Source organism: Sceloporus occidentalis, unplaced genomic scaffold (assembly GCF_023333645.1).
Source record: "Sceloporus occidentalis isolate IW3139 unplaced genomic scaffold, rSceOcc1.0.p SCAF_33, whole genome shotgun sequence".
In the NCBI taxonomy this organism is placed as follows: domain Eukaryota; kingdom Metazoa; phylum Chordata; class Lepidosauria; order Squamata; family Phrynosomatidae; genus Sceloporus; species Sceloporus occidentalis.
The window spans coordinates 9,260,024-9,332,112 of NW_028317013.1; the positions used below are offsets into that span (position 1 = coordinate 9,260,024).

At 42.2% G+C, this 72,089-nt stretch overlaps 2 protein-coding genes across 2 annotated transcripts; both read left to right on the top strand.

Annotated features, from left to right (window-relative positions):
• The first annotated feature begins 678 nt into the window (after window positions 1-678).
• LOC149298412 (solute carrier family 45 member 3-like) lies at window positions 679-3,573 on the top strand. The gene is made up of 4 exons (XM_089487575.1): window positions 679-856; window positions 1,320-2,129; window positions 2,365-2,630; window positions 3,181-3,573. The coding sequence occupies exons 1-4, from the start codon at window positions 679-681 to the stop codon at window positions 3,571-3,573; spliced, it is 1,647 nt and encodes a 548-aa protein (XP_089343701.1).
• Window positions 3,574-31,542: 27,969 nt separating this feature from the next.
• Window positions 31,543-36,166, top strand: LOC149298413 (Krueppel-like factor 15). The gene is made up of 2 exons (XM_089487576.1): window positions 31,543-32,369; window positions 35,992-36,166. The coding sequence occupies exons 1-2, from the start codon at window positions 31,543-31,545 to the stop codon at window positions 36,164-36,166; spliced, it is 1,002 nt and encodes a 333-aa protein (XP_089343702.1).
• The last annotated feature ends 35,923 nt before the right edge of the window (window positions 36,167-72,089 follow it).

The window sequence follows — 72,089 nt, forward strand, 5'->3', positions numbered from 1 at the left end:
GTTGTAGTGCAGTGACATTTGGAAAAAAGTACAAAGTTATAAAAGAAAAAAAAAACCGATATATATATATATATATATATATATATATATATATATTATTATTATTATTATTATTTATTTTTTTTTTAATAGTTCCTCATCGACTAGTACTCCTCCCAGCAGAAGTGTGAGGTAAAACCTTTGTTGCCACTCCAAAATATTTTGAAAAATAAAAAATGTTAAATACCCCTTTTAGTGTCTTTAGGACCTCAAAACTTGATAAAACCCCCAATGCTTATGGGATAATGCTGTGTTTATGTTTGATTATATATCTTGCAGAATGTATTTTGTTTTCATTTTTCATCACTGTTTTTATATAATAGTGTTATGGAATGGTTTCATATGTAAAAATATGATTTCAAATAAAAGCTCTAATTTATCAAACTTATATTTTACAGGTTACCATGTTGATGTCTGAATGTAGCTTTACAGCATAAGGGTATCTCTGACTAGTGACTACTGTCCCACAAACTGGGACTACTGTCCCACATGATCTGAAGAATATTTAGTGCCTTCTACAGTTAAATACGTGAACTTCTTAATTAGATATGGACTTTTATTATTGGAACCCAAGCTGCAGAAGCCCAGCATGGGGGCAAAGGTTTTACTGTGGAACATAGGTGGATAACAGCTGTAGCAATGATCCAGATAAAGAAAACGGAGATCAGGACCTACCTCTACAGTCCCAAAGTACAGCTATTGCTAGTAAACTTTCTAACATGTGGGCTAGAGGTGTGTTTGGCTGCAGGGGTAACTTTTGTACCCCCTTTGCTGCTCGAAGCTGGAGTAGAAGAGAAGTTCATGACAATGGTATTAGGTATGTAATAATACAGATCCATATACAGCAGTGCTGGCTGAGCATTATACACGGCTTAAATTTGCAAGATAAAATATCCTCATGTAGCTATTCATTATGTTGGCCAAACTTAATATTATATTAAATGTCTCTTGTCATTAAAATTGCTAAAAATGGCAAAAAATATTAAAATTGCTCCAGCCTCCCACAGGAAAATGTGTCCTGACCCCGGCACTCAAGGGGTTAATTGTGTATTATGTGCTCTTGCAATTACCACTTGCACAACATACACAGGTAATCACCAGCTATATCAATTTGTTCAGTAGTTGGAATGTTTCTCGACCTTTTATCTAACCCAATAAGTGCCCCAATATTACATTTTTAGTTATTAAAAAAGTACCACAGTTTGACAAACACTGCTTTATTACACAATTACACATGTCCTCTATAATTTTCCCACAGTTTTGTTTTTTTTTGTCTGCAGCTATTGGACCCATTCTTGGCCTCTTGGTTGTGCACTTCATAGGCTCTGCCAGTGACCGTTTAAGCAGCAGATATGGCCGGCGGCGGCCTTTCATTTGGCTTTTGTGCTTCGGAGTGATGTTGAGCCTGGTTATTATCCCTTATGCTAGCCATCTAGCCACGCTGACAGGTAACCATCACGCTGGAGCTGAGGTAGCTTTCCTAGTGCTGGGTATAGGACTACTGGATTCCTGTGGACAGGTGTGCTTCACTCCGCTGGAAGCTTTGCTTTCTGACCTATTCCCAGAAGAAGAAGCATGTAGCAAGGCATTTTCTGTTTATGCCCTGACAGTTGGACTAGGAGCCTGCATCGGATACTTGTTGCCATCTGTGGACTGGAGTGGAAGCTGGCTGGCACAACACTTTGGAGGGCAACAGCAGTGCCTCTTTATTCTTCTTCTTTTCATCTTTGCTGGTTGTGTCTTTTCCACATTTTTTGTCTCTGAAGAGGTAATGACAAGCGTTGGGCAGGCAGATATCAAGGGTGATATTCCTGCCAGGAGAGGACATTGCTCACAGTTCTGGACTTTGCCACTCAGAGCATGGCGTTTGGCTCTGGCACTAAGAGGTGTGTGTGCCTTGTTGCCTCGACTCAGAATGTTTTGTTACAGGGTGCCAGTTGCCCTTTGGCGCCTGTTTGTGGCTCAGCTTTGCTCCTGGATGGGTCTAATGACCTTTATACTCTTTTATACTGATTTTGTGGGCGAGGGAATTTATAACGGAGTACCCTTTGCAGCACCAGGCACAGAAGCCAGAGCTCGCTACGATGAAGGTGGGTAATGTTAAAGAAGGTAAATTAAAAAATCTAGTGAATATTTATTGTACTTTTCTGATTACTTTATGTACTTTGTACATTCTGATTACTGATTCCGATCCCATATGCCCCTTTATCAATGTAACTTGTACTTACAACTCACCCCTTGTAACATCTACACAATGCCTTGTACTTCTTTAAGAGATATCAATTTTATTTCTCTTGTGCTGACTCTATGTATCTCCCAATTTAGGAGTCAGAATGGGGAGTCTCGGTCTCTTTCTTCAGTCTGTGACATCTGTGATATTCTCTTCTTCCATGGACCACCTAGTAAAGACCTTTGGAACCCGATATGTGTATATTACAGCTGTTGCCTGCCTCCCACTGGCTACGATAATTATGTGCTTCTCTCACAGTGTTATCGTTGTAACAGCATCAGCCGCCATTACAGGCTTCCTCTTCTCTGTTCTTCAGATTTTGCCATATACTCTGATCTCACTTTATCATCATAACCGGCAGGTAAGTGTATACTGATGTTGAGTGGTCACCTGTAACAATTAATATTTGTACAGATGGGATAACCAAATCTATAGGTGCTTTGCATCTCAGTCACATTTCATCCAAGAAAATCTGACTTTTTCCTGTGAGTTTTATTACTGAATTTGACCCATCGTTTAGTATAAAAAATATAATTAAATAGAGATAACCACTAACATAGTATTACAAATTTGCAAATAAGTGCAGTCAGAGCAGACCTTATGCCAAAGTTACAGATGATATAAATGTTTTCTATGAACTGAGTTTTCTCTGTCTCTCTCTTTAATTCTACTGACTGCTATATCCTCCATTTTTACTTCTTGATTTCTCTTTTTTTTCATGCTGTCTTTGGATGTGCTGTTCTTCTGTGGATACAGAAAGCTATCCTTCTGTTGTGTAAGTTTCTTTTTCAAATTCCAGTGTGTTTCTTATTTCCCAAGCTCGGCGAAATCAGTGTTTGCTAAATTTTAAAGAGACAGACCAGTGATCAAATTGAGTTCATCCAAGCATTGAAATGTTATTTGTTTAACAGGTATTTCTTCCCAAATATAAAGATGTGGCTGAAGATGTAATGGAGAAGGAGAGGATATCTGGATTTACAAAAGAAACCCCAAATGGCACTTCCGTTGCTATGTTCGCTTCCCAGAACATTTCACTGTCCATTGGTCCCTCCTGTGAGGGTGCAGTTTTGGCAGCGGAGCCTGTTGTCTCGAACCATGGGGTCTGTCTCGATATGGCGATTCTAGATAGTGCTTGTCTAATCTCACAGATTGTCCCTGCTCTTTTTGTGGGTTTAATTGTACAAATGACTCAGACTGTCACAGCCTACGTTGCATCGGCTGCAGCCTTTGGACTGATTGCAATATACTTCTCCAGCAAGGTGGTGTTCGAAAAAAGCGATATGGCAAAAGTGACTGCGTTATAGGTGGTGCCAGAAACCACTGGGTGTTCCAAAAAAAGTTAAAGCACTTTTATTTGGCAAAGTGCGTTCCTAAAAGTTTATTCAATATGTTTACTGTGCATAGAGACATTTAAATTAAAATTAATGTCCATTATATTTTAAGGGAAATAGTGAAAGTGGAATAAATCGGGTATTCCATGGGGCTTTTTCTAAAGGATTTAAATATATACTTTTTATTTATTATCTATTCTTCAAGGACAATCATAGTAATCCATTTTTTTTAACATATCCACCTTGGAATACAATTGTGTAATACCAGAACTCAAGGTTCACAAGCCAGTCAGAGGACTACATTCGTATAGAGCGTACATGTGCTGCATTGTGGTCTGTATTGTACGGTCTATAGTACAATAGTTTCCTTGGTTTTACCAAGTAAGTTCTCTAGAATCTTCTGACACTGAAAGCAAATATTCCTTAGTGGTGTTTAAAATGTCTCTGCAAATCAAGCTGGTTCAACAGGTAGGTGTAGGGTTGCTGTACTTATAAAAATCACTTAATCTCGACGTACTCCATGAATTTATCTCAATAAGCCTGATTTGTTGAGATAAACCATCGTAAAGACTTTGGGTTCATATTCAGCTAGGTAACAGAGACCTGTCATTTGTTCATAAGCGCTCCTCCTGAAAACAATTGTAAATATATAGAAGCAATTGGCCTATTCGCTATACCATAATTTATCAACATTGGTTCACATTTACCCTATAACAATGGGGTATTTTGTGTGCTAAACGAGCACACCCTTACAAAAAATTACTGCAGTTTTTCTGAAGTAATACTGCAGTTTTTTGGACATGAAAAAAATGCAATACTGCACTTTTACTGCAGTTGTACTTCACTGTACTGCAGTTTTACTGCACTTTTTTTTTTTTTTATATTGCAAACCTACGGTTGTACTTCAATGTACTGCAGCTTTATTGCATTTGTACTTCCTTACAAAAATAACTGCAGTACAGTGAAGTACAAATGCAGTAAAGGTGCAGTATTGCAGTTTTTTCATGTCCAAAAAATGGCAGTATTACTTCAGAAAAACTGCAGTAATTTTTTTCGTAAGGGCAGGTTTAGTTGGCGTTAACTGAAAGGTGGACATGCTCCCCTGAATACAAGATGAAGGCCTGCATTTTCCCCAGAGACTTCATAGTGATGCAGTAGAAGGATCCCATGCCCTACTAAAGTTTGGGCTGCCAATCTGTTGCACTCTTTATTTGCTCAAAGGGTTGAAGGTGTCCAGGTGTTGTCTGCTGGTCTGGTGTGGGATAGAGGTCTATGCCACCATCGCAAATATCTTTCTCAACTCCTGCTTTCTGTTGGTCAGCAGACCAAGTTGAAACACATTTATAATGTTGTAAACCAGTGCCTCCAAAAGGGCCAGTGGCCTTTAGAAAATTGTTTCCCTCATCAGCCAGACCAGAATGTCTGTGCCCCCTGAAAATGTAAGCGTGTTTTCAGTTGCAACCCTAAACTCTTTAGGCTTTGGAGTGAATATATATATTTGCTAAAGAACCAATGACACAACTGTTTCTTTTAGCCTTACAACCTCTCATACAACATTTTATAAGCAATCTTATAACGTTTGTAATCCAGATGCTTGCTTTGAATCTACCTCATTTGTGTGCTTTGATAGAAAAATGTAATGCTTTCTTCAGCAGTCTTACTCATACACTTAAGAATACTGAAAATACACCCACTCTAAAAGCTAGTAGCAGAAAGCATTGCACACGTTTTAAAAAAAAAAACCTTCCTGAGAAAATGGAAAAAGATTGCTCAAACAGGTTTGACCTGCTTCTACAACTGTGTAACTGTACAGGTCAAGTCAAATTACAGATGCTATTCAATTCTAACAATGTAATGTGTATTTGCTAATAAAAGCAGGCATTGTGTTCTTACTGCATATAATTAACCATATTGTACACTTGCTGCTAGGTGAGACAAACATCATTTAGGTATCTATAAACTATTTATTTAGCTGTAATTTTATTTTTAATGCATTTATGGTACAAATGAATCACAGATCCTGGTTTCTTAAAAAAAAATAAAAAAAAATTATAAGAAAATCTCTTTTGGCCAATGTGCATTTACCTTCTTGAGGTAGTTTACACTAACCAAATGTTTTTTGTTTTTTTTTTGGTCCTGGTAAATATAATATGAAGGATATCCTAGTGTTTACCTCTACAGGGTGCCTGTGTTTTATGTGTGAAAAGTGAAGGGTATTTTATTTTTAAAGTATTTAAAATTTTTATTTGCAGACCTGCTATTTAAAGCAAATTTCATGGTATTAGGACACTCAACTGTCTTTCCTAATACTACAATTGGAACTGGATTACTGAGATACATCTATCTCAAAACAGTATGAGAACATTTGGAAAGATAATGGATCATCCTAATGCCCTAAACGTTTCATGTCTGTCTGTGTAGTGATGAATTGGTACAAGCAGACACTTTTCTTTTTTCTTTTTTTACAATGGGTTTATAATTTGAAGGTTTCTTGTTAAGTGGGTTTGCTTTTCCAAAGATTTACATCTTTTTGTTTGCATCTGCAGTTACAATTTATTGTCTACTAGGGCTTTGTTAAATGTCTCTTCTTGTCTATTGGATGAGAAAGACATAGGTGGTCATAGGCATTAGTCTGGCTAATGCAACTGGATTTTCTGCAACCAACCACTTAGAACTCCACCAACGGTCGAGCAGAGATGTACTTAAAACCAGTGGGGCTTTTATTAGTACGTGAGATAAATACAACTGGAAAAATGAAGGGTGCATTGTGGAAATGATGAGGATTACTTTTGCACTTTGCCCTTCTGTGCAGGAATACAATGTTAACAGTTTATTGAATATAAATATAGGCATTATTTTTCACAATCAGAATGTTCATTGAAGTAATGATTTCTGTAAATGCTGATATTTCTTGAAGTATCCTGTATTTATTTTGTGGGAATTAATAATATATTTGTGGATAAATAAAGATTTGTTAAAAAACAAATTGAGATTCTGATTATCTTTAGTTTTAGTGTGGAGACACCAGGGTCCTTGTCTGGTGAAGATTTGTTTTAATCTATGTATTCAACTGGCAAAAATACATGGGTAATTGCATACTTCACACAACTTAAATAACCGGCTGGTTATAAAATTCTAGTTATAACAACCAGAAAAACCTGTAACTGTTAGTGACACTACACTTGCAAGGTTTATTGATCATTTACTTTAACCCCTTCGTGACAAAGGCTGATTTTACTTTTTGTACCCTTCGTGACAATGGCCGTTTTAACATTTCTGCGCTGCTCGTGTTTAGCTGTAATTTTCTTCTTTCCCGTTTTACTGAACCCGCACACATTAGATATTGGTTTTTTTTTTCAGGACAAGAAGGGCTTTCTTTAGATGACATTGTTTTGATTGTATCATATTATTTACTATTAAAAAAAGTATAAAATATGGTGAAACGTTTTGAAAAAAATGACTTTCTAACTTTTAGTTGAAAAATCTTTTACGCATCTATAAAAGGTAATGAAAAAACCTGCTAAATAGATTCTACTATTTGTCCTGAGTTTAGAAATACCCAATGTTTTTTTACTTTTTTCTACAGATTATGGGGCAATAAATACAGGTAGCGTTTTGCTATTTCAAAGCCATTTTTTCCAAATCTGGTAATTCTCCCCCCCATGTGCCATTTCTGGTATCTTCGAAGCCGGCCAATGCAATTTACCCCATCAAGTCATATATTTTTGAAAACTAGACAGCCCAGGGTATTCCAAATGCTAGTATCTTAACCCTTTTCAAGCACCAATTCTACCATCAGCCTTTGTCAAACTTTATGGTAGTAATTTTTTTTTGCATTTGTTTTTTCACACACATTTTATTTCAGCTATTAATAAACAGGTTCTGGTATATGTCACAATCATAAAACACCTCAATATGTTTTTAGCACCATCTCCTGAGTACAGCGATACCTCACATGAATGATTTTGCCTGGCTGTTTGGGGGCAAAAGGGCCACATTTGGGACATGCGCATTTTTCAATGTTGAACTTTGGCATTTGGGGATCCACTGCCCATGCCCTATTTGGTACATCTTTGAGCCGGGCCATTTCAGTGTGCCCAACGAAACCATATATTTTTGAAAACTAGACACCCCAGGGTATTTTAAATGCTGGTATTTTAACTCTTTGCATGCACACATTTTACCACCAGAAATTTTTCAAAGTTTGCAGTAGTATTCTTTTGTGTGTATTTTCCCCCCACACACCTGCTTTATGTATGAATTTACAGCTCCTGGTATATGCAGCTGTCACACGACACCCCAATATGTGTTCAGCAACATCTCCTGAGTACAGTGATACCCCACATGCATGGGTTTGTCATTTTTGGGGGGAACTAAAAGGCCACATTTGGTACGTGTGCATTTTTCTACTTGGAAATTAGATGTGTGGCCATCCTTCCCCCCCCGTGTTAATTGGGACATTGTTGAACCCGGCCAATTCAATTTACCCCATCAAATCATAAATTTTTTCAAAGTAGACACCCCATGGACATTTAATATGCCAGTATTTTAACTCTTTCCATGCGAGAATTGTTTTAAGCTAATGTGCTAATTTTAGGACTTGCTCACAAAAATATATTTTTTATATATATATATTTTCTTTTTTTGCCTTTTTTTTTTTTTAAAAAAAAATTTTCAACTTGAAGGTTCCCCTGATAGTGACATCAGTGGGAAATTATTTTTACATTTTACTTTTTTTTTTACTATTTCTTTCTAATTATTATTAATTTTATTTTTTTATTTATTTTTACTAATCACACTGTGATTAGAAAGCTGGGCTCCATTGACTTGCATGGTTGAATGCAGTACCTGTATTCAACCTGCAAGTGGAGCCAGAGTTCTCTAGAGGGTCTGGAGACCGTCTAGCGAACTTTTTCATCTTTATTTTTTTTTTTTTTCCGGAGCGGTCACAGTCCATCCAGAGTGTGTGTAAGTGTTTGGTGTCGCTGGATGCCTCCTGATCGAGGCATTCCAGCGACACCATTTAAGTTTAGGAGGTGATCGTTGATCGCCTCCTAAACGCTTTTAAAACGGGCGTCCGCCGCCATACAATGTATGGCGGATGTTGACGCCCCGGGGAGGGGCCAGATATGGCCCCTGGTGCTGATCGTGGTGTTGCTGAATGCCTCGATGTCGAGGCATTACAGCAACGCCGTTTGGGTGAAAAAATCGTTCACGGATCGCTTTTTTTTTTTTTTTTTTTTCTCACCCGTTTTAACAAATGACGGCCCTGGCACGTCATTTGTCGTAAACGACTTGTTTTTCCGTGACGTGACCTGTAAGCTGTAAGTGCAGACCCCATACTGCTGGCAGCATCACTACACAAGGGGGGCAGCTGGCCAGGTTTCATCATGTACTGGCTGACTTGGCATGATAGGAGTGTGATTGCTAACAGCAATCACAGTCCCATCATGCCTAGGTTCCAGCACTTACACATCCATGCTATCTCACACACACACACACAGTCATTTATTCATCTAATCATTCATTCATAGATTCATTCCCTCAATCACACACACTCATTCAAACACCCTCCCCACCCCCTTACCTGCACTGCAGCTCCTCGATGCCGCTCACAGACTTCAGCAGGGGGCGCGGCCTCCCTCTGCCTTCTCTGCTAAAGCACAGAGGAAGTAGGATGTCACGTGAACTCCGCTTCCTCTGTGCAGTCCAGAAGACCCTCCCACAAGTAAGTAGCAGGGCTTGAGGTGCGGCTCGCGTAAGATCGGTTGCCCTGGCTGCCGATCTTACGCAGGCCGCACCTCGAGGTCCGCATGTTGGACGCCCCTGCTCTATGGGCTTCCCAACAGAGGAACCTATTGGATAATCCACTTAAATGAATATAAGTATTATTTAATTTCCGCACATATTGTGGTGTCGTTTGTAAATCTTGTGCAGGACTTTATTTCTTTGTTTTATCAATTTCTTTTTTTTAGTTTATTTCAAAAGACACCATATTGTGATCGCTGTTACCCAAGTGCTCCCCTACTTACACTAAGGGAAGACATATTGGGAGCTTACAGAGGTTCCAAACCCATAGAGGACAAAAGGGGCCCAAATTACTTCAAGACCTGTTCCTTTACCCTGCAGCAGAGGAAAGCAATGATGAATTCTCCCTGCCTGCCATTCTAGACAAACTAGGCTTACCAGCAGTGGAGATCCAGGACTGGGGCCAGCAACCCATAAAGGGTGTAATGTCGGAAGGAATTTGATCACATAGGGTGGAGCGGACCAGGAAACCCAGGAATGGAAAATAGGAGCAGTAGCATAGTCATCAAGCTGGCTCGTATCAGGAGAGCAATTTGAAGCCAAAATTGGAACCAGGAGTGCAGTCAGCAAGCAGAGTCAAAGCCAGAAGTCCAAACCAAGAGCCAAATCATCAACCAAAAAGCAGGGTCAGCAAGCTAGGTCAAAAATGGAAATTCACCACAAAACAGAACAGTGTCACTGTTACGCTGGACTATTAAGGAAGGTCGTCCCCGCAGAAGTTCTTCTGCCCAAACTACTGCTACTGAGAGTGGAGTTCCCGGCAGCAGCAGTCCAGGACTTAGATGATCCCAACAGTGGACAACCTCCCACCAGCTGGAGATAGGTACTGAGCGGCAGCAGCAGCGGCAAGGCGCAGCACGAGACAGGAGCACAATGCGGGTAGACAGCCGAGCCAGGGGTCAGATTCACGGAGCGGATATTCAGACGAGCCAGGAGTCAAAACCAGAAGTCACAGGCGAATGTACAAAATCGTAGCGCAAAAGGGGTATCAGGCAAGCCAAAGGTCAAAACACGAAACTGGTAACACGAGCAGAAATCACTTTAAACTTGAAAGACCACAACAGGGTGTCTGTGAAAGGCACAGCCGGCTATTTAAAACTGGCGCCAATTCACAAGCCCCTCCCGGACCAGAACAAAGACCACGCCCCCCAGCCGTCAATCAATCCCCAGACGAGCCGCGAGCCCGGGAGGCGGACCGACGACCGGAGGACGGGTAAGTACTCAGGCTCCGGGAACTGTTGTTCCCGGAGCTGAATCTCCCCCGACGCGTACCTCGGGCGGAGGTTTGTCCGCTGCCCGGGGAGATGTTCTCCCGGGAACCGCGGCCAACCCTCCGCCCGCTACTAGCCCTTGTGCGGCGAGCGGAGGACCGCCCGCCTTCCCGAACGGCCGGCGTTCGAGAACCGCGGCCGGTTCTCCTCCCGGCGGTGTCTTGAGGGCCGGCCAAAGGCCGACCCCTACCAGGTTTATGTGGGAATTTCCTATGAAAAGCCCGGAGCAAAGTAGGAGCATGTAGATCCCGAGCACGAACCCAAGACCTCTCTTCTGGACCATACCCCTTCCAGTGAACCAGGTAAGAGATAGAGTTCCTAACTTTCTTGGCATCTAAAATAGACTGCACCTCATATTCAACCTGGGAGTCAATGACAACAGGACGAGGATGGTGAGCCAACCGGGTAAAGCGGTTACAGGTGAGAGGTTTGAGCAGAGAAACGTGAAAAACCCTGGGTATCCTAAGGGAGGAGGGGAGAATTAATTCATAAGCGACTGGATTGATCTTGCGCCGCACACGAAAAGGGCCAATATAACGAGGGGCAAGTTTCATAGAAGGAACTTTAAACTTAAGGTTCTTAGTGGAAAGCCATACCCTATCACCATTCGTAAAGGAGGGACCCAGTCGGCGACGCCGATCTGCATAACGCCGATCTGCATAACGCTTATACTTACGGGCAGCAACAACCAGCGAACGGCGCACCCCGTCCCAAACTAACGGTAATTGTTTTAAGTACAGGTCTACGGCTGGAACTTGAGAAGCAGCAAAAGAAGAAGGCAAGGAAGAAGGGTGAAAACCATAGTTACAGAAAAAAAGGACTAATCTTGGAGGATTCATGAACAGTATTATTCCTAGCAAACTCAGCCCAAGGTAGAAGTAAAGCCCAATTGTCCTGGTGATCATTAATAAAAAGACGTAAAAATTGCTCAAGAGTCTGGTTTGTTCTTTCCGAGATACCGTTAGTTTGGGGGTGGTAGGCAGAGGAAAAGGCCAGGGAAATACCCAGAGAGGCACAGAAGGTCCTCCAAAACAGAGCTGTAAATTGCACCCCCCGATCGGACACAACCTGGAATGGGAGACCATGCAGACGAACGACATGATTAATAAACACAGGGACTAACTCCGGGGCCGAGGGCAACTTGGGGAGGGGAACAAAATGAGCCATCTTAGAAAATCGGTCGACTACCACCCAAATAACGGTGAAGCCCTGGGAAGGGGGAAGATCAACAATAAAATCCATAGCTAAATGTGACCACGGGCGGGAGGGCACGGGTAAGGGTAGAAGTAACCCTGAGGGTTTGGCATGAGAGGTTTTAGCAGTAGCACACACAGTACACTGTACACAGTACAGTCGATTTGCATGTTAGGCCACCAGAACTGTCTACGAAGGAACCGAAGGGTCCGCTGAACATTAGGATGACCCGTGGTTAAGGACGCATTGGCCCAGGACATAACGTGTTCCCTGTCCCGCTCCGGCACAAACAGGGTGTCCATGGGCCATTTACTGTGGACAGGAGCTTTAGACTGGGCCGAGAGAATACGGGAGACCAAAGGAGAAGATAGGTGAGTGGTGACTGAGGCAATAATCTGAGAAGGAGGAATAATAGGCTCAGGTTCAGACTTGGAGTCCCGGTCGGAAACAAACTGCCTGGATAACGCATCTGCTTTGACATTTCTTGATCCAGGCCGGTATGAAATGACAAACAGAAATCTGGGGAGGAATAACGACCACCTGGCCTGCCTAGGGTTCAATCTTTTAGCGTGACTAAGATATTCCAGGTTCTTGTGGTCGGTCAAAATTGTGATAGGATTTCTCGCCCCTTCCAGAAGGTGTCTCCACTCCTGAAGAGCCATAACAATACCCAAAAGTTTGCGGTTACCCACATCATAATTCATCTCAGCAGGAGAAAATTTCTTCGAGAAAAAGGCGCACGGATGAAGCCTATCATTGAAGTCCTTCCTCTGAGAGAGGACTGCACCAACTTCGGAGGCATCAACCTCCACAATAAAAGGCTTAGAGGCATCTGGATGACGCAATATCGGGGCAGAAGCAAAGGCCTTCTTAAGGTGGGCAAAGGCCTGGATAGCCTCCCTAGACCAATTCTTGCAGTCAGCACCCTTCTTGGTCATGTTGGTGAGAGGAACTACAATCTTAGAAAAGTTCTGGATGAATTTCCTGTAATAGTTCGCAAAACCTAAAAACCGTTGAAGGGGACGTAAAGCCAGAGGTTGAGGCCAATCCGAAATCGCCGCAATCTTGGTAGGATCCATTTCAAAGCCGGATGCAGAAATGATGAAACCCAGGAAGGTGACTCGGGGAACCTCGAACTGGCACTTCTCAAGTTTGGCGTAGAGACGATGCTGGCACAGGCGCTGCAGGACGATACGAACGTGAAGGCGATGAGACTGTATATCAGAGGAATGAATAAGGATATCATCTAAATAGATGATAACAAACTGAAGGGAGATATCACGGGAGATGTCATTAACAAACTCCTGGAACACAGCGGGAGCATTGCATAGCCCAAAGGGCATGACCGTATATTCATAGTGGCCCATACGAGTGTTAAAGGCCGTCTTCCATTCATTGCCTTTACGTATCCGAACCAAATTGTACGCACCCCTGAGATCCAGTTTCGTGAAAACAGTGGAACCCCGCAACCGGTCAAACAATTCCGGAATAAGGGGCAACGGGTATTTGTTTTTGACTGTGATACGATTCAAGCCCCGGTAGTCGATACAAGGTCTTAAGCCCCCATCCTTCTTTTCCACAAAAAAAAATCCGGCACCGGCTGGAGAGGTAGATTTTCGGATGAATCCTCTTTCTAAATTATCTTTAATGTACTCTTCCAGTGCTTGAGACTCGGGCAACGATAATGGATAAATACGACCTCGAGCTGGAAGTGTCCCGGGCAAAAGTTCGATAGGACAGTCGTAAGGTCTGTGGGGAGGTAAAACCTTCGCTTGTTTTTTGTCGAACAAGTCCTTAAATTCGGAATATGCCAAGGGTATCGGCAAGGTGGAAACGGAACGAATGGGGGTGGTGGTAGAAAAACATTGTTGAGAACAGTCTGGACCCCAACCTAGGATGTCTCCAGTGGACCACTTAATGGCAGGGTTATGGATACGGAGCCAAGGAAGTCCTAGAACCATGGGGCAGGAGGGGGATGAAATGATATGGAAGGAAATAGTTTCACGATGGAACAGGCCCACAGACAGAAGCAATGGAGACGTCTGGTGCGTGATGAAGGAGGATTGTAAGGGTCGGCTGTCTACGGCCGAGACGGCAATAGGAGGGTGTACTTGGACGAGAGGTATCTTCTGGAGGAGGGCAAAGGATTTATCAATAAATGAACCAGCGGCCCCAGAGTCAATCATAGCAGAGGCTGAATTTTTTCTTCCATCCCATTCCAGCGAAGCAGGAACAAGCAAATTGTTGCAAAATGTAGGAGCCGTACAAAGCTCACCCGGACAAGGCTCCTTTACTTGGTCCGGGTGCGAGCGTTTCCTGGTTTACTGGGACAAGTGCGAACAAAATGGCCCTTAAGGCCATAGTAAAAACAAAGTCCCTCTGATCTACGGCGAGATCTTTCCACGGTGGATAGTCTGGTGGCTCCCAACTGCATAGGTTCTTCAGGGGACTCTGAGGACGTAGAGGGATTCGAAGGTGAGAAGGAGCGTACTTGATGAGTAAAACTGTGTTCACGTTTCATAGCCTTTTGCGACAAACGTTCTCGGATCCGATTATCCAGCTTGAGTGTCAAGGAGACAAATTCATCCAACTCAGCAGGATGATCCCGGGTAGAGAGTTCATCTTTAAGCCGTACCGATAAGCCATCATAGAAGGCCGCGATAAGAGCTTCGTCGGACCAATTAACCTCAGCTGCAAGGGTCTTAAACTCAATAGCATATTCGGCGACCGAACGGGAGCCCTGGATGGTATGAAGCAGAGACAAGGACGCCGAAGCAGCTTTACCCGGGGTGTCGAAGGTTTTCCGGAAGGCCGAAATGAAGGCAGAGCAGTTATACACGAGAGGAGAGTCCCTCTCCCACAAGGGAGAAGCCCAGGCTAGGGCCTTGCCATATAACAAGGAAATCAGTTATCCCACTTTGGCTCTTTCCGAAGGAAACAAGTGAGGAGTAAGTTCGAATTGAATGGAGCACTGGTTAAGAAAGCCGCGGCAGGAATCTGGTTCTCCATGGTAGCGAGTGGGAGCTGGGAGTTTCACAGATGAGGAACCGGAGGAAGTCCCAGTGACCGCAGCAGGAGGAGAAGTCACAACTGGAGAGGAAGAGGTGGAAGCTGATCTAGAACTCCCGGAGCCAGGATCAGATCTGGCCACCAAAACTTGAATAGCCCGGGCCATTTGGTCTAAGGTGTCCTGAATACTGGAGAAACAGACTTCATGGGAATCCAGCCGTTGTCCGTGGGTGGATAGCACCTTGCCAAGCTCAGATGGATCCATGACCCTGTTATAATGTCACTGTTACGCTGGACTATTAAGGAAGGTCGTCCCCGCAGAAGTTCTTCTGCCCAAACTACTGCTACTGAGAGTGGAGTTCCCGGCAGCAGCAGTCCAGGACTTAGATGATCCCAACAGTGGACAACCTCCCACCAGCTGGAGATAGGTACTGAGCGGCAGCAGCAGCGGCGGCAAGGCGCAGCACGAGACAGGAGCACAATGCGGGTAGACAGCCGAGCCAGGGGTCTGATACACAGAGCGGATAGTCAGCCGAGCCAGGGGTCAGATACACAGAGCGGATAGTCAGCCGAGCCAGGGGTCAGATACACAGAGCGGGTAGTCAGCCGAGCCAGGGGTCAGATTCACGGAGCGGATATTCAGACGAGCCAGGAGTCAAAACCAGAAGTCACAGGCGAAGGTACAAAATCGTAGCGCAAAAGGGGTATCAGGCAAGCCAAAGGTCAAAACACGAAACTGGTAACACGAGCAGAAATCACTTTAAACTTGAAAGACCACAACAGGGTGTCTGTGAAAGGCACAGCCGGCTATTTAAAACTGGCGCCAATTCACAAGCCCCTCCCGGACCAGAACAAAGACCACGCCCCCAGCCGTCAATCAATCCCCAGACGAGCCGCGAGCCCTGGAGGCGGACCGACGACCGGAGGACGGGTAAGTACTCAGGCTCCCGGGAACTGTTGTTCCCGGAGCTGAATCTCCCCCGACGCATACCTCGGGCGGAGGTTTGTCCGCTTCCCGGGGAGATGTTCTCCCTGGAACCGCGGCCAACCCTCCGCCCGCTACTAGCCCTTGTGCGGCAAGCGGAGGACCGCCCGCCTTCCTGAACGGCCGGCGTTCGAGAACCGCGGCCAGTTCTCCTCCCGGCGGCGTCCGGAGCCGCCGGGACGGAGACACTCCCGGTGGCGTCCGGAGCCGCCAGGACGGTGACAAACAGGAGCAAATGCAATAAGTTACACCAACCAAGGGTATCCCAGTAGTGAAAGTCCCAGACTTAAATAGTCAGTAGAAACTGAGAATGAGGCATCTCCTGTAGGCTGGGGTCACCCAAGGTCATAAATGTTTGTCACTGCTGAGATAGGTGTACAGGAGACCGCGGGGTGGCGTTGTTCTTTGGTTCAGTCTGCAGAAGGGTAGCGGATTCAGGCTCTGATCCACGTCTCCATAGAATTACTACCATGGTCATGGAGACTAAATTCATAAGCAGGAGATGGCTGGCCACCTATAAAACTAACTATTTCAGCGAACACTATACAGATGAGGTCCCAAACTAACCCTTTTGGTAAGCTTCCCGCCGATGCCACAAGGTCCATCCTTCTGGCCCGCCGGCGAGGGAGGTCTTCCGCTAGTGCTTCCAGTTCCATCCTCCCTATCTGATTTCTGGCTTCCTGACCTTGGCTTGATTTATCATCTATCCTGATCTCTGGCTCCCTGACCACGGCTTGTTCGCTTATCTTCAATGTGTCCCTGGTCTCGAAGGATTATCTGAAAGTCCTGAGGCTGCTAGAACCCAAATGCACCGATTGGAGTGTGAAGAACTCTTCTGGGACCAATAGAATTCTCTTATGGATACACATTGTCCCATCCTGCATTGGTGTCTCCTGCAGAATGTTGAGCATGACAGATTCATGGCCATTTCATCCAGCTGGGCTCTATGATCAAGCAACAGACTAGGGAGGAAATGCATATGCTGGTAGGGCTAACTCTGTACTTAAACGCAAATGTGTCAGGGTTCAAAACGCCTTCTACAAATTTAATTTGTAATAAGGGGGAAAGCTGTTGGCGAGGGTCTTGAGAGAGGAGGGTATTAAATGGCCTCCCAATCTCTGATCTTTTAGGATGCCACTTGGTAGCTATGCTAAACTTTCTGAATGCCCAGGTTGGCCTTGGCCCAAAATCAAACACAGCACACTTTTCAATTATGCATTAGAAAGGGTAAGGATGCTGAGCTACATGGTTGGTATCACCCTATCTCCGCTGACATAAATCTTTGCAAAAATTATGGTTTAGTGTCTTAGACAGTTCATCCCGCAGCTCATAAATGCAGACCAAGTAGGCTTTGACTCAGGAAGGGTGGTGAGGGACAACACCAAAGCCATAAACCTAATTCACCACTCCATTCGGGCAGGCATCCCCAACTTCCTGGTCTCTACTGACAGCGAGAAGGCGTTTAATAGGGTAGCATGGCCTTACTTATATAAAGTGTTGGAGAGATTGGGGGTTTTCCCGCAGCTTATGAGCTGGTATAAGAGTCAATGGGCAACTCTCGGCATGGGTTATCCTGTGAAATGGTACAGCACAGGGTTATACCTCGTCAACCCTCCTGAGGGAGGGCCCATGGACAAGAATTAAAATGGTATCACTGGTTGAATTTTCTCTCATCTCAATTATGTTGCTTTCATAAGGGTTATTGTTAAATCATTCTATGTTTTCAGGAGTTGCATCTCTGGCTAATTGCACAGGATGCCATCTTTACCACAAGTCACTTTCTGTAAGTGCTTTTAAGTGAAAGACCACTTACAGAGCAGGGCCACTGATTACTGTAGCGCGTTAAAATTGCCTGTCCTCTACAGCATGAATCGCTACAGAGTTCCAAACTACGTCTGGAAGCAACATCAGAACAAGCAGTGTGCGTCGGGGGCATCATGAAATGGGTTTCCATGGCTGAGCAGCTGCTAATAATCTAAAAAATATCTACTGGTAATACCAAGACCAATCAGCTAGATTGCTCTAAAGCCACTGGAAATATGTTCTCTGGGGTGATGAATCAGGCTTTACTATCTGGAATTCTGATGAATGATTCTGGGTTTAGGGGATACCAGGAGAACACTGGAACTGTGGAAGCCAGGTGGGAGGTGGGCTGGGTTTTGGCTCATTCTTTACTTCAGTCACTTTGTAAAGCAGTAAAGAATGAAGGTGCTGAATGACATAGTAAGATATTATTATGGAAAATTCTTGTTGCAATAGGCAATACAATGGTCTATGAAAATGTTTAATGCTTCTTCGACGGAATTTCTGTATAAAAGAGCACCAGGTCTCCTCGGTCATCTGGATCATTGCTGGTCATTTTATACAAAATATGTGTAAGTCAGAATTATACATGGAAAGACATTTTACAAATATGAATCTAAAAGCAACCAAGTCAACCTGGTGTGACTTAGCTTAACATCTCAACTCTGTCCTCACCTTTTAAATTGCATGTATACCACAACAAATAGTTTATTGTGTAGATTTCCTATCTTTCTTTTTTGCTCCTTCTCCTTATATTTGCTCTTTTGCCCTTGTTCTCTTTTCAAATATCTCTATATCTGTTTTTTTCTTTCTTTTCTCACTTCTCTTTTTTATTCTATTGTCCCTCACCCCCACATAAACAACACTCCAAGTACACCCGATTCAGTAGCCCCTCTCCTCCCCGCACACTCTATCCGACAGCCATCTTTCCTTCCTGCATACAAGATAATCCAGCAATTCATTCTGCACCCAACACCATCTGGCATCTCCTCTCCCCACCTGCACAAAACATGATCCAGCAGCCCCTCTCTCTTCTGTACACTGTAATACAGACAGGGATTTGGTTTAAAATTTCTGTTACACTGTTCTACACAGAAAAGCTCTTAGAAAAATTTGTATACACTACATTTGAACCCATGCTTATTCTTTCCACATTTCACACAAATAGGTGCCTGACAGTAAGCTAGCAATCATATACCAATCAAGAGCACTCTAAAGTGGGGTAATGGACTCACAGTGCCTTAAGGCTTCCAATTCGGTATAACAGGTTAGCAGAGGAATACCTCTGCTTTTAACCTTTGTAAATCCAGATTATCTCGTCAGGTCAGTTCATTTTGATCAGTCCCTGGGCAAATATCTGTGTTCTGGATGTTGTAGGCTATTCTGTTTAAAGTTAAAGTGCAGATTTTGGATCTCCTAAAAAAAGAGAATATAAGACATATATTCTATATATTCTGAAGTTCTGCCATAAAAAATATATCTCCTCACATGTCAACATTATTCCCTGTGGTCACTGAAGGTTACCAAAATAGCATTTCTAAACATAAAACTAATATTGGATCTTGTAATTTGTATTTGTTGACAACAGGATACATTTGTTAAGGATGTCAAAGTAATGTGGGGTCTGTCAGTATAAAAAAAATAATAAACACTGTTAGAAACGACAAGAATTTTTTTTTAAAAAAACAACGCAATACTCACATGGGTGAAGAAAAGTGTTAATGGTATAGACATTTTGCCTAGATTGTTGGTGAACACGTAAATTAGTATAATTTACTTTTATTTGAATATATGAATTTGTCTTTGCAGGTGACCCTTCCCTCTTCCATGGTTCACAACAATACTCAGAATTAATTCTGCTGTAATGTCTGTTTTTCATATTGCAGGGTCAAATTCCAGTTTTGTCTCAGTATCTTCCATTTTTTTAACATTAACACACATAATTTGTGAGTGCAAGGTCACTAATTGTAGACAAGAAGCTGGTTGCATGAAATATGACAGGGGGATGGGTTTCAAAACTAATCAAACTAGAATGAAAGTATCAGAGAACATTAGAATGAGGAATCACCGGAAGACGGCATCAGTTATATTAACCCAGTAGACAAACCCTACCCAATATTTCTGCATGAACACAGCCAAGCGCCCTCCCCCCATAGTTTGCAACTACTTTTGCTGAGCTGTTTCTTGGACACTATTTGAGTGGTTGTTTCTGGTGGTATGGCTGGGGTGTAATCAAGGATGTAGCCTTGAGTGTGGTTTTACCGATGGTGGCTGATGACATTTGGACTCCCAAGCAATATCTATTATTTAAAAAAAAAAAACCCTCATTGTTTTAGTGCTCCAAAAAGTGTTAGTCGCTCTCTTCTTTCTACAGAATCTGCAAATACATTTGTCTCCACACGCTACAAACAGCTAGCACATGCACACATCGATAGTGCTCTCCACACCCATGCTGAACATTATCCCTCCACGTGAGTTACAAAGGGCTTCTAAATGTGACAACCAGTCACTTTCACTTGCCCAAAGACTACCCAGAGCTCTTCCTCTTCCTAGAGAGTGGCTTAGCATGGGGCAGGGCTAACCGCCAATAAGAGCAGGCTAGCCCCCGATAGAAGAGAATTGTATGGGAGCGAGCATAACTAAACTCTTCCGCACCATGGAGAAACAGCATAGTGACCCAAGGAAGCAGTGTTTTGTGCAGGAACTCAAGGTGAAACTCGGACAGTCTCTCATCTGCAGAATGCAGACTAATATGGCCAGAAGCTAATATACACCCATACAGTTTATTAAAGGATTCTGTAGTGTTTATTAGCCTATGGGCACCTGAGATATCCATTCAGCTTTCAGATTAATCTTGATTAACAAGACAAACTAGTAAACTGCCCAAATATCTTGCAGGATCCACTGTGGGCCACTGCAAAAAGTAAATGGCTCTGCAAATCAAAGTGGGTACCTCTATACTATCAAAACCAAAAGGTGAAGAAATAATAAACACCAGGTAGTGAATCAAAGGTAAGTGAAAATTTAGATTGAGTTACTTCCGCGGTACTGCAGCAGCCCAGACAACACTCCTCTCGGTGTTCAACAGAAAAAGACACAGATATAGGGGCGCATGTACATGTAGGGAAGAAAAATAAAAAATAATAGTGCAATATATCAAGTAAATAATAATATTGTGTGAATGTGTAGTGAATGCACTCACAAAATACAGATGGTATACAGGCTCTTCGAGGTAAAATATTCTTTATTTCTTCTGTTTCTAAATAGGTATATTCTCTTTTATACCTATTTAGAAATAGAAGAAATAAAGAATATTTTACCTCGAAGAGCCTGTATACCATCTGTATTTTGTGAGTGCATTCACTACACATTCACACTTTATTATTATATGAATAGAGAAACCTATTTACCTAATACAGCTTTTTAAAAAAGCAAAACCTGCCCAAAGTTTTAGTGCTCCAGACAGCATCAGTCACACCACCTTCTTATGACAGAATCTGCGGCACCTACTTTGCCTATAGGTGGCGCCGGCCCTGTGCACAACCTACTTCCATGCATCAGCGCAAGAATGCATGACACATCATCTCTCTCTCCTACCCATGCTGAACATTGTCATATAATTCCAGGGCTGTTCTATTGCGGAAACAGCCTATTTAGCTGGTCTAAAGACTTCTGGTTCCCTTATTGCAGAATCCTTCCCTTCACGTTATGTGACTATGGCTTGGGTGTTACATTTTTTAAAAAGTTTAACTTTGCAAAGATATACAATGTATAATTATACTATACGTTATCATTATATTTTATTATGCAATAGTGTCTTATACTGAGGCTTAACAATAACTATTTTTTACTGTATATAAGGTCCGCATTGTCAAGCAACACACACAAATAATTTTTGCCTTATTAAGCAGATTTAGCAGCCGCTTGGGGCCCTCACATAATTTAAAAAATAAAAAAATCAAACTGGATTTTATAAGTATTATGTTGCTTAATTATGTATAATTATTCTTTCCAACATTTGCATTACAGATGCATTTTGGTTAAGACTCCTAATAACCTAGATCCATCTCTGGATCTAAATATGTTTTTTATATGCATTTTTGTACGGTTTCTTCCTATAAACAGCAAGATTGCTGTTTCTTTGATGAGAAACTACTTTTAGTTAGACACTTCTTTTATGTATTACGTGTTCCTTGTGTTTGTTTCTGTAATCCCAAATTGTAATTTATTGATTTCTATCGTGCAGCCCTGCAGAACATGATGGCACTGTATAAATCAATAAATAATAAGTTTCAGATTGACAGAGTTGCAGTGTTTTCTGTACTAACATGCTTCAGACACTCTTTTCCTGTAGGAGCCACTAATTTAAATCTATACCACTTTACTCCCACAGTAACTAAAGTTGATAAGTTTTTTTTTCAACTGGATAGTTTTTGGAGTTCACTTAGGAATACCATTTACTGTACAATAAGTATTTTTTCAGCTACGGACTTAAATATTTTCTTAACCTACAAATGTGTGCTACACCGCATTATTTTGTTGTATTTAACAGGCAAAATATTTAATGGATGAAAGACTTTGTGCTTTTGAGCAATTGCCCAAGAAACAGGGGCATGCTTATTCTTAAAAGGGTCTTCAGAACACTTAAGATAGTAGTTGCCTGTTTTCTATGTAACTTTTTTTTTAGTTTATGGTTTCTATATCAATTTATAACACACTGTAAGTGGGAAAAACTAATAAACCAGTTAGTAAATGGTATGAACTTCATTTGACAAATGTGGGAAGGCTCACACATTCTGGCCTTCGGGGCAGGCACAACTGAGCAGCCTCCCTGTCATCTGCTCCTCCTCCTATGTCAGTAACTAACATACCCAATAGCACACACATACTCACACATGCACATGAACACACATACACAAGCACTCAAAAACACACTTACAGTACAATATGCTTTCCTATAGCAGCTGTGCTATTACTGTACCACAGTATTTTGATGCAGGAAAGTTTTTTTTTTATTTTGCAAGAACGTGGCTTGAGATGGTAGTAAGCAGGCTGCTTGTCATGATGCAGGAAAGCTACAAGTACTATTGGGTACCAGCAAGGGGTATGCTTATGATGATCCCCTGACAGTAGCATAACTAAAGGGGTGGGGGGCAAGAGTCCAGTCCACCCCGGGGGCCACTACTCAGGGGGTGCCACCGGGAGATTTCCTAGTGGGCTGAGAGCCAGCCAAGCAGCACTGGGGCCGTGTAGATGTCTATGAGTTCTGAGAGCTGCCTGACGGGGCCCGCAACTTACCTCTGAGGAGCTTGCACACTGTGCAAGGAAACTCTCTTTTTCCCACTCAGGTTGCTTCTTATCCTGCAGGCTGTTAAGAGGGCCATGGTGTTAAAGGCAGATTGTTAAGGGGTCAGAGGTGGCACAGGCAGGTTGCTTCAGAGGCAGAGGTGGCACAGGCAGGCTGCTTTAGGGGCAGAGTTGGCATGGGCAGGCTGCCTCAGGGACAGAAGTGGCACGGGCAGGCTGTTTTAAGGACAGGGGTGGCACAGGCAGGCTGCTTCAGTGGCAGAGGCATACCACGTCAATGTCTGGCTTAGTATGTAGTGATGGGGATTATGCTCCACTACCCTTAATGTCTGGCTCAGTGTATAGTGATAGGAGTTACACTGTACCACCATCAATGTCTAGCTCAGTATATAGTGATAGTAGTTCAGTAAATGTTATTTAAACATGCTTATTTTTTCAGATTTCCATTTTTTTCCAGTTGACATACAGTTTACAAATTTGTGAAATAAATATTCTTGCCAACATTATTTTTTGTGGTGTCTTTACATATTAGTGTTAGGCCACATGCAAGATCCCCTGCCACCCAATTTAGAATGATACACTGCAAAGATGTCAGTGTGTTACTGAGGTGTGTATAAGTGTACAAAACGTTGACAGCAGGAGATGCACAAGTGTCATAACACAAGCAATGCATCAATGTGTTGCTTTGCCACCCAAAACAGCCCTCTGTGACACCTACTCATGTCTAAGGAACTTCATTTCGGTTAACTAATAGCCGCACCTTATAGGGGCTATTCTGAGTGACCAGATAATCTTGTTGCAACATTTTGTAAATCATTTTTTTAAAAAATCGTTAAAATTAGATTACACATCCCCCATGCAACATGTCACCAAACAAAATGTATCAAAAATAATTGTCAAAAAATATATAGAGCGGAGTTCTCTGGCAGCACGCCGGTATAGGCCATGTTGCAAAACGTCATCGTCTGATTACAATGCAGACGCACTGACACGTGGCTTTCGAATAATACACAAAGACCACGCTGCAAGGATGAGAAGTACTTTGATCCAAGCCAGCTCCGTGCTGGGTGATGTTAATTAAATGCCTGGCAAGACACACCCCCTTTAAAGACACATGGCACGCCCACAATGCTTGCGATCTCCGCCCATTACACACGCAGCACAACTTTATTGGATCCCAGTTGTTATGAGCAGAGCAGTACGGGAACTGGAGGCTGATATCAAAAAGTACATAGCGAGTATATAACATGATACATGCGATAACGTGCCACTAAAAAACGAAGGCGCGGAACACACAAAAAGTCCGAATCCGCCACTTCTTGAACTGACGTCACAATGCAGGCCATGGTCGAGCCTTTCGAACAGCGAACCAATGAGAGCCCGACTTTGGAGCCGAGCCCCCATCGGAGTCACCAATGAGAAGGCTCAATTACTGATCAAGCCTTTCCCCGGTCACGTGAGCGCTGGATGCCAGCATGGAAGTCAAGAGTTGCTGCAGCGCCATGCGGGCCCGGGGGTAGCACGGGGGATCTACTCTCGCAATCGGTAAGAGGCTGGCCTGGGCGTTTCATGGCGGATAGTATTCTCACGCAGTTGTGCTTGAAAGTTGTGGGTGATTTACTAAACTTTCTAAGGTGAAGATTGTTGTTGACACGCTGTATATGTGTAAACTGTGTCTATGTATTTGGCACTTCGGTGAGATTTATTGCTATACGATTCACAGTGAGGGTTTCTGCTGCTTCTATATAAGTCACTGAGACACGTCGCATGTATACGGCCTAAAGCACTTCAAGGGCTGTCTTCTGCTTCTGACCTGTCACATCGCTAGTCCGTTCCTCTCACGGGACGGAGGGGAGGGGATGGAGTTTAGACAGCTCACACGTTATCAGAGTTCTGCTGTTCGTGCTCGAAAATCTGCCCCAAAATCATTTGAGAAATCTGGTTTAAGGCAAGGGAGTGTCTCAAAGTATCTAGAGAGAGACTTTTGGTAATTCAAGACTGCCTTTGAGAAATGAAAACACATCAGCCTCTCCCTTAGATCTATTTGCTCTTGACAAGTCACGTAATATATATCAGTAATTAGTCAATCACACCTTAAGGTGTTAACTAACCATATGGGTGTGGGACTGTTTCAGTGAATTATTAGAGGAGGAAAGGTTTGGGGTTTTCGGGGGGGTTATAAGTTTTTTGTTTTTTTTTGTTTTTGTACATTTGTGTTAACTTTTTACAGTTTAAGAATAACATTAATGAGACCACCTGAATATGGTGGTTAAAATGAATGTGTACCTGTGGCCTCCTCAGGACCTGTACATGTGATGTCAACTCTTGTCTGACAGAAAAAATGAGGATGAATACATTTATTCACAAGGGTACCCTTACTTGCTATAATATCATTACAATTCCTGTTCAGAAAGGACAAGCGGTGGCGTACGGTTCTATATTACATTTTACACTTTTGCCAAGAGGAGCCGCTGCCGTTTTAACGAGAAGGAAGAAGGTCCCAGCTTTTGTGCTTCTGGTATTGTCATTTGGGTTGATTGATCTGCTCTTGTCCTCCTGAATGACAGCCGGATCCTTTAAAGTTTTATATATTTTATTAAAAAAAAACCAAACAAAACATAGCAGTGTCCTTAAAAGCCATAGGAGGCTACACTGACACCATCATGGGGATGGAAAATTAAGGGTGGAAATGGTACAGTGGGAACTGTCATTAACATAAGGGGAAGTTACTTTGCCGACCCCCCCCCCCCTCCGACCAAAGCAATATTTGGCTTATCTGTCAAAAAAAACAAAACAAAAACATTAAAGTTGGTACTAAAGTGTACCACTGTGTTGTGTACATTTAAAAAGTATAGTGAGTGCCAGGATATGCCATCATGCACCAGTCGTCTACCGGCAAGGGTTGTCCTGTTTGTGTCTGCTTGACGGAGACCTAGAAGAAACAAGGAATTATCTCAAACTCCCTCAGTGGCAGTGCAACTAATAAATTTCTGTCATGGCGGGAATTCAAGCTGATTCCTTGTTTTTTCTTTTTGTTGTATGATTTCACTAATGCCCTGTGTGTAAAGCACATCAAGTGTTGGGTTGCACGTCTGGTTGGCACATTGGAGGAAACCGCTCAGAATACGCAAGTTTCCTTTAGAAAAAAACCACTGCTGAATATATTTTTTCCCAAAGTTTCCTTTTGTTTTCAGTTATTTAAATATTACATCTCTATGTATATTTGTTGAATGCAAACTAATTTTAATGTTTAAAACCAAATGCTAAAGTAATAGGAGTCTCCAACTGAGTGCTGTGCACAAATGTAGTTTTGCTTGCTTAAGTTCTGTTGACTGCCAATGGGATATCTCATACCTTTGTAACAGGATGATGAATTCTATAGTTAGCAGCTGTAGTATGAATGAGAGACAGTCTTAGAACTGAAATCACATGATTGTTTTCCAAGGAATCAACCTGTTCCAAACTTAGAGCTGCCAATGTATGTCTCATTAAAAAGATCTCGCTGACACAGGTGCAGAAGAACTGGCTGTAGCTAGATACAAGGAGCTGCATTTCCGATAGACAATATGAATCTTGAGGTACCTGGGTTACAGCGACCTCATCCAAAATTTAACAATAAATGCATTCTGGACTTGCCCACAAAACATAAGGAAACACATGGAAAAATAGTTTGCGAATGTCTGTATAGATGCTTACAAGAACTAAAATGCCGAGTAGTTTCAACTGGCTTGGCTCCAGCTTCCTCTCCTCAATTCTTGATGAGCTGCATATTGGAGTCCATTTTGTATGTACTGAAATACTTATTGCGCTTGGAGTAGCAATAATTTATAACATGTATGTTATCTGAACGCTGATGTCTTGCTAGCATACATCTGATTGGCTGTTACTTCAGTGGAAGTGTTACCAACCATGTGCAAGAAGTTTGCATACAAACATTTCTGTAGCGGCAGCTGGTGGAGCAGTTAAATGAGAAAGGTCTCCTGTTCTAACCAGAATAACTAAAAAATCCATGCCCCAGTTTGCATATGGTAGTATGCACAGGAGTCCATGCAATATGGACTGAAACATGGGATAACATTTTGTTGAATAGACTTCTTTTGGATGATGTCAGTCTTGTATACAGACACACATTCATGCTCACACACTCTCCCTCTCGTACACTTATACAACATACTCTCACTCTAACATACATTCTCCTTCCCTCACCCACAGCAAAGCCTTTTTCTGGATGCTCACACATGGCACAAGCAGCCTCACATTTAATGTGGGGTCAGATGAACCTGCTGTGTTTCTGCCTCCCCTGGTCAGTCAAAAATTCTTCACAAAGGGTCCACGTTGGAGCGACTCTTTGTGACAACTTTAGGAACGACTCAGACCGCTCCAATCCCCAGACCGCCCCGGATTGCCTGCAATATGCATAATCATTTCATCATCATCTGGAAATAGGCGCTCATACAATGGGGTGGAAAAACGAGAACAATAGTGTAAAATGTCCAATTAAATGACATTAGAATATTAATCTGATACACTAACAAATGAACTAGTTCAGACAGGCACATCTCATAAAATTAGGGCTGAAACAACTATCAATAAAATTGATAATAATCGATAATGAAAATCGTTGTCAACGATTTTCATTATCGCTTAATCGAATCGATTTTTATCGATTATAAAAAGAGTTTTTTTCAGAGCAAATGCTCTGAAAAACTCCTCTCCTTATATAATCTGACCTCAAACAGGGATCGGATTATAATACTAGAATCCAGATCCCCCGCAACGCTGCAGGGTACCTGGATTCCCCTCACTGTCGGCCGGTCTCTCACTTCCGTCTCTTTCCCCCCTCCCATACACCCCTCTGACTCCTCCCCCCTCCCATACATCACTCTGCCTCTCTCCCGACTCGTTACTAACAGGCACTTTCACTGCAGCCTCAGCGTGAGTGAAGGGCAGTAACGGAGGCTGGCTGTGCGCATCGTGCAGACCCCCACCGGCTGACAGAGAATCATCCTCTCTGTCAGCCGGTGGGGGTCTGCATCGCACAGACAGCCTCCGTTACTCACCTTCACTTACGCTGAGGCTTCTATGAAGCTGCAGTGAAAGTGCCTGTCAGTAACGGAGCTGGGTAGAGAGGCAGAGCGGTGTATGGGAGGGTGGAGGAGTCAGAGGGGTGTATGGGAGCCACCCTCCCACACACCACTCTGCCTCCTCCCCCTCCCATACGCCACTCTGCCTCTCTACCCGGCTCCCTGGTGTCTTGTGAACCTCCGTTGCTGACAGGAGGCAGAGTGGAGTATGGGAGGGGGAGGAGGCAAAGTGGTGTATGGAAGGGGGGAGGAGGCAGAGTGGAGTATGGGAGGGGGGAGGAGGCAGAGTGGAGTATGGGAGGGGGGAGGAGGCAGAGTGGCGTATGGGAGGGGGGAGGAGGCAGAGTGGAGTATGGGAGGGGGGAGGAGGCAGAGTGGTGTATGGGTGAGTTTTAGTGGTGTATGGGGGGTATTATGAATTTCAGGGCATATAGGGGGTATAAGGCATATCGATATTAGGCATATCAGGGGGGCATAAAACATATCTGGGGGTAAAAGGTATATCATGGGGCTCAGTGACATATAGGGGTATAAGGCATATCGATATTAGGCATATCGGGGGGGCATAAAACATATCTGGGGGTAAAAGGTATATCAGGGGGCTCAGTTGCATATCAGGGGGCACAGTGGAATCTGGCATATAGACGGTATAAGGCATATATGGGGGCAGAGTTTCAAGCTGGGGATCAGATGTGCATAACCGGGGGCAGTTTGGTAAATAAAAAAAAATTTAAACAAGGCTTTCTTCTCATAGTTTTTATTAAATATGAAAAATAAACATATGAATTAATATTTACTAATAACTTTGCATTAAAACCTAGTTTGAGAAACACAGTGTTTGGGTTCTTGTAGCTTTTATTATTATGTCAGTAAAATAAGAAGGTGAATAGAGAGAGAGAGAGGCCATTGCAATAAAGAGATGAAAGTGTAAATTGTACGTTTTTTATTACATTATTTTAAATTGAAAAAAAAATTGCATTTTTTTTTATCCGATTAATCGAAAAAATAATCGGCCAACTAATCGATTATTAAAATAATCGTTAGTTGCAGCCCTACATAAAATCAAGCTTTACTTCCACGGAATCTAGTAGTATCTACTACTTGGGTATATCTAGAGCTGATAGATTATATATGAATATGTAACAGGTAAAAAACAATAGTCCAAAGTCCTAAAATGCAAATGCCAGGAAAGTCCTCAACGCATTTTGCTTCAGGAGGAAAGGAGCATATCTTTTCCCCTTATATATGCTCTTTTCTGTTTATTTACCTTATTTCATGTGTATATATTTATCTTTGGGCTGACATATGCCCCTAAAGCAGTAGATACTAAGAAGATTACTAGCACCTTAAAGGGATCCAGCACTTTGAAGACATCCACATATCCTGCATTTTTGCACATCTTGATTGTTTTTTGTTTTTTTCTGTGCCGGTTCATTTGTGAGTGAATTAGAATTAACTTCCTTCTAATGTACTGGACATTCTACACTATTGTTCTCATGTGTCCTTTTTTTTTTTTCTTCCTCCATTGTTTAAGTGTCCCTTTTGCAGATATAAAATGTGGCTTCTTCCTATATATACCGTATTGGCTCGGATATAGGCCGCCCCCGTATATAGGCCGCACCCTAAAAGTTTGGTGCTTTTTTAAAGAAAAAGTTTTTTTTCTTTAAAAAAGCACCAAAAAAACATGCTGCCACTCTGCCCCCCCCCCGAGATATGCTGTCACTGTCCTCCCTCCCCGAGATATGCTGCCACTGTCCCCCCCCCCCCCCGAGATATGCTGCCACTGTCCTCCTCCCTCCCCGAGATATGCTGCCACTGTCCTCCTCTGCCCCCCGCCTGACTTACCGGAGCAGACTCCCGGGTGTCTTGCGGGGCCGGCGGGGGACATCTACGCAATACGCGTATACAACTTCCTCATCTCGGGGAAGGAGGGGGACAGTGGCAGCATATCTCGGGGGGGGGGCCAGAGGTAAAACGCATCGTGCGGTTAGACAACCGCACGATGCGCTTAGACAACCTCCCGTGCCGGCACCCCCCCGTGGGAAGTGCTGGCAGGGGAGGCTGTCTGAGCGTATCGGGGAGTAGGATGCAGGTCCCCTGCACCGCTGCGGGGGATCTGTATCCTAACCCCGCTGCCTGCCCGGCGCCCGGGACTGCATGTCCCGGGCGTCGGGCGCTAGACCCCGAATATAGGCCGCACCCCCACTTTAAAGACTTAAAGTGGGGGGAAAAAGTGCGGCCTATATTCGAGCCAATACGGTATATATATGCAATCACCTTTTGCGTTTTATAATGTGTGTAATCCATTCTTTTATATAGAATGGATCTATTCTTATTGTTTGGAACAATAGTAGTCATTAAGCACTGATGTTTCTTTACTGCCTTATGCTGATCTATTGCGGAACTGGAAAGCTAGATGTCCATAAAATAAAGTTAATGTACTTGTGTGTTTTCTTAAGGTGGAGGTAGAAAGTGTTCCAGGTCAGTAACACTTAGGGAATACGTCAGTACTGTGTTTTCCCAAACAGGCTTTGCAGGATGTTTTTAAGCACACAAATCCTTGAATGCCAGTTATAAACAATGCAATGCTTATCCTTCTAAAAAACTAAACAAACACATGGCATAAGTGTTCCCAACAGACCAAAACTTCTAGAGTTGCTGTCAATGACAAGACAACACATGAATACTACCTGTTCCTGCAGGCTGCCCATCAGGCGCGCTGGGGAAAGGCCACCTGCATGCAATATCCGGCTGAATATCCCTGTCCACACGCTATGTGGGCATAAGAACATTGGTGTGTGGCTGTGCATATGCTTTTAACTGCCTCATCTATGTCATCAGACAGATGCTGGTTTTAATATGGCCAGTCTGGCCTTGCGTCACAGTCTGAGTGCTAGCACAACTAGAGATACCATATGTTTCATTTAGACAGATGATCCATGGGTTGTGCAGTCAATATATCCAGCAAAATATATTCCTATACATATAGCCCCTTTAATAGCTTAACCAGTGAGTAAGAGTTCATGAGAAAAGTACCCTTAGATACCATCTGGAAATTAGGGATGAAAGCAGCTTGAAAATAAAAATGAGTACACAAAGAGTTGCCCGACTCTACTACTAAATCTTGGGGCTCTAAAGTAAGCCTCATTTGGCCACAACTCCTAAGGGCTAGAATTTTTCACCACGTGATTTTTATTTTTTTTTAAGGCAATTTACGTATGCATGTATATATTACATTTTATATATAAAAATATATTGACTCTTGTTTCTTCCTATAGATCAGACATCCGATTCTAAAGACCACTTATATTCTGGAAAAGGGACCCCCCACCCTGGTTCTGCCAGGGGTTGAGGGGGGGGGGGTGTCTTTATCCTAAGAATGGTTTCTGTAAACTGCAGTGAGCCTCTGCCTGCCTCTGATCTCCTTTCCAATGCTGCTTCCCCTTGTGGTCAGAAAAGGACTACACCACAGTGGACTGACATGCCCATTCTCACGCCTCTGAAGAATTGTAACTTTTCATCTCCTTCCTTGGACAAACTGTTAGACAGCACAACTGCCTCTATAAAGGAGGAATGTGAAGAAGGAGGAAATGAGATGCAAGAGAAGGTAGAAAGTATTGTTGTCCCCCAGCAGATGAGGTCAGTGGAGGACCCCAAGGAATCCACTCTCATGGCACATTTGAAAGTCCCAGATTTCTGTGCCCAGTTTTCCCAGGACTTCTCTCCCACACTGGAAGAAATCGAGGAGTTTTTGAAAGACAATATGGATAATATTCGAGAGGAACTTGGTGAGAGACTTCAAGGATCAAAGACAGAAGAACAACTATTTCCAGCAGACCAAGCTCAGCTGAGTAAGGATGTGGCCACTCCTGTGACGGCAGATGCTTCCATTACTTCCTCCTCAACAGAGAAAAGTATTCCTGTCTTCGTCCAGATCCAGCCAGTGCCTGCACCTGGTGCTGCTGCCGTTACCACGACCTCACCTGGTAGTGTAAGAGTGGCACAGTTAGTAATCAGTGTGCAGGGCCAGAGCTTAGCACTGGCACCCATCCCGGGACCTACCTCACCTGGTGACCAGAAGTATGTTAGAATTGCTCCCCTTCCTGTAGCGGTCCGTCCCCTTGGAGTCTTTGTGAGTGAGGGACAGCAGAGAACACAGAAGGGGACATCAGCTGTGATCAGGGTACACAAATGTAGCCACCCTGGTTGTAACAAGATGTACACTAAAAGTTCACACCTTAAGGCCCACTTCAGGAGGCACACAGGAGAGAAGCCTTATGTCTGCACATGGCCAGACTGTGGCTGGAGGTGAGTCATAGACAGTATCAACAGTGCTTCTATTTGCACACATATATATATATATATATATATATATATATATATATATATATATATATATATAATATAAATAAAAAAAATTTGTGTGTGACGTTAAGGGGGCAAGGTAAATGGAGAACTGAAAAATGTCTGTCTGGTTTTGTCCAACTTTGTATTGTGCATAGCAGACACCTGTTCAAGGCTGGGCATGTATTTTCACGATTCTTCTAAGAAATTTTTCATTGTTTTGGAATTAGTCAATATAACATGGTCTTACATAAAATTTTGAGGGGGAAAAGGGTATGGCTTATTTATACTGGCCTAAACATATGGCACTCTGAATGCAGAGTGATCCTTGTCCATATTATGCAGATAAGTATGCTATCCAACAAGTCATTTGGCATCTATTGGTTAACTCAACACTTGCACTTATGGTTTATCTGGAGGATTGTTTGTTTAGTGAGCTGCCCATATGCATAGCTACTTAGAGCTTAAATATAGTCAACTTCTTGATTACACAAGTCCCCATTCTCTTATACTGCCTTATGGAGCAGTGGTTTTATGAAGACTGAATTGGTAATTTAGTTTATTTCTGCAAAAGCTGGAAATAAAAAATGAATTAATTAGTATCTGTCTAGAAATTGAAGGTCAACCCACGTGAGGCTGTCATAAAAGCCTGCGATGATGTGGAATTCAGAGTTTAATTACATTTGTACTGTAGAGGGTATGATGGGGTGGTAAAGACACATTGAAACTTAATAATGGTTTAATTCTATGATTATAATTATTTGTGGTGCAAAAACCTTATACTATGCTATAACATGCATAAGATAGTTTGGGATTGTCATGGGAAGCTGTAAAGGAGAAATGTAACCCTCCATACAAACACAGGCTTATCAAGTGGTCATGAGGTGGTACACAATCGCTAATACCTCCTCATGGAATGCTGCTGCAGCTGCAACATAGGCACATACAGTGGGGCAAAAAAGTATTTAGTCAGCCACCAATTGTGTAAGTTCTCCCACTTAAAAAGTTGAGAGAGGCCTGTAATTTTCACCATAGGTACACTTCAACTATGAGAGACAGAATGGGGGGAAAGAATACAGGAAATCACATTGAAGGATTTCTAATGAATTCATTGGTAAATTCCTCAGTAAAATAAGTATTTGGTCACCTACAAACAAGCAAGATATCTGGCTCTCACAGACCTGTAACATCTTCTTTAAGAGTCTCCTCTGTCCTCCACTTGTTACCTGTATTAATGGCACCTGTTTGAACTTATCAGTATAAAAGACACCTGTCCACAACCTCAAACAGTCACACTCCAAACCCCACTATGGCCAAGACCAAAGAGCTGTCGAAGGACACCAGAAACAAAATTTTATACCTGTACCAGGCTGGGAAGACTGAATCTGCAATAGGCAAGCAGCTTGGTGTGAAGAAATCAACTGTGGGAGCAATTATTTGAAAATGGAAGACATCCAGGACCACTGATAATCTCCCTCGATCTGGGGCTCCACGCAAGATCTCACCCCGTGGTGTCAAAATGATTACAAGAACGGTGAGCAAAAATCCCAGAACCACACGGGGGGGGACCTAGTTAATGAAAGGCTACCATCAGCAACACACTACGCCGCCAGGGACTCAAATCATGCAGTGCCAGACGTGTCCCCCTGCTTAAGCCAGTACATGTCCGGGCCCGTCTGAAGTTTGCTAGAGAGCATTTGGATGATCCAGAAGAGGATTGGGCGAATGTCATATGGTCAGATGAAACCAAGGTAGAACTTTTTGGTAGAAACTCAACTCGTCGTGTTTGGAGGAGAAAGAATGCTGAGTTGCATCCAAAGAACACCATACCTACGGTGAAGCATGCGGGTGGAAACATCATGCTTTGGGGCTGTTTTTCTGCAAAGGGACCAGGACGACTCATCCGGGTAAAGGAAATAATGAATGGGGCCATGTATCGTGAGATTTTGAGTGAAAATCTCCTTCCATCAGCAAGGGCTTTGAAGATGAAACGTGGCTGGGTCTTTCAGCATGACAATGATCCCAAACACACCGCCCAGGCAACGAAGGAGTGGCTTCGTAAGAAGCATTTCAAGGTGCTGGAGTGGTCTAGCCAGTCTCCAGATCTCAACCCCGTAGAAAACCTTTGGAGGGGGTTGAAAGTCCGTGTTGCCCAGCGACAGCCCCAAGACATCAATGCTCTAGAGGAGATCTGCATGGAGGAATGGTCTAAAATACCAGCAACAGTATGTGAAAACCTTGTGAAGACTTACAGAAAATGTTTTACCTCTGTCATTGCCAACAAAGGGTATATAACAAAGTATCGATATGAACTTTTGTTATTGACCAAATACTTATTTTCCACCATAATTTGCAAATAAATTCTTTAAAAATCAGACAATGTGATTTATGGACTTTGTTGTCTCATTCTGTCTCTCATAGTTGAAGTGTACCTATGGTGAAAATTACAGGCCTCTCTCATCTTTGTAAGTGGGAGAACTTGCACAATTGGTGGCTGACTAAATACTTTTTTGCCCCACTGTATCTGCATCTGTCCAAAACCACCTTCTTATGGTTCCGCATTCATAATATCTAAACTCTCATATCAAGACTGTTTAAATGGATCTAGAATTATATCTTTCTAAATGTATATATAAATATCTAGCTATCTATATAAAAGAACAGGATTATCCAAAAATAGCCTTGGCATCTTGCCAGACCATATCAGAGTTGTAGTTACAATCAAGTGATAATCTAGTCTCACAGTAAGACAGATACAATAAAATTAACAATACTCAATCATTATCACATGGCTTGCTACACTTTTTGTCATGGTTGGCACAGCGTATAACACCCCTTATCCTTGCAGTACCTCGCCTACTATCTCTTGGTTGATTTTATCTACTAGAAAGAGATGGAAGGAGAGGTGTGGATTTGGCTTCCTCAGCCCTTCATTCTAAATAGTGAACTAACACTTGCAAGTTTTAACCTGCAAGAAGGACTGAGTTGGTCTTACATAGTTCAATAGGTTAGAAGTCTGAATAAATCTCACTGATTTAACTATGCATTATACCACGAACACCAAGCTCTTCCTGCAACAGAAGCTCACTGGTGTTAGAGCTTCATAATGTATTAAGAAGCCAAGAAGTTGAAACTACAACTCTCCTGTCAGCTCCCATAGTGAATAAACTGATTGAGACCTTATCTTCCATCAAAACATTGTAATGACAATCAATGTAGCTGCGGCTGGTCCCGTGCAGCTGCATTTAAAGTGCTGGATGTGATGTAATATGGCTGTACAGACCTGCTCATCTGTTGCACATTTAGGTGGCTTCTATACATTATGAAGGTCCATCTGCATGAAGCTTCTGCAGCAGAAAGAGCTTGTTATAGTATATGTATAGTTTTAAATCTGCAAGATTTCCCCCAAATCTCCTCACTCATTAAATTAAGCATTATATTAGGCCAGCTCAGCCATTCTTGCTGAAGAGACCTGCCAGTGTTATCACATCCTTTTATGTATTTCTGGTCAGCCATGATCTGTGACTTAGACAGGGCTAAAACCCAACTGGTAAAACTCTTTACCGTCATATTTATTTTGTTGCAGGTTTTCTCGCTCAGATGAGCTCTCCCGACACAAAAGATCCCACTCTGGTGTGAAGCCATATCAGTGCTCTGTGTGTGAAAAAAAATTTGCCCGCAGTGACCATCTGGCAAAACACATGAAGATTCACCGTGGCCAGAGGGTCAATGGGTCTCGGACATCACGGGCCACCACTTAAAACCTTCTCCTTCCTGTCTGTTACAGAATCTGCTTAATGTGAAGATTGTTTCATAAACTACACCACCCCTGGAAACTTATGACAACTGGAGCACCAAGGCAACCTACAAAATACAGTTCAGTTAACCATGTTACCATGAATAGATACTGCAAAGCATTAAAGGGCAGTATCCAACAGAAAAGAAATCCATCCACCTAACTATAGTTAAAACCGGAGGGTATTCTAACAACCCTTTCCCAAATCCATGTTGGGTAGTGGTGGCTTTTTACATCAAACCCTGTGAATCTTGTCCTACCTCTTCTGTTTGACTGTTACATCTCCACTAGATAACTGTCCCTGGCTAAAAAACTGAAATACATCTGCAGTTTTGTAAAGAATGTATGGATAAAATGTCTGTTACCTTTTTTTATGCATTTATCCCTATATATATATATAATGTGTATAACCCGACTAGAGCACTGAATGTATATTAACATTATTGCATTGAGACCAATGCAGTTGTGCGCTGTCCATGCTTAAAATGGACATGTTCTCATTTGCGTATGTAACTACTACATACATATAACATACCTATATGTATAACACATACACACTGGAAATATTTGTAATTTGGAGAGGCTGTTACTGTACCCAGTTGTCCAGCATGCATCAATTTTATAGTTACAGTAACATGGAGCAGTGGTCATGCGGCAAATTGTTATTACTGCTTTTAAGAAGGCCGCTGGGAGCAGTACTGCATAATGAATTGCAATGTGCAGGCTAGTGATGCATTGCGTTTGAAATTAGGCATTACTAATCCGTATAAATTGTATTTTCCCAAGATGGTAACGTTTTATATTTTTGTATATCTAAAAAATCGTTGTAATGAGATTTGCAGATTAAAAAGAATATATGTATCAGGAACGCAATTAATTTGTATTAATGATACGTTCATGAACCTCATGAGAGCCTTAGATGCAAACGTAAAAAGAGGAGATTGGACAGCATAGAACATTTAATAAATTCTGCACCGCTACCACTGATTTTAGTTTTATTGAGACACTTTGAAAGCAAATACACTTTGAAAGCAAATACACTTATTGAAAAACAAAATATGGATCATTTTCAGTAAATCAATCTGAAATCTTTAGGTGGACCTGTTGTATGTAAAACAAGATATTTAATCTTTACTGTGCTTATCAAACTTTGTGAATATGTAGGTCATTACCCCCCCCCCCCCCCGAATGAGGTGCTCACAAATGTCTGTATGTGTAGTATGCCTGGCATGCTTATTTGCAAAGGACAAAGGGTACAGTAATACATATAGGCATTTTACACCGTTCCATGCAAGTCTGTGAGAGTTCAGAATTTTGGGGATGTCCTGGAACTGCTAAACAGAGGGCTTACGTGGATTTTAATATTGGATAAGGTCAATATGGTTATTTTGGCACTTAATTGAATTAAAACAAGTTAAACGTGTATTCCAGTTTTTGTCTTTCTAAATCTTTACCTTTAGAGGGTGAGCGGTTAGCTAAGGAACACTTTACTGTACATTTGTTATTCAGATGCCAAAGCTACATTTACATCCAGTGTACACTCGTACATCAAAATATGCTTGTGTAGATGCGGCAAAGGCAGAACTCCGCAGAAGATGGCCAGAATGCAGTTTGGCCATAGGGTGAATGAAGAAAAGTGATTGTGTCCAGCCTATTGTTTAGGATGTCTAACACTGCTACAACAGGGAATTACCTATATTGCTTGGGGCCTGAGAGATTCATTAATATCCATTGACAGGAGCATTAAAGTGGGCACAAGAGCAGTGATTTAACTTTTGTTACATAAAAAAACAAACAAAAAAAAAAAAAAAACTTTTGTTAACCAAATACGTTTGCTGGGGTGGCCCTTCCAAGTAATATGGTAAGATATCTCGGCTCTATGTAGCTCATACTTTTTAGTGAAATAATAAAAAAAAAAAAAACGTTTTACAATGCATTTAAAAAAAATGGTCCATCCCTTATTATATGAAATATCTATATTTAGGAAATATGGGCTTGAAGCAGACCTATGTGCCATATGAATGATTACCTTAGACCCCCTAAAAACGCACATGTTAAAAATTACAACACCTTAGCAACCCCCCCCCCAAATACAATCATTTCCTTATATTAGTAACCGGGTCTAACAGGACCGTGCACGGTTGTGCTATAGAGATAGTTAAAATGTAAAATTATTTAAAACAAACATTGTGGTTTATAAATTTTTTTCATGTATAAATTATAAATGTATAGTTATTTTTGTATTCTGGTATTAGAAAATACAATTTCCTCATCTTTAATAAATTATGTGACATAAGTAGTGTAGTGATCACTCATTTATGATATCTGACAATTTTTGTGTATGGTTGGTTCTGGAGTTGATGTCCAGCACTGAAATATAGTATTGTATAAAGCCACAACTACTGACCATGGTAACACAACCATAGGCTTTATTTTAGGAAAACTCCAGCCAACATGCGCTTTAATGCATATGATAGCGACACAGTTCTATTACAGTCTATGGTGTGGTTGTCTTGTGAATATATGAGTAGATTTTGCCAAATCCTCCATATGCGTTTTCCCAATGCTGTGTGGAGATGTTTGTCCTAATGTATCTCCAGATATGTGATAAACTGGCTCTGCAAATGGGCAAAGCTGATTTCACTAATAGAGTTGATATGGCAGTAGCATAGGATGCAATTCAGTAAATAAATATTTCAGTGAAAAAAGTGTTTTATTTCTTACATTTTATTTTAAAAAGTTACACAGCATCTTTTTCTTACTGGAATGCCTTGGTATGTATCTTTGCTTGGGCAAAAATATAGTCCCAAAGTCCTATAATTATTTAAAGTTAGTGTTGGTTTCTTAAAGGGGCGCTGGTGTCCCAGGCAACATCCTGATCAAAGAATACATATTAAAGTAATTTGAATACTTCACTGTGCATCCGGTACCTCTGTGGAAAGCCAACTAAAGTAGCCAAGCAATGTCAGGAAAGAAACCCGTTTTAGGAGCCCTTTCTGCTCATGAACATTAGTTGAGTCAGTGCTGCAGTTGACTGGAGGTGATTATATCAAGTAGAAGGAGATGCATTTGGCCAAAATGATCTCCATGGCAAATAACTGAGGGGTGGTGGAAAGAGGCAAATGCATATAATTTACTATGGCTAAACCTACCCCCTACTGTCATGGTTTAGAACTAACCAAACAGTATTGTACGTTTTATGTAACTTTCAAAAAAAAAATATTATGTACACAGAGCAGTATCACACTTATTTTCTTTAAACCTTAGTTTGGAAACGGTGATGCACGTCTTGAGTAATATCGACCCCCTGCTTGTATGAAGCAGAAAAGCTGAGTTTGATCTGCCTGGTTATAGTATTAATGATATTAATCATTCAAACACATTAAACGTACAGTACTTACATTCTACCTTGAGGAGCCTTTCTTTGATTCTTTCCACTTCCTTCCAAGTTCTTCAGACATGTCTGCATGGAGAGAAGATCTGTATAATGTGACATTAGGAAGTATATTGGATTGGGTGTATATATATTTCCCTGAATCATAAGTATTATTGTCAGGACTCGGGTGATCAGGTCGGGTAGGAGTCCATGCGCAGGGGATACTTGGGGTTCAGTATGTAACCCACAGTGCATGATTATGCAAAGAAAGACACCACAAACAGAAATCCAGGTAATGCAGTGTATTTTATGTATAACAGGACCAGCAAATAAGGGTAATAAAATCTAAGCAAGTAACCGGACGTATGGCAAAATAAAATACCGGTAATAAGTCTTTTGGCAGGGAGCCCGCTTGGAAGGACACAAAAGGCACACAGCCCACTTGGAAGGACACAATAGCAGGGAGTCCACTCAGAAGGACACAAAAGCAGGGAGTCCACTTGGAAGGACACAAAAGCAGGGAGTCCACTTGGCAGGACACAAAAGCAGGGAGTCCACTTGGCAGGACACAAAAGCAGGGAGTCCACTTGGAAGGACACAATAGCAGGGAACCAGGAACAGTACAGGTGCAGAGCCACAGCAGGAAGGTCCATAGACTTCAATACAAAGGCCCTGACTGAAGAGCAGGGCAGGTTCATAAAGGCAGGGCAATCCAGGTAACAAGGCCCAGCTGGATGTATTGCTAGGGCTTAACCCAGGAGTTCTGAGTGCTCCAGAGGGTGGAGGGTGGCCACTAGTGGTCGCAGATGTAAACGCCACAGGTATAAAAAAGCCATGGTTCAGGCAGCGAAAAATAGGTTCCTGACAATTATATACATGATAATAGTAATCAAAAATAGTTTTAACTTTTTCATTGTTAAGTGGTTTAATGTTTTTGAGTTTAAACATTTTGTGCTATATCAAGCATTAATTAGATTACATTACATTTATTTATATAGTGCCAGCCAATTCCCTAGCCCCTTCGCAATCATAAGCGGTAGGATAACTTCAAAATCCAAACAATAACAAACTGGTGCGAAAGGAGAAGAGGACCTTGCTCTACAATCTAATCGGTTGAGGGGGAAGTGAAACTATAGGAGAGGACTGCTCTGATGAGGGTGCGTTGGTTGAGTCAGGATAATCTGTTGAGGTTGTTTATCTGTTGAGGTTTAGAGAGCTTTTGAAATATGCATATGAAGGAGAAAATCTGACAGAGGAAGGGAATTCCAGGGAAGAGGCGCATCATGGGTGAAATCCTGGATATGGGAGCGCAAAGAGGTAATGATGGCAGAAGAGATAGTTATGAGAAAAACAAAAGGGGCGGTTAGGGGTATATTTGGATAGGAGGGTAGAGATGTAAGGGGGTGTGCAGGGGCGTAACTAGAAACCTCAGGGCCCCGGTGCGAGAATCTGTTAAGGGCCCCCCCACCCCCTTTCTCACTATCTACCCTCTCCCTCCCTCACGATCTCCCCTCTCCCTCCCTAACCCCCTTCTCATGATCTATCCTCTCCCTCCCCCCCTTCTCACAATCTCCCCTCTCCCTCCCTAACCCCCCTTCTCACGATCTCCCCTCTCCCTCCCTCCCTAACCCCCCTTCTCACGATCTACCCTGTCCCTCCCTACCCCCTTCTCACAGTTTCCCCTCTCCCTCCCTACCCCCCCTTCTCCCAATCTCCCCTCTCCCTCCCTCCCCCCCTTCTCACGATCTCCCTCCCTAACCCCCCTCTCACGATCTACCTTCTCCCTCCCTACCCCACTTCTCACAATCTACCCTCTCCCTCCCTACCCCCCTTCTCACGATCTACCCTCTCTCTCCCTACCCCCCTTCTCACGATCTACCCTCTCTCTCCCTACCCCCCTTCTCACGATTTACCCACATCCTCCCTACCCCCCCTTTGTAGGTCACTTACCATCAACTCCTGTGTTGGGAGCGTGAGGCGTTTGTCTCGGGTGCCGGCGCTTCACTGCTGAGCGTGAAGCGCCGGCACCCGAGACAAACGCCTCACGCTCCCAACACTGTACTCTGGGCAGCGCTGAGGCAGGCGGCAGCGGCGGGGAGCAGAGGCATCCTGGATTTCTGTCAGGGGGGCCCAAGAGTTGCCGAGCGGTTTTCAGCAACTGCTCGGCACCCCTTGGGCCCCCCTGACTGGCAGAACTCCAGGGCCCGGTCGCAGTCGCGACCCCGGTAGTTCCGCCACTGGGGGTGTGGAGTTTTTCAGGGCCCTGTTGGTTAGAGCCAAGAGTTTGAATTTGACATCTGAATTCCAGGTTTAACCTTGACCAGGCTTTGAGAAAATTGTAACGATTTTGCTTTACTTTATCATCTTTAGACCTTGCTATTACAAAGGATTCTATTGACAACACTAACTCAATCCAATCAAAATAGGTAAGGCACATTAACAGACATTGGCATTTCTTATCAGTGGATATATTAGCAGCCCACCTCTCACTCTAATCCCACATGTCCCACATTTAGGGTGACCACAAGAAACAGCACCACTGATAACAATGGCTAACACCAGATAATTGCATGTATTGTATAAAATGTAATACGGCAATTCTTAATTATCCTAATGGTGACAGACCCCATGTGGTTATATCTGGAAATGTCCATGTGCTCTTGAGTATGTAGCTAAGGGCATTACAGCACTCACATCAGGCCAGAAAGCATAAACGTGCTATTAGGTCCACCAAGCTGCCACCCGTTAAGACAGAAAAGTTGACTTACCATTTTAAAGGCCCACTCGGTGTTATTAATGTTTGGCTCATGGAAAGCGTCCTTCCAATAAAAAAAAAGGTATCTAATAGCAAAAAAGACTGAACCAAAACAGCACTTAATTTTCACTTAATAGCAATTACTTGAAAAATTGTTGCTGACTACATGAAAGCCTTTATATGAACTATTCCACACTAGCAGCACCCAGTGTTAAAAGCTTGTATTGCATCTCCATTTTCTTTGGGGAAGTAAGGAACCTATGTGTACATGAATATATATATATTGGTTGTAGTTTTCTTTTTTCCCCCTATTTAGCCAGTGATTGCATAACTACTAAAAATGCACTGGCATAACTTTGATGCAATGCACTCGTCAAAGTAAGTGTCCCTGAATGGTAGTTAGGAAATGTGGTCACCCAAGTACACAGCAGCCTACCGATCACAAAAGGATACATCCCTCAAATACCACGGAACTGCAATGAACCTACGCCATGTGCAACTAAACATATTATTAGCTATAAAGAGAATGCATGCACCAAATAAATATAATGTACAGAGCAGACATGTTGGCCTACATACACTAAATGGGTCATTACAAATAAATGGGGTGCATTTCACTCCTATTTAAAAACATCAGTATAAAGATGCCGCCTACCTCCTCCTTCCACATCTACTACCACTGCCCCTTCTCACTGCCTTCCCGCCTCTGCCCCTTCTCACTGCCCCCCCCCTCTGCCCCTTCTCGCTATCTACCACCTCTGCCCCTTCTCACTGCCTCCCCCCCTGCCCCTTCTCACTATCTACCCCCTCTCCCTACTTCTCATTATCCTTACTTACCTTGTTGAGTCCTGCGGTGGGAGCGGGAGGCGTTGGAGTCACGATGAGTGAAGGGCGCCGAGCGGTTGCTGAAAACTTCACGAGCGACCGCTCGGCGCCCCTGCCCGGGACTTAAATTGAAACGTGTTTTTTTTTTTTATTAACTTTATTTAACATCCTCCATGTTAAATACAGTTAAAAACAACTTTATTTAACATGGAGGATGTTAAATAAAGTTAAAAAGAAAAAACTAAACAAAAAACGATGTTTTAATTTAAGTCCCGGGCAGGCCCCCCTGTTGCCATGGCGCCCTGTGCGGCCACACAGGTCGCAAGGCCGGCCCTGACCCCTTATGCTGTCCCAGTGTATCCCTGATTTGACAGAGGCTAGCAGCTAATATCTAAAGTTAAGAAGGGGGTTAAGAACCAAAATGTAAATAAAAATCCCAGGCATATAGAGTGGTTAATAAGGACAGGTTACTGAATGTATTTAGGTATTTTCCCTGTTGACCTAGCTGTGAACAGTATACACGTAAAACTGTGAAAAAATGCAATTCTTAAAAAAATATTGGAAGACATTATTCGTTAGGAATAACAATTTGAATGGTGGGCTTTTCAAATATTTTCCCTAAAGAATAATGTCTTCCATATATGAATACAGTTTCAAGTCCCAAGGAAAAACAACAATATATAATTAGTCTTAGCCTGTAAGTTCTAGTCTTCGCAGACTCTTTGAATGTACGCACTGCAGGGGCATACCTAGAGTATTTGGCACCTGGGGCGGATCATGTATGTGGCACCCCCCCAACACACACACTTTAAAACTGCATAGCTTCTACCGTTATATACCGGCGCAGACACTGAAGGTGGTACAGCATTACTGTTATCATTATATACTGAGGCAGACATTGACGGTGGTACAGCATAACACCTATCACTATATACTGAGGCAGACATTGACAGTTGTACAGCATAACACCTACCACTATATATTGAGGCAGAAATTGACGGTGGTACAGCATAACACCTATCACTATATACTGAGGCACACATTGGTGGTGGTACAGCGTAATCCCTATCACTATACATTGAGCCAAACATTGAGAATAGTGCAGCATAACTCCTATCACTATATACTAAGCCAAACATTGATGTGGTGTAGGACTACCACTTCATTGTCTGGCTGAGGGATGCACCGAAACAAATTCTGGACTGAAACCGAAAATGCAGCATTTACCTGGCCGAAACCGAATATGACCCCCCCACACCATAAAAAAAAATAAAAATATATATATGATTGTTAACAGCAATCACATTCCTATCATGCCCAGGCATACCCAGATTCCAGGATGTACTCGCAGACATGGCATGATAGGAGTATGATTGCCCTCACTCCCTATCTACCCCCTCCCTCTTTGAAGTTCACTTACCTTTCAGGAGTCCTGCGGTGGGGGTGCAAGGCCTCTGTCTCCCAGCTCTGCCACTGTATGGAACAGTATAGAGTGATGGGAGTTATGATGTACTTTAGAGCATAATTATATAATGAAAAATACATTGGAAATGGTACAGCATAACACCCATCACTCTCACACACTTACCAATCCACACATACCAATCCACATTTACCAATCCACACATATACCAATCCACACATATACTAATCCACACATATACTAATCCAAACATATACCAGTCCACACATATACCAATCCACACATATACCAATTCACACATACCAATCCACACATATACCAATCAACACATATACCAATCCACACATATACCAATCCACTCTCACTGTCACTCCCACTGAATGCTTTCCTACCTTTCCTCTTTTCTCCTTACAGCTCCTTTTCCTCCTCTTCGCTCCTCTTCTTCAGTTCTTCTGTCTTCTTCCGGTTCAGAGGGCACGGACAGCGGTGGGCGCGGATTCAGTTTTGTGCGCCGGGATCTGACAACAAACCCCGGCGCACAGCAGCTATTGCCGCACGGATCGCAAGGGAGCGGTATCGGAGGTCTTTAACAGACCTCCGGCTCTCTTGAGTGATGTTAAGCCGGGTTCAAGGGAGATCACCGGCTTAACATCACTCGAGGGAGCCGGAGGTCTGTTAAAGACCTCCGATACTACTCCCTTGCGAGCCTGCTCCTCCAGCGGCGGACATTACTGTCTGTCTCTGGAAGGGTTCCGGTTGCCGGTAAGTTGGCACCCCCCTGATGAGCGGCACCCGGTGCGGACCGCCCCCCCTGCCCCCCGCTAGGTACGCTACTGACGCACTGTAAGAAGTGCTGCAAAAATACAGTAAGACAATAATAATATCACAGATCGGCATATCTGGGAACTCCCGGGTTTCGCTCAAAGACTCCATGTGAAACACAAAGCAGAAAAAAAGAGTCACAATGTTTTAATCTGATCCATTTATTGCAGACTGAATACAAACATAGACATGGCAAACCTAACACCACTTCATTAGATTGTTTGTCTCATTGTTGTAAACCCAATAATATTTTTCATACTAATTAAGATTTATAAAATAAGGATTGATGTCAATTCATTTACATTTATGGTTAAATGGATTTAAATGTAAGTTTTGCTGTGTTACCTGTTGACACAGATAGACAATCGGATGGCAAAATAACTAAGAATAAACAGCCTGGGTTATCCAATAAGAACCTGTGTCCTTCTTAAGAACACCCGCGCTATCCACCCCTGCAGCTCAGCAGTCAGTGATGGGGAGGAGTTGTTACAGGTAGATTTCCGATGGCAGCTCTGGCTCTCAAGTTGTGGACTCCACCTATGTGTACATGAATATATATGAGTTGTTGTTTTCTTTTTTTCACTCTGATATTCACAGATAAATCACTTAACTTCTCTTGCACATATCACATCCCAATATATTTGCTATATGGAACCTTTCATGTTCTTCTGTGATGTCACATGTGTGTCTGCTCAAACACAGACACCAGAGCCTCAGTTGCATACTTTGCAGAAGGATAGAGAGTTGTTTTGCAGCTACTAAACATATGTGAAAATGGAGAATGCTTTCTTATTTTTTTTCTACTAGTATACTGGTTAATCAGGCGCTTTATTCCAAGTCAACCTAATGTGATTATAAGGAGATATGCGAAACGACACTTTAAATACCAACAGAAAGAAACATCTTTTCAACCTTCTTCAGCCAGGTAAATGAGGAGTTACATATTATGATTTATTGTTTTATATAGGTCCATCATTTTCCACAGCAATGTAGATAAATATGAGATGCTTTTGAGTAACTAATAATGTTCACCAATAATCATCACAGGTTTCCCTTCCTGCCCTATACAATCTAGAATTTTTAATCTTTAATAACATCAGTTATCCAACTGTATACCCCCTTGTCTCTTCTTTTCAAGAATGCATCAAATCTTGTTTTCTATGTAACGGTCTCTCTCTCTCTCTGATGTCAAGTTACACCCAAACGTATGGTATAGTTTTTAACCCCTTGATGACAATTGCCGGTCCGGGCACGTCACGGAAAAACATGTCGTTAACCACAGATGACGTCCCAGGACCGTCATTTGTTAAAACGGGTAAAAAAATTTTTTTTACCCAAACGGCGTTGCTGTAATGCCTCGACCTCGAGGCATTCAGCAACGCCATGATCGGAATCAGGGGCCATGTCTGGCCCCTCCCCGGGGCGTCAACATCCGCCATACAATGTATGGCGGCGGACGCCCGTTTTAAAAACGTTTAGGAGGCGATCAACGATCGCCTCCTAAACTTAAATGGTGTCGCTGGAATGCCTCGATCAGGAGGCATCCAGCGACACCAAACACTTACCTCTTGATGGACTGTGACCGCTCCGGAGAGCGGTCACAGTCGCAGCTGCCGGTGATCTTCGCCATCAGCAAGATGGCGCCGGCCTGGGAAAAAAAATAATAAAGACGAAAAAGTTCGCTAGACGGTCTCCTGACCCTCTAGAGAACTCTGGCTCCACTTGCAGGTTGAATGCAGGTACTGCATTCAACCATGCAAATTAATGGAGCCCAGCTTTCTAATCACAGTGTGATTAGAAAAAAATAAATTAAAAATAAAATAAAATTAATAATAATTAGAAAAAAAATAGTAAAAAACCAGTAAAATGTAAAAATAATTTCCCTCTGATGTCACTATCAGGGGAACCTTCAAGTTGAAAAAAAATTTTAAAAATGTTTTAAAAAAGGCAAAAAAAATTTAAAATATATATATAAAAAATATATTTTTGTGAGCAAGTCCTAAAATTAGCACATTAGCTTAAAACAATTCTCGCATGGAAAGAGTTAAAATACTGGCATATTAAATGCCCATGGGGTGTCTACTTTTAAAAAATGTATGATTTGATGGGGTAAATTGAATTGGCCTGATTCAACAATGTCCCAATTAAGACGGGGGGGAAGGATGGCCACACATCTAATTTCCAATTAGAAAAATGCACACGTACCAAATGTGGCCTTTTAGTTCCCCCCAAAAATGACAAACCCATGCATGTGGGGTATCACTGTACTCAGGAGATGTTGCTGAACACATATTGGGGTGTCGTGTGACAGCGGCATATACCAGGAGCTGTAAATTCATACATAAAGTAGGTGTGTGTGGGAAAAATACACACACAAAAATACTACTGCAAACTTTGAAAAAATGCTGGTGGTAAAATGTGTGCATGCAAAGAGTTAAAATACCAGCATTTAAAATACCCTGGGGTGTCTAGTTTTCAAAAATATATGGTTTTGTTGGGCACACTGAAATGGCCCGGCTCAAAGATGTACCAAATAGGGTATGGGCAGTGGATCCCCAAATGCCAAAGTTCAACATTGAAAATGCACATGCCCCAAATGTGGCCCTTTTGCCCCCAAACAGCCAGGCAAAATCATTCATGTGAGGTATCGCTGTACTCAGGAGATGTTGCTAAACACATATTGGGGTGTTTTATGATAGTGACATATACCAGAACCTGTTTATTCATACCTAAAGTAAAATGTGTGTGAAAAAACAAATGCAAAAAAAATGACTACCATAAAGTTTGACAAAGGCTGATGGTAGAATTAGTGCTTGGAAAGGGTTAAAATACTAGCACTTGGAATACCCTGGGCTGTCTAGTTTTCAAAAATATATGACTTGATGGGGTAAATTGCATTGGCCGGCTTCAAAGATACCCGAAATGGCACATGGGGGGAAGAATTACCAGATTTGGAAAAAAAGGCTTTGAAATAGCAAAATGCTACCTGTACTTTTTGCCCCATAATGTGTAGAAAAAAGCAAAAAAACATAAAAACATTGGGTATTTCTAAACTCAGGACAAATAGTAGAATCTATTTAGCAGGTTTTTTCATTACCTTTTATAGATGAGTAAAAGATTTTTCAACTAAAAGTTAGAAACAGTCATTTTTTTCTAAATTTTTCACCATATTTTATACTTTTTTTAATAGTAAATAATATGATACAATCAAAACCATGTCATCTAAAGAAAGCCCTTCTTGTCCTGAAAAAAACAATATCTAATGTGTGTGGGTTCAGTAAACGGGAAAGAAGAAAATTACAACTAAACACGAGCAGAGCAGAAATGTTAAAACGGCCATTGTCACGAAGGGTACAAAAAGTAAAATCAGCCTTTGTCACGAAGGGGTTAAAGTAGAAATAGGTTTTATCTAGCAAATGCTAATTTTTCTTCTTCTCTCATTTAGTTTCCAACCTAGCAATCAAGACTCACAGAGCCCAAGAAAACTGAATTGTGTTTTTCACAACAAAATTGGCAAGAAAGAGATCAGAAGAAGGCTAGTTACATCCATTCCTTGGGACAAACTTTGTGCCCGGTTTCCTGGGTAAGTACTTTGATCAAATACCATTTAACCATTTAACAGACACAACATTGTTTAAAACACTCAACTGTATAAAATTAAGATCTTAAAAGAGTGCTTTACCTGTTTTTTCTGTCATGCCTTTGATGTTTGTTTCTTTCTACAGCCCTTTGATCCCGCCTCATGTTCAGTTTGGTGCTGAACGTCCACTGGTCCCCCCTGTGCTGATAGAGGTGTCTCCCACTAAAAACCTGTTTGGAGCAGCCATCTTCTGAGGGAGTGCAAGCCTGCACGAGGAGAACAAAAGGTAAATTTAGTGCAAAACATAAAACACAAAACGTTATAGCTATTTTTCCCTGCTTCTTAGTCTTATTGCGGCACCACTGTGTGCCATACTATCACTTACATAATTGGGGTAATAACCTGGTATTCGTATTGGCAATTTCCTCACAACTAGACAATAACATAGAACACAATTACAACTGTGAGACACAACCCAATTCTTTTCCCTTTTTACAACTCCAAATCTTCATCCATAATTTGCAGAAGCCCACACTACTTGCCCTTCAAGCCCAAATTACCACATCGTCGACCTAAGGTGCCAGCTCAAAGGACCACAACGATTCCAACAATGAAGGAGCCTCAGACTGCATCAGAGTAAGTGCTGTTCTTCACATGTAATTTATAATTTCGACCTTTATTTAAAAAATTTCCAATAATGTGACATTACTTGACTGACCCTTTACCAGATATGTATCTCAGATTTTCTTATATCTGCAGAAACGTTCCAAATGACATAATTTGTGCTGTAAATGTTTTACCCTGTTTCAAGTTTCTATTGACTGTTTACTCACTTTACTCTACACTTGGGTTAAATTAATATAACGTGATATTGTCACCTCTTCCATACACTGGTCCTTTAAGACATCCTTTGCTATCCCTCTACTTGGAATATTAATTTGATAATGAAAAAAATGCTGCATATACACAAAGTTTCACGCATATAAGTTACTAACCACCAATCACTTATTCCAGAAAACCAAATGTTGCCCCGGTGCTGCCGAAACCACGGGCCCGTCTTTCCAGAACAAAAGCCGTCAAGGAAATTCATCTCATGTCATCAGGTCCTGCGAGAGATAAACACAGATGTGAGTCTGCTAAAAGCCGCAAACAAAGAGCACACCACAAAAAGTGACTTAAAGGGCGCCCATTAATGCATGACAGTGCTGGAGCATATAAAACTGTATTATAGAATAATAGTTAATAAAAATATAAAAATATTAGTCTTGAGATGGTGTGTTCTGTAAAGAAACTTGAGTAAGTACATATGTATGTATGTATGTATGTGAGAGTAGAGTAGCATGAATGTGTTTGTACAAGTGTACGTGTGTAGCAAGGACATGTACATGAGTAAGTATTAGACCTGGGAGCCGGCCAACTCTTCGTGTTCGTCTTCGTATTCCGCGAATATTCGCCCCTTCCTGTGTTCGGTTCTGGCCAATATTCGTGTACCTTCTTCATGTTGTTTTTTTTTCTGTTTTTTGTAGAAGTGGTTAATACGGGGTTAATGCAGTACAGACTACGAAGCAGCTTTGACGCCATGATTTTAAATGTCTGTACAAGCAACTCTATTGGTCACCTGCAGGGGCCTCCTCTGCCATCAACCAATAAAGTACACCTGTACTTCATTGGTTGATGGCAGACAAGCCCCCTGCTGGCGACCAATAGATTCGCTCGTACAGACTTTTAAAATCCTAGTGCTGCAACTTGGCCAGCAGAGACCACTGGTCTCCCTACTCCAACAGTTAATGGTCCGTACAAGCGACTTTATTGGTCCTTCGTATGGACTTTTAACTCTTGGAGCGGGAAGACCAGTGGTCTCTGCCGGCCAAGTTGCGGCATTAGGATTTTAAAAGTCTGTACGAGCGACTCTATTGGTCGCCAGCAGTGGCCTCCTCTGGCATCAACCAATTTGTTGACGTCTAAAAAGTGAAAAAAACAAACAAAAAACTGTTATACAGTATCTCACAAAAGTGAGTACACCCCTCACATTTTTGTAGATATTTTATTATATCTTTTCATGTGACAACACTGAAGAAATGACTGCTGCAATGTAAAGTAGTGAGTGACTTGTTAGTGTCTCAGGTCTCAGGTGTGAATGGGGAGCAGGTGTCTTAAATTTCGTGTTATCACTCCCACACTCTCTCATACTGGTCACTGCAAGTTCAACATACACCAATGAAGAAATAGTAGAACAGCACTCCAATATTTCTGGTGCTCGAACTGGGCTCCACCAGCACCCCAAAATATCACAAATAAAGTCACTCAGCACTTCATTAGTTAAGTGTGCTTAATTCAACAACAAGGGCAATGTTTCGACCTTACTGTCTTTATTGAGCCAATCGAGTGCTGAGTGACTTTATATGTGGAAGTTTAACACGGCACCTCATAGCAAAGAACTCTCAGAGGATCTGAAAAAAAGAATTGTTGCTCTACATAAAGATGGCCTAGGATATAAGAAGATTGCCAGACCCTGAAAATGAGCTGCAGCACGGTGGGCAAGACCATACAGCGGTTACACAGGACAGGTTCCACTCAGAACAGGCCTCGGTATGGACCAAGGAAGTTGAGTGCATGTGCTCAGCGTCCTTTCCAGAGGTTGTCTTTGGAAAATAGACGTATGAGTGCTGCCAGCATTGCTGCATAGGTTGAAGGGGTGGGGGGTCAGCCTGTCAGTGCTCACACCATACGCCGCAAGCTGCATCAAATTGGTCTGCATGGAAGTCCCAGGAGGAAGTCTCTTCTAAAGATAATGCACAAGAAAGCCCACAAACAGTTTGCTGAAGACAAGCAGACTAAGGACATGGATTACTAGGACCATGTCCTGTGGTCCGATGAGACCAAGATAAACTTATTTGGCTCAGATGATGTCAACCGTGTTTGGCGGCAACCAGGTGAGGAGTACAAAGACAAGTGTGTCTTAGCTACTGTCAAGCATGGTGGTGGGAGTGTCATGGTCTGGGCCTGCATGAGTGCTGCCGGCACTGGGGTGCTACAGTTCATTGAGGGAACCATGAATGCTAACATGTACTGTGACATACTGAAGCAGAGCATGATCCCCATCCTTTAGAGGCAGTATTCCAAAATGATAACGACCCCAAACACACCTACAAGAAGACCACTGCCTTGCTAAAGAAGCTGAGGGTAAAGGTAATGGACTGGCCAAGCATGTCTTCAGACCTAAACCCTATTGAGCATCTGTGGGGCAATCTCAAAATGAAGGTGGGCGAGAGCAAGATCTCTAACACCGACCAGCACTGTGATGTTGTCATGGAGGAGTGTTAGAGGGCTTCCACTTAGGGATGTACTCACTTTTGTTGCCAAGGTTTAGACATTAATGGCTCTGTGTTGAGTTATTTTGAGGGGACATCAAATTTACATTGTTATACAAGCTGTACACTCACTACTTTACATTGTAGCAGAGTGTCATTCCTTCAGATGAGATGAAAGATTACTAGCAATTACTTCTAAATTATACATGAGCCACCTCAGACCTTCTTGCTGAAGACACCTGCCAGTGTTTACCCCCTATAATTCTGGGATGATATTCTGTGGACTGATGAGTAAAAAGTGGAACGTTTTGGAAGACATGGCCCCGTTTCATCTGGTGTGAAACTAACACAGCATTCAATAATAATTATTACAACAGTCAACCATGATGGTGGTCGTGTGATGGGCTGGGGCTGCTCAGCCTGAAGGAGATGTCCAGCCATCAGTTCATGACTTGGGTTATGCAGCAGGACGATGATTTGAAGAACACAAACAAGTCTACCCATGAAAACAGTGAAGGCTTTGGAGTGACCCGCTACCCTACTCTACCCTACCAGGACATGAAAGATAGCCCCAGGGAAACAGTGTTTCATTTGGAGGCTCCTGATGATATCTTGATGAGCTCCCTGGTATGATAATGTGCATGCAGACTGTTCCTCCTGTTTATAAATATATAATAATTAGTTCCTAGCAGGAAAGAAAAAAGTCTGCTGTTCCATATTAATACAGAAAAAATCCTTGTCTGCAACTCACCAATGACTTCTTATTGGATCTGTCCCGAATCTTCAACCAATACCCCTGTTTGTTATTCTTATGTTTCACAAAAAATAACTGCGACCTATACTTGTCATTATTATAATTAGCATTTCAAACATTCCAGACCTACTGATTTTTTTTTTTTATTATTTTTCTTTTGGTCATTTGAGATCATGCACATATTGCATCATTAATTATTCAGCTCTTGTAAAACAATCCATGTTTCATTCAGACACAGGGATGTTTCATATTTCTCCAAAAGCAAGTATTCAGAACAAATACATTCTTTGATCCTAAAATAACTAAGTTCTTTTCCACTGTTTTAACAGAATGTTGACAATCCAAGCATCTGTCTGAAAGAGGGCATCTTCTAGCTTTATTTAACACTAGAAACATAACATAAGGCATGTTCAACGTGTTTCATTTGGATGTTACAGAACTACCCAGTACAGTTAGTATCCTCGGCATGTATTTTTCAGTCCACTTCCTAATACTAGGAAGGTCCAGTCAACCAATAGAGCAGCATAAAGCAATTTAAGGACCAGATTCTGGGACCTGCTTGTCAGGTTGCATGCAAACAGAACCACGCTTGCCCGCCACATACGGAAAGTCCTTCCATCCATTTGGATTTGGTGATATCAATCAGCTAGGGCCAGGGGCTGACAGCCTGATCTCTCATTGCTCCTGCGGTGAGGATTGTCCTGTGTGATTCATAAATGGTAGAAGGGTAAATGACTTTGTCAGCCACTACAGGAGCTTCTAAAGTACAAGCTGCCTTCTCAAAAGGTTGGGGACAATTCTTTTAAAGAAGTATCTTATTTTGAATGATTACTGGTGCTTTATTTTATCAGTATAAAGCAAATCAATCAGAGCTGGCTTCTGCAATGCAGTAGCATGTATGATGTCATAAGACAATCCTTGAAGTCCTCTTTAAAGAACTAGGACTGGTTGGATCAATAAAGAGCGCTTTAATCGACAGCCACGTTGAACTGGAAGACTAGACCGATGCTAAACCCATCTGGATGATAATCAAACTGTCTCAAGTACCCAGAGAAGAAGACATTTAGTTGGACAATAACTACTACTACACACAAATCACGTTAAAGATCTCGAACATCTCCACAATACAAGCACTAGACTCCCAGAAGATTAGCAACATGTTTAAGGGTTGTGGTTCCTTGGATTATTTATTAGATAGTATAACATTTTGCTGATTCTTATGAAATCTGATAAACTATGAATATATTACAAAAATTGCTATTAACAAAGTTAAGGGGTATGATGAAAAGGTAATATTACTCTCTTTCTGTCTTGTTATGCCACAGCCCAATGAACCACAAAATGTACAAACTAATAGACCTCCTGACGGAGGAGGTAAAGGTTACCCGGCCTTCTGCCTGATTAACTAAGACTGGCTAACTGAGCACGGTCTTCATTGAATGACCTTTATGAAGAATATTGTACAACGCCTCAGAATATGATAGCGCTATATATTAAGAATAATGCAGATCCTAGTAATTCTGTGCATGTACCGGCAGGACTTTCGACCACACTAGTCATTAATCTGACCTTTTTAAACATTAAGCTGATTGAAGTATAAATTGGCGATGTCAGTCTGCTGATGTATGCTTAGCCAAATCGTTTCTCCTAAAGTGTAGGCAACGCAAGATGAGTGATGTGAGCAAAAGAGGCAGAGTGTTTAAGAAGAGGATTAACACAGAAATCCTACGATTAATTCTCTGCATATTATACGCAGAAAGGATTTGAATGTGTATGCATAAAACATCAAGATTTAAATATATATTTGCACATCTGTTGCAAAATTCTGTAATGTTTAATGCTGTCAAATGTAACATTTTCAGGCAAGCAGACAAAACTAATTGCTACATTTACAGCGGCAGTATTGGATCCTTTCTATAAGCAGGTATTTTCCAGCAGCAAAGATACAGTGAATAAAGAGTTGATATTGATAACCATTTAAGATTCATGTTGGGGTGCATTCTGCCTTTATCATTGTAATGCATAATCTAAATCAATTATGCAGAAATATGTATATTGCTGATCAACAATGATCCCAATCCATCTAATCGGGGACACAAGTAGGACACCTGACCATTACACCACCAGAGACTTTGATGCCATCACATTCTAAATATATAGACATTAACATGTAGTTGGTCCCCTCTTTGCAGATATAACAGCTTCCACTCTTCTGGGGAGGATTTCCACAAGATTTTGGAGATTTTCTTTGGGAAATGCGCGGTCAGACATGGTTGAATAAGTTTGGCGGGGAATAACCTGACTGGCCCCCACAGAGCTCTGTCCTCAACCTCATCAAATTGCGAGCCAGGCCTTCTCATCCAACATCAGCGCCTGACCTCACAAATGCTCTACTGTGTGAATAGGCAAAAATTCCCACAGAAACTCCCCAAAATCTTGTGGAAAGCCTTCCCAGAAGAGTGGAAGCTGATATAGCTAGAAAGGGGGGACAACTACATACTAATGTCTATGTATTTAGAATGCGATGTCATAAAAGTCCCTGTTGGTGTAATGGCCAGGTGTCCCAATATTTTTGTCCACACAGTGTAACTTAATAGGGAGAAATAAACATGTATATCCTGATCCATGGTATACACCTAATTATACATGTTTTTCAACCTGTAGTCATCAGAAAAGTATTTACTATCCAGATACATGTAACACTTTCTTTATATAGTTTTGGGAGCCATCTAAACAAAAAATTAAAAAAAAAAACGGTAATGTTGAAGTAGTCAAATATCATATCGGCAAATAAAAAATACTATGCCTTTCAAGAAACGCATCCGTACTCAAGGTGGGATTAAGCTTGATGTATAAACTATGAGGCAAGCAGCCGGTATTAGAAGCCAAAACAGTGTTTTGTGTGCCACAATGGGATATGTCTACAGAGACTAATATAAAAAGCATACCTTTTAATCTCCATTACTAATATTTTAAGAGCCACTTTGTCCTGGATGCTGGAACTCACCCAGCTCTACCTGTGGTATAAAACTAAATTAAATGAACCTTATTCATGTGATTTTTAACGGCAGCTTACCCCCCACTTAATAAATGGTTATAGAAGTCCCCAGCTGTTTGGAAAGCCCATCTGCTGTGCCTAGTTTTTAACGATATGTGACCGTGTGTTACATAACACTCAAAGACTGATACATCTGCTATCGTATATGCTCCTCGCTCCATACTACCTCGATTGTGTATATGAGAAAGCATTATTTATACGATGAAGAGCTCTGTGCCGCATGATATGAGCCATGTAGGGCCATCATTAAGGGATCTGAAAACGTATTAACCAGGAGAAAAAGGATTGCTTTTTGGCTAGAAAGACCAAGTGTATGACTCATAAATGTAACATGTATTCAGTGAATCGTTTCAAAAGGAGCCCTTTCCAAGAAGCTCTTTACGGAGATTGATCTTGCTTTAGAACAACGACGACGACGACATGGGGTATTCGCTGACTATTTAAGTGCCTGGGACTAGGAACCCAGGATTCTCAATGCAAAAGAACTGAAAGCATTTGAAAGGAGATATGAGTAAGGAGCTAGAACTTGCTTGTTGATTAGAGCCGAGATAGTGAGGGTTCAGAATTGTAAGTCTTAGGACCGAAGTATTGGAAAGCGATGTACTATTTGGCGAACTATATAAAGCTTTCTGATCTATGGAGTGCGTGTTGCCTGGGAAATCATGCATCAGTTAATTGTATGGTATTCCCTATATAAGTTATTATTATTACTATAATGGTTGAAGAACCAGGACCTGTCATAGCAACCACCCAATTTTTAAATTTCTGTGCTTTTATATGTAGGCAACATTCTGCATATCACGAGTAGATTTTTACGCCGTGATAACCACTTGTTACTTTTCTCACTTTCCTGCAGATTGCAAAGGATGACAATGAATCAACAGTATTAAAGCAAGATACGGAATAAATAATGTGAGGCAGCAAATGAGTCACATTGAGATATAAAATCCAGACGCAGCGAGCGTGCGGAAACAACTCTTTATCTATTTTATCATTATCTGTCTGAGAGACACTTAAACTCTTTCTTTTACGTGACGATTTACTGCATGCACGTTGATGCAAGAGTTTGTTTTATAGAAAAAGTGAGGCCCGTCTGCCTCTCTGCTGCCTGCGCATGCACTGCGTTGTATGTCACCGGAACTTGCACCCTTTAGAATCAGTGATCGTTCATGGGGATAGGTGGTAGCTGCTTGCAAGTAAGCCAGCTGAATGTCCATTTACTTCATTTGAATTATTATTATTTCTTGTTTTATATAGCGCCATCAAGTTCTGTAGCGCTGTACAATGGGTTAACTGTAAGTTTTAAGTATTATTTATGTAAGTGTACGTACATCCACATTCGTAGCACTGCAGGGAATATGCAATTCCGACTATAGTATGGGGACATACATACACATATCATACCAGCAGGCGCCCATTCATTGTGGCCCAGGCCCTGCTTTGGTTTACTTGCCCCCAAGCCAGACTTGCCTTGATAGGTTCAGAAGCAATAATACACAAACCAACATCACAGAAAATGCACAAGTCAACACAATCAACTATAGCATAAAGACACTTCTTGTGTCCCATTACGACCCCATCAAATTAATAATGTATTTTAGGGACAGAAATTGACTTGCCTTTAGGATAAGCAGAAGCAGGCTTCACCCTTCATAGTCCAAATTTCGGCCCACTATCGTCGATGGTCGGGAAGCACTCTCACTGAAACGAATGCAGACACGGTGTGTCTTTTGACCCCTTTGAACTGTTCTGCAAGTCTCCGCTGCTGGTGGGGAGCGCCGCGCGTGTATGCTTTGGAAAGCAAAAGATGTGTTTGGCTGAACACATCTCCTGCCAGCCTAGGAGCCGGGGGGGGGGGGGGGGGTTAAAAACAAGCAAATGCACGGAGGAGGATTCTGCAGGATCCCTCCAAACATCTGCAAGGAGGAAAAAACTATTAAAAAAGGACACTGGGTCATTATATGCGTGTGATGCCCCCTTTAAAGGAATTCATTGTGTTCTAGTTTGTTAGAAAGTGTGAGACCAAATTGCTACTATTTGTTGCCTCACCATAGTAGGATTTGGAGTTCTCAGCAGACTGCCAAAGGTCTCTCATTCTAAAATAAATAAATAAAATGGATGATTAAATTAAATAAGTTACTGAAGGGACTGTAAAGCCACACAACAAACTAATAATTTATATAATAATAAACGGTGACAACATCCCTCCTCAACTGTTGTTTCTGTAAGTCAAACTGTTGTTATATATTACTTGCAATAAATACATAATAGTAACAATGGTAAGATCTGCCAACTCCCTGCAAAACAAAGCCCGTCGTTCAAACTCTATCCTATTGTTCTGCGTTCATGGATTTACAATATTAGACCCTAAATGGGTCTGTCTCCAAGGATCAAAACGTTTTGGAATCAGTTCCATAAACAAGGTTTCCCAGCATCGTAATGCGGGGCTTTATACCTTTAATGGTGTATTCAGCGATACATTGATGTGAAATGAATAGGCTGAAGAAACCATCAATACATTATAGCAGATGTTTTATGCATTTTAGGACCTCGCTCTCTACTCCGAATCATGTGTTTTTGCACAGTGCTTATTTGTAAAGCCTTTCCCTGGGCTGATTCGTGGCCCCCACAGGCTTCAGTAATGATGAGGAACACCACGCACCCCTACACAAACTGTGTTACCGAGTCTGATACATCCCACAACAGGTTAATCTATAGATCTGATTATTAACGTACACATTTGCCTATTGCATGAATTCAATTCTGCTTCCTTAAGGTGCTGTTCCACTGATTGCACTCTCCAGTATGCGGAGTGTAGATCTGCAATGTATAGATTCGCCTGCAGGTTTAATCATATAAAAAGCACATCTATAATCGTATAAAAACCACCCAAACTTTTAGGAGGCTTTTTCTGTTTTGGTTTTTGTTGTTTGTTTGTTTTGTTTTTTTATGGCAACAACCTTCCAGCGACTGCTTTTTATTTCTGTAACATACCAAATTGCCAGCATTGCCCTCATTAATGTATATATCATGTATATATATGTATTTACAAATCCTGTCTGGTAAGTGACTGCTCACCATGCCAGTGCGTGCTGCTCCTCCTGCACCCTTCTCTCTTCTGTTTTATCTTCCTCTCTCCTCTTTTCCTCTATCCCTCTCGTGTTCTCCTCTGTTTCTGATGCTCCTGCAATGCTCTCAGTAACTCTCTCACCAGCACTCAGTACTCTCTCCTACCCTGACACTCCCTCCCTCCCTTCACCAGTTACTCTACTGCTTGGCACCTCACTCCACTATCCCTTGTATCTCATCTCTCTCTCTCTCCACCCAGGACCCAATATATTCCTATACTATTTGGTCTGCCCTCTCCCCACCATACTCTTTTGCCCTCTCTACATCCCCATCTCTAGCTACCCGCCCCGCGGACCCCTCCATTCCCTCCCTGCGTCTGCAGCTCCCCTCACGCAGCATCAGCCTCCTTTCTGCCCGGATCCCATTCTAGCGTAATCAGCCAATCAGGGGGCAGAAGCGTTCATGAGGTAAAAGCCGAAGTGATAAAAGGCAGGGGAGCCAGGGAATAGTTGTGACGCAGTTTGCAAATTACATTAGCTGCGAGAGGTAGTGTCTGTATGTACTAAGAGAACAGGTATGTATATTAAGGCGATAAAGTGTGTGCAGTGACCTCTCTGAAATTGAAAGAATTCCTTGTAGTTTAAAAACGAAATATAGTTCACTTTCTCTTGCAAAATTGTTTGTAAACCTGTAATCACCCTAATCTCTGCCATTATTAGTCCTTTACCCCATCTCCTAAAAATCTTTACATTTTTTTGCCCCTGTCTCCTCATATTTGCCATTATTTGCCCTAGTTCTGTACCCCATCTCCTCATATTTGCCCTAGTTTTTTATCCTGCCTTCTCATACCCCTTGCCATTATTTGCCCTAGTTCTTTACCCCATCTCCTCGTATTATTTTTCATTATTTACCTTAGTTCTGTACCCCATATCCTCCCCGCTACAGCCCACTTGGCAGACATGATGAGCAGAGCTTGCCTTAGGCCATTACCCGCCCCGTTCAAATTCCAACAGTCATTTGGATGTGGTGACCCGCAATGTCAGAACAAATCACAATTGATTTTTAGGGTTTTTTGTGTTTCTTCAAAGCACGAATATAGTTCATTTTCTCTTGCAAAGTTGTAATCACCCTAAACTCTGCCATTATTTTCCAGAGTCCTGTACCCCATCTCCTAAAAATCTTTACAATTTTTTTGCCCTAGCCCTGTACCCCATCTCCTAAAAATCTTTACAATTTTTTTGCCCTAGTTCTCTACCCCGTCTCCTCATATTTGCCATTATTTGCCCTAGTGCTGTACCCCGTCTTCTCATATTTACCCTAGTTCTGTACCCATCTCCTCATATTTGCCCTAGTTCTTTACCCCGCCTCCTCATACTCCTTGCCATTATTTGCCCTAGTTCTTTACCCTGTCTCCTCATATTTGCCATTATTTGCCCTAGTTCTGTACCCCATCTCCTCATATTTGCCCTAGTTTTTTATCCTGCCTCCTCATACCCCTTGCCATTATTTGCCCTAGTTCTTTACCCCATCTCCTCATATTATTTTTCATTATTTGCCTTAGTTCTGTACCCCATCTCCTCCCTGCTTCAGCCCACTTGGCAGACATGATGAGCAGAGCTTGCCTTAGGCCATTACCCGCCCCGTTCAAATTCCAACAGTCATTTGGATGTGGTGACCCGCAATGTCAGAACAAATCACATTTTATTTTTAGGGGTTTTTGTGTTTCTTCAAAGCCGGATTATGCAATTGCTTTGTGTTGAAAAACCAAAACAATAATTCCTGCAGATGTATTTGTTTACCTTAAGAAATTGTATATCAAAACATTGCATTCTTATAATCAAAGCATCTTGTGGTGTTAGATGTATTATATTTTATTATACATTTATATGTCAATACACTCTTGTTATTTTTTAGTAATTTTGAAGAACCAGTAAGCAGAAGACTTAACCTGAAGAATTGTCAGGTATGCGATAATATACAGGTTGAAGAAAATGGATGATAGTTTGGGAATTTTGCGTATTACAAGTACTATATAATAAGATAAAGTTAATAAAAATAATACAACTGACTCCTCACAGATCTGTAATAAGAACTTATTACTGATTAAATTGTTTATTTTGGGCCAGATAACACACTACTCCTTTAAGCCAAGCAATTTACAGGTTAGACAATTAAAATCCCTTTTTCATAAGAGGTATTCGGAGAAACTTGCCTCCTCTTCATTTATCTAAACTTAGTACTATATTATTACTCACCAAGTCAAGTTATAACGTGAATAAGTCTTGAGCTATTGGTATGCAATATCAGCGTACAATAGTAACTTTTAGATTCAAATAAACATAGAGGAACTTGATCAGAAGAACTATAAAAAACCAGGTGTATAGAATACAATATAAATATGAAGACTATAAAGGACAAGCGTTTTGTGTTGGGAACAAAGCAACAAAACACAATATGCAGGTTATATATGCATATCCATATAATTTATTTGTATATTGGAGGAGACTACGATTTACTTACAAGTTACTTACAACAATTTGGTCTCTTTCAAAGATGCTGTCGAGAAGAATGAAGACCGGGTGACAAAGTAAAGCTGATTCAAGCGGTCCTGGTGATCCACTATGGGGAACAGGGAGGACAACCGGCAAAATGAATCTACTATACAGGTACTATATTCTGTGAATATGTTTTTGTTTAAAGACACAGGCATTAAGGGTACAACGAATTCCAATATTCGTTATAACTGAAAGTACACATCATGCATTTTGTTTTGTTTCTGGTGAATTGAATGGTGGTTAAGCTGTCTTGTGTTTATCGATAGCGGCGGCACTTGGTTAATCACTGTAAATGTTACTTATACATAAGAAGAAAGCGGTCATGGTCTTGCGCGGTTGGATGGCAAAGTAGGACACATGGTGAAGGCAAAGCCTAATCTTTCAGAATGCAATGTCATCTGCTTTCCTGTAGGAATTCCATGCTCTGGTTTGGAATAACCTCTATTTAGAGACAAATCAAAGTGGTCATTTTTTACAGCAGATATAACCTTTTTTTTCTTCAATGCCAGCTGTTGCAGTGTCGAAAGTCACATAAGCTTTACTTTAATGTTAAGTATCTCCAAAGTTACGTTTGTGTTGGAAAATGTGAGAAAAGTCACAGAACATGTTTTTTTTTAAACAAGATTACTAGATTAATAGATTGGTGTCGTTGAACATTACAACATTGCTAGGACTGCTGGTTGAGTGATAGGTAGCTTTGTTGATTTTTAATCTTGCCACAACATTAATAGTGCTAATATTGTAGCCTTTGTTTTCCTTAGCATGGTAAAATGTGAGAAAAAAGCCCTAAAATGTCTTATAGCAGTAATATGAAAAGATGTATTTCCCAGTATTTAATATGGTAAAAGTTGGATATCCATTATGTTCTAAAGCCACTACGTTTATTTCCTTGGTTTATATGTACTATATATACATTCCTAATGTTGGTCAAGATAAAAATGCCATTAGCAATATTAGCTGGAAATTTGCACAATGTTGGATAATTGTTCTACCTTGTAAATTGTCATTAATGGTAGTAGGATTACTTTTGCTGTTAGTGGCTTCTTCACATAAATTGGTGTGTGGAAAAATCTTACAGCGACAGCCTGTTGTGCTGACCATTAATGTATGTAATTGGCAGGCTCCATGCCAGAGCGGTACGTTCATTACATAATAAAGAAATACGGCGAATAAAGAGAAGAGGTTCATTCAGTCTGTGGCATTTTTGTGGTTCCAGTAATTGACCACTTGTAGGTTTACCTTTGCATAATAGCGAACTATCTTTGGAAAAGTTTTAACTGAATGACTCCCATTCATTTGAAAAGACATAATGATTGTCATGCTAAGGCCGTGTTTGCACGGTTAAATTGAGCGTGTGAGTTCAGTGAAGTGACAGGAGTTGTCAATGGATGAGAGTAGTGCCCTCTTTAAAAACAAGCCCATCATTTACTAATCACTTGTAGGGCTGCAACTAGGGCTGCAACAACTAATCTATAAAATCGATAATAATCGATAATGAAATTTTTATCCGATTAATCGAAAAAATAATCGGCCAACTAATCGATTATGAAAATAATCGTTAGTTGCAGCCCTAGCTGCAACTAACGATTATTTTCATAATCGATTAGTTGGCCGATTATTTTTTCGATTAATCGGATAAAAAAATGAATGTACATTTTTCATTTATTTAAAATAATTTAATAAACAAATGATGTTAAATACAAACGCAGAATTAAAAAAAAACGGATAAAATGCATTTCTTGTCTTTATTTCCCAACCAGCCCCCCCCCAATTTATGCACATTTGAGCACAGGCTTGCCACGCTGCCTCCCACATATGCCACTCCACGCTGCCCCCCACATATACCACTCCACTCTGCCTCCCACATATACCACTCCACACTGCCTCCCACATATACCACTCCACACTGCCTCCCACATATACCACTCCACTCTGCCTCCCACATATTCCACTCCACCCTGCCTCCCACATATGCCACGCTGCCTCCCACATGCACATTTGAGCCCAGGCTTGCCACGCTGCCTCCCAGACATGCCACTCCACGCTGCCTCCCACATGTGCCACTCCACGCTGCCTCCCACATGTGCCACTCCACGCTGCCTCCCACATGTGCCACTCCACGCTGCCTCCCACATATTCCACTCCATGCTGCCTCCCACATATGCCACGCTGCCTCCCACATATGCCACTCCACGCTGCCTCCCACATATTCCACTCCACTCTACCCCCACATATGCCACTGTGCCTGATACGCCTTATACCCCCTGATACACCACTCCATCCTCCCCAGACATGCCACACTGCCTCCCAGACATGCCACACTGCCTCCCAGACATGCCACGCTGCCCTCCCCACATATGCCTTATACCCCCAGATGTCACTCCATCCTCCCCAGATATGCCTTATACCCCCAGATATCTCATAGTCCCCTCATAGAGTCACAGCACACTGGCACCATACTTTTATAAATAAGTACTGGGTTAATCTTCACTGCCCCCAGGATTTAGATTCCCCTTAATCTGCCCCCCTTTACCTCTAACTGCGCCTTAAATTAACTTTATTAAATTAACCCTCAGTCCTCATCATTAAATTAACACTAAACACCCCATTAACCATAACTACCCCTAAATTAACTCTAAATACCCCATCAAACACAACTTCCCTAAATTAACCCTAAACACCCCATTAACCACAGCATCCCCTAAATTAACCCTAAAGACCCCCATCAACCACAACAGCCCCTAAATTAACCCCAAACACCCCATTAACCACAACTGCCTCAAATTAACCCCAAACACCCCATTAACCATAACTACCCCTAAATTAACCCTAAACACCCCATTAAACATAGCTGCCCCTAAACACCCCATTAACCATAGCTGCCCCTAAACACCCCATTAACCATAGCTGCCCCTAAATTAAACCCCACCTCCCCTAACTTTCAGCAGCCCAAATATTAATTTTATACTTACAGTTAGATGAGTGTCACAGCCATGTGGTTCTGGCCTTCTGGGAGAAGGAAGGGGCGGGGCCAGTTGTCACAGTGATTACAGGGAGGGGCTGGTAAGTAGGAGCTGCTGCTGTGAGTCAGACTAAACGGATTATATAATGAGGGGTATTTTTCAGAGCGTTTGCTCTGAAAAAACCCTCATTTTATAATCGATAAAAATCGATTCAACTAATCGATAATGAAATTCGTTGGCAACGATTTTCATTATCGATTATTATCGATTTTATCGATTAGTTGTTGCAGCCCTAATCACTTGCAATCAAAAACCATTTTATGGTTTCTTTTGTCTCCTCGTGCCTGTGATATGCTGCCAGTCCTGTCCTTTTCCACACAGCTAAGTAGCCGGCTCCTTATGACCTCAGAGGCCTCAGTATGACGGGAGAAAGAAAATTGAGTGAACAGTATATTAAAGAAAGATTGCTTGCTGATTGGAAAATAACTACACTTAACTTTTCAAAACATATTTTTCTATTTATAATATTGTTTAGATTCCATAGTCTGAAAGGTTTAAACCAGGGTCATGGTTTTATCGAAGTATTAATTATATGTGTATTTGTTTTTTAATTAAAGTAGTAGTGGAACAGCAAAATTATTATATTAACAAGTGTTGCATAGTTGATGATAGTGTCGGAGAACTTCCGAGTACTCCTGTACCTTGGGGTTCCAAATTGTAGAGAAATCCGGCACGTAGACAAGAGTGTATGTAAAATAAAATTCCTGTTTATTATGACTCATTATGGATGTATATATATATATATATATATATATATATATATAATCATTTATCAATAAAGCAGGAAATAATGCCCTATTCTAAACCAATCATAATACTTAAATCAGTACCCTTATTAGTAAACATGTTTATAGCCAAGAGGGGTGGTGATGATCACTTGTTGACATATCCAGAAAAACCTTGTACTTAGTACCCAAACACACTGGTCTTGTCAGTATTCTGTGGAAACGTACTTTTTAGAAGAATATAGGTCATAGGTCATCCTGTATTCAGTCCCCCCTTTTGTGAGTAAGCTGACCTCTGGACGGAATATGTTCACGAGTACTAGTTACTCCTGCAGGACTTTGTATTACATCTTCACCACTATTTTCCCGTCCGGATGCAGCCACCTCACAACTACTTCTTATCCACAATATAACTACCTTACTGCTTACTGCGGTTTTCTTGTGTGTTTCTTTATCACGACCCAATCACCAGGTTGAAAATCATGCATGGAATTGCTTACATCTGGGTCTGGAATAGAATCAAACACATGTTGAAATACCACATTAAGCCTTCTTGCAATACTTGCATATATGGTGTCATACTACTATATTGCATAGTTAATAACTGAGGGAAGTACAGTCCTATTCTTCCACAATAGCATACCAAGACAAAAAAACTCATTATGGCACCCAGGTGGTTTATCTACCAGTCACAGTGTGCTCAGAAAACAAATGGATGGTGTTAGTGAAAATCACTGTGCACATATGTTGGCGGAAGACATCTTACTGGGTAACATAGTGAAGTGGGGGACCATCATTTGAACATGAGCTTGCATTTTATGTCGACCCAGTTCATACAAAATACACACGCAGGGGCGTGCTGGGCAGGGGGGCAATTGACCCCCTATGTGCCACTCTGCCTCCAGAAATGCCTTATGCCCCCCATTTAACACTCCCCCGGGCCCCCCCCAAAAAAAAACTTACCGGTGCTTCTGACTTCCCTGTCATGTAGCCGGGGCAGCGTGTAGATCCCACGCACTTACGCTGCAGCCGGAAGGAGCCGGCACCGGTGCGGGGAACTCTGATCTCTAACAGCCGCGGAAGCCCTGCGTGATGGACGCAGACAACCCCCCTGCTGCAGCGGAAGTTGTCTACGCGAATCGCGTAGACATCTGCACGCTGCCCCAGCTACACACCAGGGACTCAGAAGTACCGGTAAGTGGGGCGGGGGGGGGGAGAGACAGGAGGATCCAGGTCCCCTGCAGCTGCGGGGGATCTGGATCTTAGTCGCCTCATAGTCAGACCTATTTGAGGTCTGATTATAAGACGACCCCGATTATTAGACGAGGGGTATTTTTCAGAGCATTTGCTCTGAAAAAAACCCAACCTTATAATCGAGCAAATACGGTATTTTTTTGGTCCAACTTTGGTGTGTTAACACTTTTATTGGACAGAATAATTCAATAACAGTATTAATATATATATATATATATATATAATTGCAAACAGCAATCACACTCCTATCATGCTAAGTCAGCCAGCACATGCTAGAACCTGAGCATGATAGGATTGTGATTGTTGTTATATATATATATATGTATGTGTATATATATATATATATATACACACACATATGTATATATATTAATATTGTTATTGATTTTTTTGTCTAATTTGGGTGTTACTTTTTTTTTTGGTTTTGGCCAAGTGAATGCTGAATTTTCAGTTTCAGTCCAGAATTTTCATTTCGGTGCATCCCTACTATATACTATGCCAGTCACTAAAGTGGAAAGCCTACACCACATCAATGTTTGGCTTAGTATATAGTATTGTCAGTGTCTGGCACAATGTATAGGCACACATTGACGGTGGTACCGCATAATCCCTATAATGATAACAATTATGCTGTACCCCTGTCAATGTTTGCCTAACCATAGAAACTATGCAGTTTTAAAGTGTGTGTGTGGGGGGTGCCACATACAGGATCTGCCACAGGTGCCAAATACTCTAGGTATGCCCCTGCATCGTGCGTCAGTCAGACCCAATGGCTGTGCTCTTCGTCCCATGTCTTAAAAGGGGTGGGATGAGGCACAGCCATTGGGAGGCGCGGTGCGCCCTTTAATTTCATTAGGCGCTGGTGGAGTGACTGCCGCACGGTGGCCGCTTTCAATGTCGCTTTCAGCCGCTTTGATGGCGCAATGGGCCACTTGACTAGACTTGCCTCCCAGGCCTTAGGCTGCCAGCCCTCCCCTGTACACACGGTTGCATGGACCCATTGTGATCTTCTTGTGATGCTCTGAAGTGGAGCGCAGTGCAGTGGCTCTTTGGTTAGGTTAGGTTAGGTTAGGTACTGCAACTACTTGTAGTATCTCTTATCTACAGTTATCTGTCCTTCCAGCGAGTGCCTTGCTACCTATACTCAGTTCCTTCAATATTTACATTTACCTGAGCCTCCATACTACAGGGATCATCAGAGTCCCTGGTTTGCTGTCTAAGGGCTCAACCCTTCAGTGGGTTATCCAGGTTGAATAACTCCTGTGATGTGTGCTGGCACTGGGACAATAGTTTAAATAATATCTCTATAGATACCAGCAGAAAAGTAAAATGTGCAGATATTGTTAAATCATAATGTAACATGAAGGAATTGGCTCCATGCTCCTGACCCAGAGATTGTAAAAACTCCCAGTGTGCCCAGGTATGCATGTTGAATGCATTGGTGTTGCTTCAACAATTTTATTTTTAGCAAGAAAATTGCTGCTGTAAATTTAATTACAAGCTAGGCTTGATATGAGACCCTAGAACACATCTCCCAGTGTACGAGCAGAGATCAGCAGAAGATCAATTTAGAGTCTTTTCCTTCGAAACATAAAACCAATTTTTTTGCAATGTTCTGGATATTTAAGGAAATCGCTGGATTTGTAGGAATGTTTAGTATGCATGGCTTGTGCATTTTATTTTTTTTAATCCAATGCAATATTATCGAAAAATTCTATTGTAAATTATCCATCTATTGGCATAACTCTAGTTCATATGTGACTTTATCTTGACCTGCAGACCAGCGCATGTCTCTGATGTACTTATGAACTTTTGTGAGAAGGGGCAGAGGGGGGGATGGGGGGGTAGTGAGAAATGGCAGAGGGGGGAGGTAGTGAGAAGGGACGGGGGCTAGTGAGAAAGGGCAGAGGGGGGGATAGTGAGAAGGGGCAGAAAGGGGGATAGTGAGAAGGGACGGGGGGTAGTGAGAATAGTCCGCACAGGGCTCCAGAACACTTAAGGCCGGCTCTGCTGGAGACCATTCTATCACATTCCCCAAATATGCTTGCTGTGAATCCGCTGCAGAGCCACAGATATCAGTTGTCCAGCTCTACCTCCTGTTGTACCAGCCTGTCCAATTCGGATACCCATTGCTCCTGGGGTTGCTGTCCCAGGAATGACATCCATCGGTCCCTCTGGTCTCTAATCCTTTGTCTGAAGCTTGGAATACACTGACCCCGGCATGTAATAGCCTCCTGGAGGGCCACCTCCCATAGTGACCCTTGAATCTGTTGCCTCAGCTCCTGATATTGTTCCGGAGGCAGAGCAGGAGGATGTGACCCGCATATAGGGGTATAAGGCATTTCTGGAAGCAGAGTGGCATATAGGGACTTAAGGCATATCATGGGGCAGAGTGGAATATATGGGGAGGTATAAGGCATTTTTGGGGGCAGAGTGGCAAGCCTGGGGCAGATGTGCATAACTGGGGGGGGCATGTTGGCAAACAAAAGGAAATGAAAACAAGAAAAAACATTTCTCAATCATAGCTTTTATTAAATATTAAAAAATAGTTTACATGAATTAATAAAGAAATAAAAGTTTCTTACAAGAATAAGATGTGATCACTGAATAAAATGGAACTTTTAAAATTTAATTTATAAGGGCCTTTTAACACTTTTGCTTTCTGGCATTTTAATACAAATAATGTGATAAAAACAATGGTTTATAGTTATTTGTATGGCAAATAGTGTGACTCGGGTATGTATTAGGGGTGCGTGTGGGTACATGAGCTTCACCACGAGATAAACTATATGGTGCTGGTCTCCAAATGTTTCCAGGGCTGCTTTTCATTCCCAGTCCGGCCCTGGCCACGGTCATTCATTAGAAGTGCGGCCGCGGCTCGCAGTCACTATGGGAAGGAGTGGGAGCGAGTCAGCCAGTTAGGAGGACCTTATGGGAGCGTCGCGGCACGCTTGCGCGGCGCCCCTATTGTAATTACACCCCTGCCCTGCGCATAGATGTTGCTGAGCTGCTGTCTGCTGAGACTTGGTTGGGGGCGGCCCAGCATAACAAGCATTAAAAGAGGTGGGGTATAAGTGTGTGTGTGACAAAATGGGAGGGGCTTGTGGGGGTGGAGCCAGGGGGTGGCAAAATTATGTTTTGCCTAGGGTGGCAAAAATCCTTGCACCAGCCCTGAGTCTAGGCGACCAAAGTCTGCCGTCCTGTCAGTCAGTCACGGTAAAAAGGAAATGTCCCGCCGCTTGCCACCAATGTGACGGGATGCCCTGTACCCCTACTTGGTACATCCCTCAATAGCTGCTTACCAGCTCTTACAAGAACTGTATAGGGGCACACTCCAAAGCACCGACTCTCCAGTCACACAAATCACTAGCCGAAGCTTAATGGAGGACGAAGTACAAGAATTGTTTATTCAGAGTGACATGCAGGGTTTTAAATACAGACATAAATGCATTTTCAACATAGTGTAATACAATGAAGGGAAGGCAGGGGAAAGACTGGTTTTAACAGCATTTTAGTGCAACATGGAGGTGGGGGGTCGGACATTAAACAGATTAACTGAAACAATGGTTTGTCACTCTCTGGTTGCAAAAGTTATGACGTACAATAAATAATTGCACAACATCATCTGTGTTGGCAAAGTACACAACCAATCCCAAATCAATATCAGTGCTCCATAGTTACATAGTTCATAAGGTTGAAATAAGACCATCAAGTTCAACCCTTCTACCTAACTTTCCTACTCTTGATCCAAAAGAAGGCAAAAAAACCCCCTAATTAAGCTAATTCGAATTCTGCCATCAGGGGGAAAAAAATTCCTTCTTGACTCCAAGAGGCAATCGGATTTCTCCTTGGATCAAGAATATTAGTGTTATTCTATGTATAGCCCTGTATGTCATGCCTTTCTAAAAAAAAAATATCCAGACCCCTTTTGAAGGCATCTAATGTATTTGATAACGCCACCTCCCTTGGCAGTGAATGCCACACCTTTATTGCCCTCACTGTAAAGAATCCCTTCCTTTGTCGTCTATGAAATCTCCGCTCTTCCAGTCTCGGAGGGTGACCTCTTGTTCTTTGTACATTTCCGGTGCCCAGAATTGTACTGGTCCACAGTCCTCAGAGTCTCTAATATTTGGGAAATATGGTAAAACCTGTTCCAGGGGAAAATCAATAGGAACTGACCCCCTGTACATAAACACAGAAGTCTTTTAGAAGGCCAGGGCGCAAAGTCGGTATGGAGAATGCTGGCTCTCAGGCCTCTTCAGGGGCCCCAGTGATGGAGGCTTCTGTTACAATGACGGAGAACTGCTCCGTTGTGTAATCGTATGGGCCAGCAGCCATACTCTGATGGTGCGATGATCATATCTGCGATTTTTCTGGCTCCGGCTACCCGGAGCCCCTCCCTTGCGGACTGTGTGTAGGTGGTCCGACTGACGTTGCGGGCAGTCCAGCTGGGCACCTGTGGACAACAAAGAAGGACAGTTTCAGGAGTCAGGCAGTGCAGGTACAGGAGCTGCTTTATTATTTCTAGAAGTTTGAAAGCTTACCGTAGAAGTGGATTTACTGAATGAGTGGTCTATGTTGGGTCCACTTGATCAGCATTTCACAGCTTGGTATTGAAAAGGATGCCATCTCTTTCCGTCAGCCAGGCTGGGCCCTAGAACAAATAATATAGACAGAAGCAATACTGATGTAAAGGACTAGATCCAGTAAATGCTGTTAAGCAGTCAGAGAGCTGCTCTGTTGTTTAATTGTTTAATGGTATGGGCCAGCAGACATACTCTGTTGTATGATGGTGCGACGATCAAATCTGCGATTTTTCTGGCTCCGGCTACCCGGAACCCCTCCCTTGCGGAATGTGTGTAGGTGGTCCTGCTGACGTTGCGGGCAAACCAGCTGCGCACCTGTGGACAACAAAAAAGGACAGTTTCAGGAGTCATGCAGTTTAAAAGCATGATGTCATGTGTGATGGTGGATGAGCTGTGCTGTGATGGTAGATGGCAGAGGGTGATGTGCTCTGCTGGCATAGTAGATGGCAGAGGGTGATGTGCCCCGCTGGGATGGTAGGTGGCAGAGGGTGGTATACTCTGCTGTGATGGTATATGGCGGAGGATGGTGTGCTCTGCTGAGATGGTTGTTGGTGGAGGATGGTATGCTCGGCTGGGATGGTTGATGGTGGAGGATGGTGTGCTCGGCTGCGATGGTTGGTGGTGGAGGATGGTATGCTCAGCGAGGATGGTAGGTTCTGTTGTCGTTTGTTGCGCCTTCAATGCTTGATGTGATGCAGCAAGGAGGTGGTGTTCCAATCTGGTGACTTCAGCAACAATCTTCTGTAACTAATTTCTGGGGAAAAAAAAGATT

Coding starts and splice junctions, on each gene's coding strand:
- LOC149298412 (XM_089487575.1), top strand. CDS start 679: ATGATCCAGATAAAGAAAACGGAGATCAGGACCTACCTCTACAGTCCC. Junction 2,130..2,364: donor CAGAGCTCGCTACGATGAAG/GTGGGTAATGTT, acceptor CTCCCAATTTAG/GAGTCAGAATGGGGAGTCTC. Junction 2,631..3,180: donor TTTATCATCATAACCGGCAG/GTAAGTGTATAC, acceptor TTTGTTTAACAG/GTATTTCTTCCCAAATATAA.
- LOC149298413 (XM_089487576.1), top strand. CDS start 31,543: ATGCCCATTCTCACGCCTCTGAAGAATTGTAACTTTTCATCTCCTTCC. Junction 32,370..35,991: donor TGGCCAGACTGTGGCTGGAG/GTGAGTCATAGA, acceptor ATTTTGTTGCAG/GTTTTCTCGCTCAGATGAGC.